The 52,131-nt window shown below is 31.2% G+C and overlaps 1 protein-coding gene across 4 annotated transcripts; it reads right to left on the bottom strand.

The window, feature by feature from the left end:
* Positions 1–841: 841 nt before the first annotated feature.
* On the bottom strand, positions 842–51,800 carry LOC126741996 (high affinity cationic amino acid transporter 1). Of its 4 annotated transcripts, none has more exons than XM_050448517.1 (16): positions 51,743–51,800; positions 45,371–45,602; positions 40,001–40,129; positions 39,750–39,905; positions 39,589–39,693; positions 39,439–39,537; positions 39,095–39,273; positions 32,942–33,039; positions 32,731–32,870; positions 32,575–32,677; positions 23,010–23,099; positions 13,052–13,230; positions 12,537–12,703; positions 11,788–11,896; positions 9,329–9,642; positions 842–1,287 (listed from the first exon to the last, which is right to left on the bottom strand). In XM_050448517.1, exons 1-16 carry the CDS (start codon positions 51,746–51,748, stop codon positions 1,282–1,284), a joined length of 2,112 nt encoding a protein of 703 aa, XP_050304474.1. In that variant the 5' UTR covers positions 51,749–51,800; the 3' UTR covers positions 842–1,281. The 4 variants fall into 4 exon arrangements, with proteins under 4 accessions (XP_050304474.1, XP_050304475.1, XP_050304477.1 ...); XM_050448518.1 differs by lacking the exon at positions 51,743–51,800 and adding an exon at positions 51,406–51,573; XM_050448520.1 differs by lacking the exon at positions 9,329–9,642.
* Positions 51,801–52,131: the final 331 nt, after the last annotated feature.

Below are 52,131 nucleotides of genomic sequence, written 5' to 3'. Positions count from 1 at the left end.
AAGTTGACCCGTTATTTAGATAATAAACCCGGTTCTAGACATATAATTGGGGGTTATTAAATCAAAACGAAAACAACGTAGTAGGGCCGCCAAGAGCTGAAATACGCGCCGCGCCGGGACTATTATACCTGTCGGGCCCTGTAAGATAGTATGCAAAATTTGAATTTAATTATAAAAAAAATTAATAATACGATCAAACAAAAACTTAATAAATATTATTCAGGTTTCTACAATAAAACTAATATTCTTTACCGCAATTGTGCTTTTCACAATTACAAAATTTGCAACTAAAATAGGTATTTATTTAATAATAACTAAGTGCATATTTAAGTTACATTAAAAAAAAATTGCATACAAATATATAATGTGTTACCAACAGAACCAAGAGACGGGAAAATTATACACCTAAAAATGTATACAGCCCACAATATCACAAAAGGGGAAGGCATTATACATATAAAACTGGACAACTTCAAACAAGGCTGTTGTATCTCGCCAAATGTAACAATAGATAGATATGAGACATATATCAATAATCTTATGAACATGATTGAATTGGAAGGCGGAGAGTCGCTGATTGGATATTTTAATGCGATCTCCTATAACCGATAGAAAAGGACAGTATCTTGTGGAGGCAGGAGCACGATTTGCTCTGGTGGCACACAATGATGGTACTGTTGTCCAATAAAATTTTCTTCGTTTTGCTCATTACTTACCTTAGTATATTCACTTTCCTAGTAAGTATAATTATTTTCATAGAAAGGTACAACATTATTGTCTGCAGAAGTTAATGTCATAAAAAAAATATTTACCGAAAAGGGAGTAGAAAAACGTAACTTGGTTATATTCTATTTAACTACATTTATTTCTACATGTTTTCAATAGTAAAACATTGTTGTCTACTAAATGCCCGATATATGTATTGATTCTGCCTGGACACCAAAACTCGAAATATATTTATATTTCAATAATATAAGTTTTTAATTTAATCCGACTTAGCACATCACATTTCTTCCAAATATATAATTTTGGCATTACAATGTCAATAAAATAACATCCATGTTCGCAAATTAAAAGCAGAACATTTCTAAAAAATAAAATATATCTATACAAAAGTTCATGTTTTGGTAACAAATAAATAGTATACATTTTCCTTCCTTTCCTAAAGATATTTCAAGTAACATTATTAATATAAATTACTTTAACCTTCCTATTCTATCCTTTCATAATCTGTTAGGTACCCCCTTAAGCTATTGGGTAGTCCATAAAAAACATATATACTCAATCCTAAAAAAATGTGATCCAGTTATAAATCGGAAAAAGTGAGACACAAATAATATTAAACAAATGTAATAAAATATCTAGAGATTCTATATACAAAATATTAATAAAGGTCTGAATTCTCATAGCAAATTAAAAAAAAATAGCAATACTAAACACGAAAATGAAGCTTGACAGCACTAAAAGCACATTATCTTTACATTTGAGTAGGTGGTAGTATTTTGAAAATTTTAAGTCAGAAAAATGCTGATGAGTATTCGAATTCGCGCATTTTAAATTGGAGTATTGCATACGGGTTTTCTTTGGCTGAAATTTCAATCTCACTCATTTTCGCCTCGAGTCCAATCAATAGGGTACTTATCTTTCTAAAATAAGTTCATACACTACATCTTAAGTGTCGCAGTGTCGTTGGTGAATTTGCTCATTTTATTGCCACAAGCGTCACATAACATTGAGGTTAACATAGGTCCCACTTAAAATGTTTTTTGCTATTTTAAATCGGAGTAAATTTTGACCTTTCTGAAGAAGCAGAAAAGTATGTTATGTTATACTGTGTGTAAAGTTATATATGCTAACCAACAAAAACTCATTCGAAATCTTTTTTGAGAACCATGGCATTTTTTAATAAATATTTTTTATGAACATAAAACTGAGTTTTTTAAGCTCTACCTAAAATCAATTTATAAAAATAAATAGCTATCAATTTACTGAATGCGGCCTATTCATATACATGCATCCGACGACGAACTGCGGCGATCGATTTTCTCAAAAAGTAAGATTGGAAATTTGGTAATATATATTAATAATAAGAATCTATCTTTTAAAAGTATTTTCAGTATATACAGTTCTAGGGTTATTGCTCTTCTATTATAAAACCCGCAAGGTCGTGGTGTTTTAAATGGACCACCTCTTATATTTTTTTTTACAAACGACAAACAATTCTATAAATTTCTATTTTTAATGCCTGACATTTTTGAGTACTTATAGATTTTTTGTAAAAAATTACGTTTGCAGGCTAATACGTAACATTCATCAAACATATGAATTTCTTTCTTTTTTAAATCAAAAATTGATACGAATTGGATTTGAGTTTCTCATAAAACTTTTCTGATAAGGATTTTTAAAGTCAATAAATATAGAGTGGTCAAAATTACGTCAAAAGTTTTTATTGCATTTACAAAAACTTAAAAAATTAGTTTTTTGTGGAAACTTCTTTTTTTGTCTTTTTCTCGTATTTAGAACTTTAAATAAAGAGAAGTTTAGTGAACATTTATTTAAATAATGAGATGGCTATTCCAAGATGTCTATTCCAAAAATTAATAGTTTTCGAAATACTAAGAGTTATATAAAGATACCGTCAGGTACGGTGCTTATTTAAATGCTATCAAATAAATAGCCAAGACGGAGGGGTGTGGTATACAGTTTTTACCAATTTTTTATTTAACAAAATTTTTTACCCATTTAATGTCTTACCATTAGCTTACCGTTGTTGTATGTACTGCCTGGATATATACATACAGGGTGTCCCCTTTCAAATGTTCAAAAATGCTACAGTACATATACAGGAAATACAAATATACAGGAACCTTGAAATAAGACATCGATGGTCGGCAGTGCCTCGTTTCCAAAATACAGAATGTTGAAATTTTTCAAAAAAACGTTCTTTTCTCTCTGAATTAAAAACGCTTAAAGCGATTTAAATGATTTTTTTAGGTTTTAAATGATAGGTGATGAGGCAACTTTTTGAGAAATTTCAGGTAATTTGACTTGTCCAGGGACGGACTTGCAGAACATGTACGTTAAATTTTTTATAAACAGATACGCCACTATTTTTTTCTAAAAAACATTTTTTTCTGAATATTTTGTTTATTTTTAACAGAACACAGCCCTTGAATTTTTGCGCTCCGACGCACCGTTTTGGTGCAAAAAAATAAAATCCATATTCGGTTCCTTATTTTATAAGTTTTTTTGTTGTTTCCAATCACTTTTTTTAGGAGATCAGATCGGAAGTCAATTTTTGCAGAAGATCGAGATACCATACTCCATTGTAAATAATGCTGTCAAGGCGATAACATGAACAAGAGAAAAATTAAGGGCAAAGATCAAACAAAAGTCATTTTTATTATTATTACTAATTTAGTAGTAATTAAATTAATAAATTAGTTATTAATTAATTTGTCTCTCACTGTTTAATAAAACTGGTAAAAATTAATCGCTTTGGATTGGCGGATCTCGCAGATATGCATTTTTCGTATTGAGAAGCCCAAGGAAATGCTTTCTTGGCACAGCGATTGTACAGGCAGCATTTTCCACATCGTGAATTGCCCGAACGCAGAATCAGTAATTCAGTATTTGCCAAAAACACCGTATTACAAAGCCATCATCTTCATCCGTTTAAACTGCAAAAGGTTGAGCATTTTGTTCCTGGAGACGCTCCTCGTCGTCTTGAGTTCTGCGAATGAAACAGAACAAAACGCTAATTTTCCAGGTTTAATCCTTACAAGTGACAAAAAAGATTTTCGTGCGAGGGGTCATTGAATCCTCGCAATAACCACTAGTGAAGCTATCAAAACCCCAATGATAAACACATCAGAGAGTATCAGCAGAAATTTCACATTAATGTTTGGGCAGGTATTCTTGGCGACAGCTTATATTCGCAATACCTATAACCAACGAAGAATTCTTGTATGGATTTTATTTTTTTGCACGAAAACAGTTTGCGTCCCAACGCAAAAATGCAAGGGCTGTGTTTTGTACAGAATAAACGAAACATTCAGAAAAAAAAATCCAAAAAAACAGTGGTGTATCTGTTTTTTTATAAAAACAGTGGGGTATCTGTTTCTTTATAAAAAATTTAACGTACATGTGCTGCAAGTCCGTCCCTGGACAAGTCAAATTACCTGTAATAGCTCAGAAAGTTGCCTCACCACCTATCATTTAAAACCTTTCTATCAAATCACTATAAGCGTTTTTAATACAAAAGAAAAAAAACGATTTTTTGGCAAATTTCTACTTCCTGTATTTTGGAAACGGCGCACTTCCGACCATGGGTGTTATGTCTCAAACTACTTCTTTATGGCTCCTGTATATACTCTAGCATTTTTTACCATTTGAAAGGGTCGGGCCCTGTATATCCAATATGTATGTCAGCAAATATACATATATGAGCTTATACGGGGTTTTGCATCGCCAGGTGGGACATTCCATGAAAATTCCATGTAATTTTTAATAAGGTCAAATATTGGACCCCTAATTATTTTAGAGAAAAAATGTATTAGCAAAATTTAACAGGCAAACAATGAACGAAACAATCATCAAAGGTAAGAAAACGAAGAAAATGATAGAATGCAGGTTTTTTTTACATTAGAAGAAAATGAAAGAAAAATAAGTACAAGAAATCTTGGGCATTGATTATACAACTGCGTTTCGGGCTTTAAAAAAAAACAGATATATTTCTCGTACAAATATGGAAGGCATCAGAAGCTTAGAGGTGGGGATTAATTACGGCGGCAGAAGTTCTGATTGGATATGATGGAAAGGACAAACATGGATAAGGATTTTATAAGATCTATTTGCTTCACAGATGAATGCATTTTTACTTTAAACAATGAACCTAACGTTCAAAATTATCGGTATTGGGATAAAGAAAATCAGCTATTATGTAACAATATTTATTATGTATCATTATTATGTAACTATATTTTATATCCACAGGAAATTTATGTTTGGGCGGAGATTTTTTGACACCACATTTTAGGACCTTTCTTTCTCAACCGAAATTTAAATGTAAATTATTATTTAGAACTATTTAAGGAACAAATTTTGCTGAATTTAAATGATCTTGCCGGGGAAAATCAAGAGGTTGCCTGGCGCCTACTACGCTTGCTGTACGGGAATATTTAAATAACGCTTTCAGTGGGAATGTTATTGGCCTGCGACACGTAATAAATTGGGCACCAAGGTCTTCTGATCTCTAATCCAATGATTTTTTTCTGTGGGGCTATTTAAATTAAAAAATTTAAGTAAAATTTGGAAGGATAAGAATTATCTAAATATCGAAGAGTTAAAAAATGCGATTTCGATGGAATGGAACAAAATTTCAGTTTATCAAATAGCAAATGTTAGAAATGAGTTTTACGACCGTTGGAGGTCATTGCTTAGCGGCTTACGGAGGAATATTTGAACATTTGTTATAATACTTTTTTAAATTTAATATTTTAGGTTAATAAATTATTTTTAATAAAAAGGTAAAGTCTTAAAGTTTATAAGTTTTTATTTTTTTTTTATAGTTTGTATTATAATAATTTATGGGCATGTGTACGATTGTATGAATTTTTAATAATAATTTAATTAAAACCACAATTTTATTATGACAACTTTACTTGGCAGTTTACCAATAGCTTCTAAACGAGCAGACCTACAAAATTACAAGTTATCTTGTTGGTTGCAGATTTTGGTGCTCTTTAAATTACTCTAATATAATTTTTCTCTAAAATAATTAGGAGAGCGTTCCTATTAAAAAACGATTTAGAAAGCGTAAGCTTAAATGGCAGATAGGAAACCTCAAAATAATATCACTTATTAATGTAAACTATATTCGAAAATGCTTCGTTACAAAGATACAGTGGCAAAGTTTTAATTAAAATATTTAAATTTCATTATGCTATCAAAACTACTTTAGGTAGTTCAATGATATTTGGCACGTTTGGTTAGATAATAAAGATACACCTTTTTACGCAAAAATTAAAATTTCACTTTTACGTGTGCGTACGGAAACATCTTCGCACAATTTTATTGAAAAAAATTGTACGTCACTATTATTTTTTTATGTTGAATACAGATTGTTGCTCGCTTAGTTTACCTCAAAAAATTACAAAAATTAATTAAATTCATTAGGAAATCGGACTTTTTTGCCAAATTTTGGAGTAGGCATTGAAAGACAAAATATTATTAATGTCCGTGTTTCGTACACGTAGTATCTCGTGGATGCTACCCTAATGGAAGAATTCCAATGCTCGAGTTTTTATTAGAACTCCCCAGAATTTTCGGAATTTTTGCTACGTGGTAAAAATGAACAAAATAGAAACCGTCGAAATAATCATTTAAATAACACTTCTTACTTTTGAAATAATATGGATTAGGTGTTAGAGAATTGCTAAATACAAATCATCTACAATAATAGATTGGCCGGCTGGGAGATATTATTTAAATAATGAACTTGTTAATAGTATTGGACGAGTGGCGTGGCCACCCAGGTCATCGGATCTTAATCCGCTAGACTATTACGTATGCGGTACTATTAAAGATAAGTTTACGCAAATCCTAAATTTACAAGAGAAGATTTAATTCTACGGATTCAGCAAGCATACAATGAGATGCGGCAAAATCCTAATGAAGTAACAGCAGCAATACTTGCGTTAGTTGAAGATGTCAAAAATGCATTGAAGTAAGAAGAGTACATTTTGAGCAATTTTTGTAATTTTACGTTTATTAATTTTCTTTCATTTTGTTGTTGTTCCTTAAAGTCACTAGTTTTAATAAATTTTCATTTTCGTTTAGTTTTTTTTTGGAGTCACTATGTATTTTAATTTTTTGTGGCAATCGGCAAGTCAAACCAAAAAACCTGAAAGCCGATTTTTTGTTGCAAAAATAAGGATTCTACAAATAATTTTTGATACTACAATACACAGTGGCGCCATTTTTTTAAATAAAATTTGTTTCATATAAATATATCTTTGCTACCTATCCAAATGTACCAAATTTTAATTAGACACCTTAAGTACTTTTGAAAGCATAATTAAATATACATATTTTAGTTTGTTAAAACATTGACACCCTGTATCTTCCTAAAAAAACATTTTTCGAATATAGTTTACATAGCATGATTTTAGATTGAGATTTTGATATCTGCCATTTAAGTTTCTGCTTTCGAAACTGGACCACCGTGTATATATATATAATCGCTATGACCAACTAATACCGAAACTTAATGAATTCCATTTTGAGGCTAATTTTTAACCACCCTGTATTTAATAATTTGGAAAATATCAAGACATTCCACTAAAGAAGTTTTCCCTTTTTCAGAAAATCAACTTCAATTTGAATTATATTATATTCATAATTATGTAGGGGCTTGCAAACATAATTTTTTATACAAAATCTAAAGCAACCTGAAAACGATTAGAATTAGGCATAAAACAATATACGTGCAAAAACATCATAAGATGTATCTAGGAAATACCAAACACGTTGAATTGAAAAAGTTCTAATTTTTAGTTTTCGAAAAAACAATTGCCACAGGTCACCGTGGAATACCTTGTTTGAATAAAATCGCAAGAGTGATGTTTTAATAAGAAGATCAATAAGTTTAACCCTTTTTAAAAATTAAATTTCTTCACTTTTGTATTGTCTATTTTTCTCTGAAGTTAACTTAACCAGAGATTCGAGGACTTTTTAAACTACAAGGCAGCTTTTTTGCTGAACGATTTTTTTGAAAAATTTGTAAAATGCAAAATTGGTGCTAAGTAGAGCTATAGTATATGGCAGAATATAGTTGGCATTAACTAAACATTTTTGTGTCTTTAAATTGTTATTCTCTCGTTTAACACTTGTACAAGAAATAAAATACCCAAAAAAAGTTAACATGACAACGTTTTTAAAACATATTATGCTAAACACAATAGCTTCACCGAGTAATTTAATGTATTTAAAAAACTACATTAAATCTTTATTCCATGCTATTTTTCCTTAAAGCCTTAATATCTTTAAAGATGTCTCTCATCATCACCTTATGATTTCCTTCAGGATCGCCTTTCATAAAACTACTACCCCACGATTTAGATAATCTTCTTTTTAAATAATCTTCTTTCTTGACATCAGTCTTTTTAAGCTGGATGTTTTTAAATACGTCCTCCATTTTCTTTCTGTGAACTTGTAATTCTGAATCTGACTCTTCTTCTTTTGAGTTTTTATTAATTAACTTATTAGATAAACTATAATCGATTACACTATTACTTGCTTGCAGTTTTCTACCTACTTTTTCGTCTAAATTTTTGGTCAAAAATAACTTAAGCTTTTCTTTTGCTTCAGCTTGATTAATATGGTCGTCAATAATATTTTCGTTAATCGTAACTTCAAGTTTAGGTGTTACATCGACATTCATTTTAGGGGGCAAATAATATGTTGGCAAAACCACTAACCTTTTAAGTTTACCATCCAAACTTTTAATAAATTTTTGATATTCCTCTGAACCTACCTTTAAATTATGATCGGATATTTTTCCATCATTGGAAGTATCAATATTTTTAATTTCTCTTTGCACATGGCGTAATGATATGGTTTTTAATGCTTCTTCAGTGGGTTTAACTGGTGCTACTGGTGTTTCTAAGGGTGTAAATGAATTGAGAGTGGTCAGATGTTCATTGTCTGATGTTTGATTATAAAATAAATCCTTAGAAACTTGTGAACTTTTATTTTCACTGGAAGCCAAAGAAACTTTCTCCGAGCCAAGTGACTCCAAACCACTGGAATCAAGTATAACCGATTCTGGTATTAAGGAATATGATATATTATTAGAAATTTCAGCTTTATTATTTTCATTAATATGATGTGGAGAATCAGAATTTTCCAAATGATTGGCAGATTCTTGATGATCACTATTTTGAACTGATGAACCAGTTTCATTTTTAGTAATTATCTTAGGATCTAGATCAAGCTCATCCCCGTCAGAAAAATCAATACCCCTCTCAAGCGTATCTTCTAATTTCTCAATTGTTGTTCCAATATCTGAATTTAAAATACCCATATGTTCTTCCTCTTTACATAGAAAATTATTCGATTGATTAACTGATTGATTAACTACTTCTGAAGAAACTATATTTGCGGATTGAAAACCCTCATCTGGATTAAAAACATTAAAGCAAACAGGACTAGCAACAGGGACAATAACAACAGAAGCACAATGAATATCGGCCACGGCATCTTCACAACTTGTTAATATAGTTGACACATTAGACGAACTCTCCATTGATAATTTCCTAACTCTAACATTCTCATCATTTGAGGAATCTTCCAGCTGCAATATTGCTGCTTCGTTATCGAGTATTTCATCCAACTGAGCAATAACCGCCTCTTGCTGGACTTCCAAAGTTTCAAAAATGGTAGGAGGAGGCGCTGGGGCAACTTTTTTCTTACAACTTTTTGGTTGATGTCCATTGGGATCCCTTATTACTAATGGTGGATTCGCAATTCCTCCTATACTATGTTTGAGAGTCCCATTAATAATATTACTGTCATAGTGACCGTTTTGTAATTTTTGAGCGGATTTACAGTTGCATGCACATGCGCAATACATTGGTATGCCTAAGGATTAGAAGCAAATAGTCATATATACATTATGTACAATTTTTTTATAGATTTTTATACAGTTTAATATAAAAAGTAAAAATTAATTTGTTTTGATAATAGATTTCTACAGGATACTGAAGTTAAGTAAGCAGTGGATTCTAAAATTCCTGAAGCTTTGCCGACTGATACTATTTGATTTAGAGAGTATTCAAAATTAAGGTTTAGAGCAGTAGATCTACTAAATATACCTAAAATCTTTAAGAAACTTATTTATGCGACTAATGGGATACTCATATATTATTTTTGATTCAAGAATTAAAACAGCCTGGCCCTTTCAGGTAGTGGAAATCATATTTTGTTACTTGAATGGTGACAATATTAAGATCGAAACGACCATAAATGCTTATTAATTTATTTTACGTGAAGATATACAATCAAAAGACATAAAACCATTTCTCGCCTTTTATTCCTTAGCAAATATCCAAAAGAAAGAACCTTTCGTTCGATTACTCAGCAGACTGACATATTCATCTACTCGTATGTATCGTCTACTAAAAATTCATGGACCAGGTCATTTCATTTAAAAAATAAATTCTAAAAGGATAAGTATGTTTGTGTATAACCACCACAATAGTATAGTTCCATAAAGAGGTCATCAAAAGATGCATACAACTGCAGTTATACAATTACTGTAGCAGCTATTTAGCTATTATGCTTAAGTATTAAGCAGCATGAACCATGAATTGACCGAAAAGTTTTTGTTTTTGAATGACTGCAGTACTTTGTATCTATAGAATGAAAAGTATTAAGGACAAACTATTTGGATGCCTCAGTAAAGATTCTTGGGCTTGAAATATTTTAAATGTAACTACATATTAGCAAAAGAGCATTAAAAAATATGTTTAAAACTAAATCTAACAAGGCTATTCACTTTACAATTTCTTAGAACATTGAAAGGCTAGAATTAGCATTGCCGTGGAACTATAGACAGTTGCTTGCAATATCTCTGATGCAATGATGTTTTTTCGACAAATGCTTATGTCGAAATGGAAAAAAACACACTTTATAATATCATAAAAATTTGTCACTTATTTTGACAGGCGTAAAATTATACTATTCCACTTTAATAAAAATAAAGCATTTTCTTCTCGTAAAATATGATAAGATACTATAAAGAAGTCAACATTCAAAGTTAAATGAATGTAGATAACGTCCCTATATCAGAGAAAAAGGCAACAACATCGCAACGCCGCTCGATCGTATTGATGATTTCATGGACACGACTAATCTTTACCACTGACGTCATCAAAAGATACTTACATGATATTTTTTATTAATAGATTATGCTTTAAATTATAACCAATATTACCGTTTATGAACTCTTTATGCGTTTTTTTAACGTATTTTATTACAGTAAAGGCACTTATCCAATAAAACGCATTTTTATGGAAATTAAATATTTTATAATTGTTATAGATTTCTTAATAAGTTTTTATTCTTCTACGTTTATGACGTCGGTTGGCTATGATGTTATGACAATATTGGTATTTACTTGTGAAAAGATCGGCTTAAATCGCCTTTTTCCCATGGTGCGGCATAAACAGCACAAGTTTTTACTATCGTAATAGTTCACAAAAACACTCAAATGCGTCTTTTTTGAACCAAAAACTAAAGAAAAAACAGAACTTCACAAACGCCGAATGTAAATACAAAGCCGTTTGTCAAGATGAAATTTCGCAAAATAACATCAGTTTTTGCCTGCGGTGTTGCCATTTCAATTTTTTAGAAGCGGTTTTAGGAATAAGAATGATACAATTTTTTTTTGCTTTGAAGATGCTATTTTTGCGCTTAGAATAACATATATCTATTTCTACCGTTTATTTTTAATCCAGAATCTAACATCAATAAGTTAAATTAGCATTATGTGTTAATTATACCTGAAAATTTTCTCTTTTCAAAGTTCGTGTGAACTTAGATGAATATGTTTGTAAACAAAACACCTCCTTTGCCCCTGTGCACATGTTGAACTCAAACAAAGTTGTTGTTTACTAATTCTAGCCTTTTAATGTTCTAAGTACAATTTTATAATAAGAATGTTTCGATAAATAGAATCTCTGAGGTTAGAAACTAAAAACTAGTTCACATTAAATAAAAACTTACCGATAACCATCCAAACACCAAACCTTACCCAAGTCATAGCGTCTAACATTAACATTAAATAAATGTTAATAATAATACTGAGAGCTGGTATTAAAGGGATAAGAGGTACCTAGAAAATAGAAATTATTGAAATAAACTTAATTTAAGTGAAATACTTCCGGAAAAAACCCATCTATTGCAACTATTTGCAAGCCTCAACCAGAGAAAAACAAACCACCGAGAAGGGACAAAGCCGGGACCGATTTTTCTTACGCATGTGCGAGCTTATTTGGTATACCTGTCTTATTGCCGGTCCCCTGCCAGCTGTCGGTTAGTCCGGTAATATCAGAGAAAAACAAACTTAAAAAATAAAAAAGAATAATTAATTAATTAATCTTGAAAAATAAAAAAGTTGTTGCGTGTTCCCTTTTTCCTGTGTCACCCGGTATAGTTTAGGTAACTTCACTATACCAACAGTAAAATAATGTAATAGTTTTCATTTCAAATTCCCAATAAAATTTTTAATCTATTAATTGTCGTATTTCTCTCCATGTACGGAACTATTAAATTGCCAAAACGATTTTTCTCCGTTACTTTATATGTAGCGCTAGTCATTTAAGCCCGCTCAAGGGCACCAAAATTGGATCCCAGAAAATCAACGGTAAATGCGGGTTTTGTCGCTTCTCGGTGGTTTGTTTTTCTCTGCCTCAACTCGCAAATCGACCCAACTATTTGCAAGTCGATATTTTTATTTTTTTTTAATTACTAACCTTAAATGACAAATCGCGTCTTGACTTCGGTTGTGTTGCCAAAGAAACAAGCAGCAACACTGTCAAAAATACTAGGACACACGTAATTAGTACAGCCCAAAGTTCTCCGTTTAGGATGTGACCATTTAAATATATTATACATAGACTAATTCCTATGCAGAAAATACCTAAAAACAAAATTATTACTAACTTAGACTAATATTATTATAAGTCATATTAGGTTTATGGCGAGTTGTTCCTCCCTATACATTTCCAGTTAAATGAGAATCAAGTCTACCTCGTTTCCCATTTATGATATATTACATTATTTGTTAGATGTTCTCCGACCAAGTTTAATTTAACACGACAAATAAAAATGTTAGAAGGCTGAACTGCTTGCTCTCCGTTGAAAAAAAAATAGTGATTTAAAAAAATAACTTTTCATTAAAAATTAACAAACTGAAATAAATAGTATAACATTGTTATAATTAAATTTACAAATTAAAATTTCGCTTTAATCATACATTTTTACTTACAATAAATAAATACTTCAGAAGCAACAATACTTTCTGACACTCTGTTCGGTTCACTATTTCGACAATTAAAAATTTGCTTTAAATAGTTAGAAAAACCTGGAGTCGGGGTACTAGATAGAAGCTCTTGTTCATCATTTGTTAGGCCATCAAAGTTTTGTGTTATTCCATTATCATTATATCTGAAAAGTACATTTATGGTTATTTGCAAAATAATTCATGTATGATAATTTCAAAATATTACTAAAGCGTATATGTTTTCTCAGTAAAAGCCATAGAATTTTAAAAACAGAGGCAGAATAAAAATAAAAGTAATTAAATACACGCATGTCACGCATTTTAACTGTCACTTGTGAAATGTCGCTAAAAAGAGAATTTTAATGCGCTGCGAGTAGCGAAAGAAAAAAAACAGGGATCCATAAAAAATTAGAAAGTTGTGGTTTACTGCCGGTTAAACTGGAGCCGGTTAAGATGCGTGTTTAGTATAATTCTTTATTTGCCTGTAATATGTCAAATCCATGAGAGTTTTTTGACGAGTATATTTTTTGCGAGCTTTGTCTTTTAATTTAATTAGATATTTTGTATTACTCGTTATCCACACCGTAAATGGTCTATGCTTATACAGGGTGTTTTTTATATATTGCGACAAAATTCAGAAACGTGTTCTTTGGACAAAAATTCGCAAAAAAGTTCCTATAAACATAGGAAAACATATAATCCTAAACCTTTTAGATTTTGAGCTACAGGGTGGTAAAGTAAACAAAAAAATGATTTTTAATCGATAACTTAAATACCCCTGTAGATATTTGTCCAAAGATTGGTATGCAGGGTCTGTGTATCCAGAGCCATTTACCAACATACTTTTAACATTTTTATGTTCTCCAGTGGCATGTGTGCGGGTTTTCCGCTGAATACTTTTATAAATAAAAATGGTACGCCACTGGTTTTTCTTGTATTAAAAAATATTTTTAAATTAAATTCCCCGTTTTATTTGCAACATTTTTGATCCCTTGGACTTTGTCCGTTAGATGCACGGTTTTCGCACAAAAAATTAAAAAACATTTTTCTACTTTGACTGATCGCTAAAATTTATTTTTTCTATGATCGTTATAAAAAGTAAGTTTTTTTTTAAATTTTATTTAAAATTTTATTGTAGTTCATAATATGTCACTTTATTTAACATTTTTAACATGAGTGACAAAAGTGACATATGAGTAACGTGTTAATATTTCACGCTTCCAAAATCGCGAAGTAGCCTGTGAACATAATTTTTTTAACTTAACTGCGGACAACGCCACCGCAACGATAATCACATTCTTGTTTACGAGTTTAATCTTTTTACCACATTCTTCCTCTGCCCACGATAAAGTTGATATTTGTAAGATTTTGTGATATTTTAAATTTTAAATCATAGTCACTGTTCGCCAGTTGACAAGATTAATTTGTTATAAAAATGGTTAACAATTACATAAATAATGAAATGTGCGATATGCATTTCATTTATGGACTGGCTAACGGAAACGCACGAGAAGCCTTGCGTATTTATGCTGAACGTTACCCGAATCGTGTTATTCCACATCACTCCATGTTTACGCGTTTACACCAATATCTAAGTGAAACCGGCAGCTTTAAAAAACTCACCGCTGAAAACGGACGTCCCCGAACAGTTACTCCTCAAATTGAAGAACAGGTGCTCAATGGATTCGAGGAAGATCCCACCACAAGCACTAGGAAAATTGCTCAGACGGTACACATTAGTAACTTGGAATATTCTTAAAAGAAACCTTTTATACCCGTATCATATTCAGCGGGTGCAGGCACTTTTGCCAGGCGATTTTCCGAAAAGAACGTTTTTGTGTCGTTGGATGCAAGAACGCATAAGGCAAGATGCACCGTTTATAAGAAAAATACTTTTCACCGATGAGGCTAATTTCTCCAGGGACGCAATTGTGAACTTCCACAATAACCACATATGGCATTATAAGAACCCACATGCTGTGGCAGAAAGCCGTCATCAGCACCAGTTTTCACTTAATGTATGGGTCGGCATTATTGAAAACTTTCTCATCGGTCCATTTTTTTTTACCAGCAAGGTTGACTGGACAAGTGTATCAAGAATTTCTTGAAAATGAATTACCAGCGATGCTAGAAGATGTCCCCATTCAGTTGAGACAGCAAATGTTTTTTTTACATGACGGTGCTCCAGCCCATTTTTAGTGGCTCGGCAGTATTTGGATATTACGTATCCAAATCATTGGATAGGTCGGGGAAGTATTCACCCTTGGCCCCCACGGTCTCCCTAGTTAAATCCGCTGCATTTTTTTTTGTGGGGCCACCTTAAATCACTGGTTTATAGAAATCCAATTGATAATGTGGAGGAATTGCGTAATCGCATTATAACGTCTTGTGACATAATTCGGCAGACACCAGGAATTTTTTAACGTGTCCGCCAATCAATGCGACGTCGATTAGATGCTTGTATTGATGTTGGAGGAGCACACTTTGAACAACCTTTTGTAAAAATAATAATATTACTTAAATAAATAATAAAAAATCAAATTATTTTTTTATCACTTAAAAACTTGTATTTTAAATTAAAGAAAGAAGATTTATTTAAATTAAGATTTAAAGAAAAAAGAAAGAAAATGTGCTATATTACGTAAGAATAATCTTGTGTTTATTTTAATTAAATTAAGAAGCAAAAATGTTAAATCCTCAATTACAATTTTATTAAATTGGGCTGGCTTTTGTACTAAATTAATTAATAAAAATTTTATTATTTATTATTAAAATTGCAATAAACTAAAAAAAAACTAATAATTACTAGAATAAAGAAAGTCTAATCAAATCTGAGCAACATGTCCATGATTTTTAATTTTTTGTACGAAAACCGTGCATCTAACGGTCAAAGTCCAAGGGATCAAAAATGTTGCAAATAAAACGGGGAATTTAAAAATATTTTTTAATACAAGAAAAACCAGTGGCGCACCATTTTTCTTTAGTAAAGTATTCAGCGGAAAACCCGCACACACGCCACTGGAGAACATAAAAATGTTAAAAGTATGTTGGTAAATGGCTCTGGATACACAGACCCTGCATACCAATCTTTGGACAAATATCTACAGGGGTATTTAAGTTATCGAAAAAAAATCATTTTTTTGTTAAAACTTTATCACCCTGTAGCTCAAAATCTAAAAGGCTTAGGACCTATGTTTATAGGAACTTTTCTGCGAAGTTTTGTCCAAAGGACACGTTCCTGAATTTTGTCGAAATATATAAAAAACACCCCGTATAGTCTTGTTTTAAACGGAGCGTATTTATTTATTAAATAGGAAATATTATTGGTAAGTAATGAGACTTTTTGATCAATGTCAGATCAATGTACAGTGGCATAATATAACAAATATTATGCCACTGTACCTGCTGGGCCGGGCCTCCTCCCCAAATGAAGTCATGTTAATACTATTGTAGTCCCTGGACCTAACAACCTTTTTACATAATTTAGATTTTGGTAAATTTAAAATCGCTTGAACTAAATTATGATCAGATATGGACTCCGATATAGAGGTAGATTGAGAGCTAATACACTCGATGTAACTGCTAGCTACAATAACGTCAATAAGGGTATTAGACCGATTGTTGATTCTAGTAGGGTTATTAATCAGTTGGCGAAGATCGAACACTTCGACACAACACTTCGAACCCACACACCAAAAGATACTTAAAGTTTTGAGTTGCTACAGTTGGTCTCAGTAAATCTATATTTAAGTCCCCCATAAAAATTATACTATCATAGCATGGAACAGATATAGTAAAAATTTCTTCAACAAGTTCAAGGAATGTAGGCATGCTAGAAGAGATAGGCGTATACATATTTACTAATAAAATATTTCTTTTATTTGCAATAAACTTTATACTGAAATACTCAAACTCATCAGTTATATGGGAAAATTCTACTAAAGAGAACTTAATTCCTTTCTTTGTATAAATACCAACCCCGCCGCCCCGCCCATTCCGATCTTTCCTTATAAAATTATAATTAGGTATGTTAAAAATCAAGCTGTCATCATCTGGTGTAAGCCAAGTTTCTGTAACTCCCAAAACATCAAAGCCATATTCACTGGCATAATTTAGAAATTCATCGAAACCGGTTTTTATGGATCGAAGATTTAAATGAGCAACACTGGTTGTACATGAGCAAGATTGAAGGTAATGTTGGTGTACCTTCCTCATCGAAGTTTATTGAGTAGAACTGGCGAAACTTAAGTCACAAATGTATTCAATTAAATAACAAAAGTTCAAAAAGCTCATTTAGATTGGGCATTGAAACCTCAAAAAAAGACTCTTTAATAAACTCAGACTTAGGGCCAGAGGGACTAGAAATTAAAGACTTTCAGTTTATTCGAACAAACGAATTCCCCAGGCCAAGACACCCTAGAACTACGTTTCTGAAATAATTTGTCTATTTTTTTGTCGCAACTGAAACCTTGTTTGGTGGGTATTTGTGGACATTGGCTAAATGAACATGAATTAAATTATTACAACATTGAGAAGTACAATCTTGTAAGCAGCTATTACCGAATATATATTCGGGGAGGAAGAATGGCAACAATTGCTTTAAAGGAATGGCAAACAAGTTCATTGTTTTTAGTGTGGATAATACTGAACAAATTGTGGAACATGCATGTTCTCAATTTCAAATAGATGGTAAAAGAGCTTTATTTTAGATAGTATATAGGGCACCAGACAATTTTTACAATAGCATAAATTAATTTTTTGACCACTTTAACGCCATTATGTTAGAGGCGGCAAAAAGAGTTGATTACTTATATATCTCAGGCAATTTTAATATAGACTTCCGGACAGAAAGCTATCAAAAAACATTAGTAGAAACTTTTAGTAGTTTTGGTTTATACTCTACCAATTACTCTACTCAATCACGCGGCCCGAGTCTCAAACCGAAATTGATTATATCTTTACCAATCATAGCCACTATAATATTTCGACCCGAATAACCACTGGGGTTTCCGATCACCTAGCCTTATCATCAAAACTTAACGTAGGTAAAGTTGGCAAAAGCCTTAAAGAAAAATTAATCAGCCGCATTTCATAATTATCTATCTTCACAAACTTTTATTAGCTATATATACTATAGCACTGATGTCGATGAACAATTTTCAGCATTTGTTAACATTTTCTAGAATACCTTTTATCATTCTTTTCCTGAAAAAATAAAGCTAAAAGGAAAAAGCATAAAGAGTTGGATTATATCTGAGATAATTAGCATGCCTAAAGAACTAAAAAATCTACATTGGCTGTATCAAGTTAGTAAAGACCCTAACATGAAAAATAAGTATAACGATTTTAATAAAAATTATAAAATGTTAATAAAAACATCAAAGCGCGATTTTACCAATAAATACATTGAAAATTCAAAAAATATTACTAGGGAAATTTGGAAATTAATAAGTGTTAACATTCATGAATCGACCACCAAGGACAATTTACATCCCTTATGTGTTGAAGGTGATATGATACAAAACCCTCAGATCATTTGCAACATTTTTAACAGAAGAAAATCTGATGTGCAGATGAAATTACTTTTTATTTTGAGGCATGTGGCAGATATTATTTCTACTCCATTGCAAAATGTTATAAATAAATCGTTTGAACAGGGAAAATTTCCATATCTCTTAAAATGTGCCAAAGTTATTTCAATTTACAAAAAAGGAAAGAAAAAAGATCCAAATAATTATCGTCCTGTTTTCAATAGTATTGGGAAAACATATGTTTTCCCTCGTAATACATTACCTTATAAAATATAATTTATGTTTAGTTATTAACATGTCAGCATGGTTTTTTGAAAGAAAAATCCAGAGACTGCTTCGTTTAAAAACATAAACCACATATTTGAACTTGATATGAATCGTTTTGTTGCTGGAGTTTATTATGACTTAAGTAAGGCCTTTGATCTTGTTAACAAGGACTTTTTAAGTTTATGTAACGGATAGGCGGCAATTTGTTTAGGTTGTATAATTATATATTCTGCTTTCCTATGGGATTATTGTATGGGGCTCATCGTTTGAGATTGGCAGACTTTTTTGCTGCAGGAGCAAATGCTATGCTACGCATAGTGGATGATGCAGAGTGGAGAGCTCATGCTGCTCCATTATTTCTAAAGTACAATATCATGTCAATTTACTCACTTTATTATTTTAAGCTACTTCTATTCGCTAAAAAGCACGAAATAACGTGTTTTAAAGTTTACCATGCACTCCCACCTAACATCAAACATCTTAGCAATTTAATTCATACAAAAAGGAAATTAATTCTTGGGAATGTTCTGTATTCACATAGTGATTAATTTAATATTTTTCATTATAATTTTGTTACGTTTTAAGTTTTGTTGAACATATTGTGTCTTGTAGTTTTTTTTTAATTACTATTTTATTATATTATCTTTAGTGTTAGCTACGTTAAGACTTTTGTTTTTGCTAATTTTTATTTTTTTAATGTGTGATGCAATCTATATGCATGTTGTATATCTTAAAGCTTTGAATAAATAAATAAATAAATAGATACGTTTGCCAGAGGCTCTTTTAGGTAATCGAAAGCTTCCTGACGATCTTCAGATCATTGAAATTTTCAGTCTGGTCAATAGTTGCGAGATGTTGGTAAATCCCACCACATAGCGATGGTAGTTGAATAATCCCAAGAAGTTGCGTAGCTCACAGTATTATTACGTATTTACGAACTGCCGGTAAGCTGGGCAAAATCTGGTAGAGCCGTCTTTCTTCTTTACCAGTACCACGAGTAAAAGCCATAGGCTGCTAGATCTTTAAATTATGCTTTCCTTGGTCATTCTTCTTCTCTTTTGGTCAGTTATAGTCTTCTAACGGTCTACCAAATGGAATGAGCATTTGGATTATGTTGGTCCACTCTTACTTCACAATATCAAAACATCTCGATATTTATGGACTAAATTCCTCATCCTCTTTCTTTGGTCTAGCCTTAAGATTGGTACCTGAAGACGATACCAGCTCTTTTAATTCTTTCGAATGGTTTTCGGTCACAGTACTGCTAAAACTTCAAAGCGATATCCTAATTCCGTGCCCTGCCTTCATAACACAGGATAATAATTGGCATTCGTTACGCTCACAAGAATACTCTTTCCAGCACATATAAGAATCTTTCCGCCTGCTATCCCTCAGCCAATGGCCTCGTCAGGCTTAGAACATTGAATGCCTAGAATAAGACTAGCTGCAAACCATAGGCGAGGTGTTTGAGTTCACCATCTCTCAGGCCATGATGTCAAATGAATTTTCCAATTTCTCATAATCCACTATATATTTTTCTTAGTCCACTGATCATTTTTTAATGTGTTGTATTTTATAACAGCTAAAAAATTGACCTTGCATTATTGCTACTTTGTGTTATTTTAATAAATATTTTTGCAGGTGTGTGAAGCTATCAATATCCAGCAACCTAATCTAGAATGCAGGATATGACGTTTGTCACCAATCTATTTATAATCCGCGCCCGCTTTTATTTAATTTATATAATGCCTCTGTCTCCGAAAATTCATAAAAAATTTTAAGATATTACCAATCAATAACTAAATCGATTTACGTTGGTTACAAACCTCTACAAAATAGGGTTTTTTTGAAAAAATTAGTTAAATAAAAAGTCAAATGTTAAGGAAAGGAAAAATAATCTAACTCCCAAAACTCCCATAGAATTTGAATAAAACCTATTCTATAATATATAATTAATATCTTAACCGATTTGAGATGATTGCAAACCGCTCCCTATAAACGAAAGTTTTCTGGTAAAAAATTTATAATTTGTTAATGTTTAGAAATGACTATAACTCCCAAAGGAAAAGTTTTTATCCAAATCCTTTGGGAGTCTTTTTCATTTCTTTAACATTTGACTTTTTCATTAGTTTTCACAAAAAAACCTTAGTTTGTAGAGGCTTGTAACTACCGTAAATCGATTTACTTATTGATTGTTAATGTATGAACAAGAAATTCTCAAAATTCATTGACAATTTCAGAAGATACGGGCATTATATAGATTAAATAACAGCGGGCGCGGATTATAACTAGGTTACTAGCAAACGACTGTACTGCGTTGGCGATTTTTGTTGCTGGATATCAATTTATTATTAATTAAAAAAAAACCCACTGAAATCTCTTTAAATTTTAATACTTTACGAAAAAATTTCGATTTAAAAAGTTAAATTAAAAATATTATCATTAATGATTAGTATAAATATAGTACAAATTTTTTTTAGTTATTATACAAATTTTACTTTTTGTTTTGCTTTATAATAAAGAATGCAATTTGGTTTTTGTTAATTACAATAATTTATTATAACTTTATTTTCTTCTGTTAAAATTGAGTAACCACGAGCCACATGGACTACTAAGCATGTTTACCAAGTAATATAGCGTTTTTACTGTTCATTAAGGTGTAAATTAAGACACTCAACAAACAAACTGTTCTGGAACATTTGTCAGCTATTTATGTGTGTCCAGAGGTGTTGCAAGATGTGCCTGTTTCTCGCTTCATCCTTGTCGCACCTTCGAGTCTAAGCGACTGTAAGATAAGATATATTCGCAGTGGCTAATATCGTTACAATAACAACCAATTAGGAGCGATTAGACCATATTAAAATACTGGTTTCGCGTGGCGTGGCTAGTTTAATCGATGAGGATCATAAGAAAATATTATTATCAAATAAAAAAAGAACTTTAAAAATCGTGTCACCGTCCGTAAAAAATGCTTTCTTTCTTTTTTATAATTTTATAAGATTGAAGAAATCGACTATTTCCAACCAATTTATTTTATAAGGAAACAAAAATAATAGACATAAAGAAACTTTACTGTTTCAATTTAAATATGAATATATATAGCAAAAAAATTATTCTTGAAACTTTATACACACATACCCCACAAGAAATACCCCACAAGGCTTAATCAAAACGCGCGAGTCAGTAGGAACAAAAAAAGTATTGGTCAGCGTCACTTGCAATATTAGGCCCGAAACTTTATAATATTACACCAAGACCCACACAGGAAAAAATGACTACAGCAACGTTTCAAGTTTATGGAGGGCAATGGATTGAACAGACAGATGCACCTGTATTTCAGCGTTTGGTGAATAACTTGTAGCTTGTTCTTATTATTTTTGTAATAAGAGAGCGATAACTTTTATTAAACGTTTGATAATTCCCATGTTATTTTGTTAATTCCTATCTGCTACTGTGAGTCTTTGAATTTAAATAATTTTGTCTTTTCTTATTGTATGTGTTGTACATGATGTGGTTATCCGTATTTTTAATGTTGTTTTAAAACTGGCAATAAGAATAATTAAATATGGACAGATACAAATAAATTATGAGTGATATATTGAAAAACCATTAATGGAATATTTTCTTGGACAAAAAAAACAAATATATATATCCCTAAAGAAAAAGTACAAACAAGCTTCTAAATAGAGCAGCTTTGTGTTTAAATTTTGTAATTTTGGAAATAAACGTATTATTAATATTAAGTTTAAATTTTTAAATTAAAATTACTTTTCGCCCAGCTCAATTTCTCTTTTAAAATTAAACTCAGCAAAGTCGAAAATGTTCGTTTAAATTTTGATTTAGTTTTTAATATTTCTTTTACTCACTGATGTGCACAATGAGCTGGATGTATGGACATTTGTATTTCAAGCAGTGTTTAACACAATTTAACACATTAAAAATAATAATGTGTTAACAAACTTAAGTTGAAATATGGGTTGGGGAACTTAGAATATATATATATATATTCTAAGTATATATATATAACCTATATATATATATATATATATATATTATATAAATTATAAAGATTGGGGCTTCTTGTTAAAGAAATCCATATTTATATAGATGAATTTTATGAACCTAAAATATTTAAATATACTCACTTTTCATCAATGCTACTCTCACTGCTAACACTTTCTGTGTCAGTTGAGGCCCTGATCGGAATATAAAGCTTTTTAGGCTCGTCTTTATATCTAAGAACAACACAAGGTTAGAAAGCAAAACAGTAACAATGCGGCAGCTAACAGTAACAATGCAAAACCACAAAAAAGCACCAATAACATTTAAAATTTAATCTTAAATAAATGTTAATTTATATTTATTTTAATTTTTTATTTATCTATATTTTATTTATTTATTTATTGGGTCAGTCATGAACTTTATTGAACAGTGTGTTAACCTTAAAACATCTAAATTTTTGTTTACTCACAAAATGGTGCAACAATTAATGAAGATGAAGATAATAATTTAGATGAAGTGTTTAGTTAATTTAGATAAATGTGTTTAGAATACTAGAAGAGATATGGATTTTGTTATCCTTTTTATCACTGATTATAGTTTTTATGCCATACAGGAACCTACCCGGACATCTTTTGATAGCAGCACCTTAGAATTATTTCAAATATAATTTTTCACCTAAATTTAGGATTAAAATTCCTCCTTTTATTTGAATAATTTTACAAGATTCACATTAACCATGTATGTCGTTCTATATAATATTTTATTTATATTTATTTATTTATTTATATTATATTCATTTATTTATTTAGATACAGGTACACATTAACAGCAATAACATTACAAGGAACTTACAAATGTTTATCTAATACTAAACATATTATGCCAACAATATGGATCAAGGATCTGTGTTTGTACTAACTATTTTATCATAAAATTAACAAAAAAAAAACCAAAAAAACTCAATAACAATACATTCGTACCACAACTTAAATACTAAGATATAATATAAATTCATTACAGAAAAAAATAAGAATTAAAAGTCCAAAGGGCTTATATGGGCAATCCAGTAATTCACTTTGGTCCTTTTTTGGTGAAATCATTTACCTTTCAGATCACTGGATAAGGCATTGCATATCTTAGGACCTATAAAGCTAACATGCCTTTTTGCAGCAACATGCTTTACAGATGTCAAAGAAAGATGTCAAAGAAAGATTTTGACTTGCAGCATGCCTTGTACAGCATTTATGCGTTATTACATTTTTATAATATTACATTATTACTTTCTTGGAATAATAATTGACTTGGATATCTTTTTGTTTTAAACATAATTATTTTTATTATATATTTTTGAGCAACGTCTATAGTATTTAAGACATTCTTGCAGGTTCTACCCCAAACAATTATCTCATAATTGATGAGAGACTCTACAAGAGAAAAGTAAATTGTTTTTGGTAGATTCAAAGCCAAAATGTTGTGTAATTCATAAAATGTATATATGACTTTTCTTATTTTTGTAGTGACATACTCCAAATGTTTGGTTCATTTCAAACATTCATCTATATAGATACCCAAATATTTTATATACTCCCTCTTTTCACCTCCCCACAATCACAAACACCCATATCAGGTTGTCTTCCACGTTTCCCCTACAACCAAAACTAAAGTATCGTCAGCAAAACAGTATACCTCACCAAAATCGAAAGTATGCCATCAATATAAATATTAAAAACAAAGGGACTAAGCACAGTACCCTGTGACAGACACACTATAGTCAACAAATACTGAATAAAAATTTTTTAACTTTAACCATTTGTGTAGAATAAGAATAAAGATGACTAGAAGAAATAAGAATGACTTTATGAGGTTATTTGCAATTTCCCTAATTCCCATTTTGTCCAGCCTCTCTAGTAGAATATGATGCGCCACAGTGTCAAAGGGCCTTGGCCAAATCCAAAAATATCCCCAAGACCCTCACAACAAGTTACTACCAAGTTACCTACAATGGCCTCTTTTACCCGACAAACTGCATTCTCAGTACAAGCATTCGTTCTGAAAGCAAACTGGTTTTTTGAGAACTTTTTGAGAATTGCACGCCGACAAAATATATTGTGGTGTATAGTCGCAATAGAAATGCATAAAAATCTAAAATTTAAATAAAGATAATATTTATAACGTTCAGTACTAATAATACAAAAATATTTTAGTGTATATAATGATTTCTCCAGGAAGTTTGATTGCAACGAGTTGCGAAGTGCGGAACAAGATGATATGGAGTTGATTTCGAATGACAGATGATTGTGCATTTTTTGAATTGCACATTATAGAAAATTTGATTAACTCTAGCATAAAGATTATGCTCCTCGTTCCTAAGTGTCCTACTACTTAGTCCTAATAAAGAACGAACAGGTCTCTTTTATAGTTTAAAAAAACGCAAGCCAAATTGAGTCGCACAACATATATATGATATAATAGACTGTTCTAGCGATTGCCAAGCTAAATCTTTGGGATAAAGCATCGAACCTGCACAGCGATCTTTTTAAGGACTTGTCTACAAGAGGTCCCAAAAAGAGAAGGTTTTTTTTCAGGCATACTGTTAGCTTTGTTTTTCTCCTCATATTTTAATGCTTTTTTTTCATCTCTATTATGTTTCTCTCCAGATCTGAAAAGGTTTAATTTTTTACATAGGATTATTTTATAGTCGCCCTTATGATAAAATTGGCAAAAATATATTATAATAAAATTTTACTATACTTATATATATTTTTCAAATATTTGTATAAAATAAAGATTCTATTAGTCAAAATCAATAGAACTAGCCCTTCTCGAGTTATCTAGAACTAAAAGTCTTAAGTTTTTTATTCTCGTTTCTAATAATAGAACTAAAAAGACAACTATTTTACATCATGAACTTTTTTTGTATATTGCTTAGTTTAGGATAAAAAAATTATAACAAATTTAGATAGATATTTAAAAAAATTATAAAACATGCAGAATCACAGAAAAATTTATTTCTTAAGCTAACGAGACAAAATATAAGAAACCCCAAGAAGCAGAGAGATATTTTATATGTTATTGTAAACTCATTATTTTTATTTCCAATTAAATTATTAAACTTGCACGGGTAAAAGAACCACAAATCTCCTGTCCGAGCGCGTATGAACCAAAAAAGCCACAGTAATTCTATAAACTATACTAAAAATTCTATAATTCTATAAACAATATAGATTAGTCGAAAATGAATACAAAGTAATGTACGTGTGGTGTTAAGTCTAGTAGAATTCTTTAACTATGAGGATTTCCGAAGGAGCAAGCAGATGTTAAGTTCCCAATATTATTGAGTAGCGTGGTTGAATGATATTTAAATATTTACTGGTGTCATCAAGTCAATACAGTCCACTAATGACATTTTTAATTCATACGTTTACAGTTATTTTTAGTAATTGACTTAAATTTAAAAAAAAGCGATATCTTTTCGGGAAACAAATTAGCTTTGTATTACAATAATATCAATGCAAAAAGTACTTTTTTAAGACAACCGTGTCACGAATCTAATTTTAAGGAATAAGACGATCTTGTGATATTAGCGGTTTAAATATCGTTCGCATTAGATGTTATTTAACTGACAGCGGCAAATAAATGTAGTAAATTGTATATAATTAGTAATTAACTATAATAAAGAGGGTTGGTTAGGTATCATTAGTCATAAATGATTCTTATTCTTTGATTGGAAAAAGTAAGGCATCCAAAGGAAATATGCGTTTAAGAAAAAGTATTGCTGGTGGCGACATCTACAAATAAATACTTATTTTGGTGTTGATAGTAACGAAGACTACAACAGAAAACTACGTGAAAAGTTTCACTTCAATATTCGTTAATTAAAAAAAACTAAAAAATTACAATATGACTCATGAATAAATTAAGATGAATTACGTTACGGACGAAATTTTGCAAAATTTCACTTTCTCAATTTCTTCATTGTTCCTATACGAATGACAAAACGTTCTTATAAACAAGATTCCGTAGCGATAAAAAAATCAAAAATAAACTGAGAAAAAATACCTTACCAAGATTTGCAGTGCTACCTGGCAAATTTGTTTAGCCCAAAACCAGATTGAAATATAGTACTCGGGGCTGATGGAATCTGCATGCCATTTTCGGACTTCGTGAAAACAATATCTCTAGTTTTGATTTTCATACATATAGGGAAGTGATAGCCTATTAAGTAATCATTGCAACCTTTAAAGTCAGATGTGTATGTGGCAAACTACAACTATTTGATTACATTGCGCAAGGAAACCATGACCGAACATACAATTAACATGCTTAATTCCTTTGGAATTAATCTTCACGTTCGTGCTGCATCCAGAGGCCATCAAACCTGCTCTGTTTAGCTATTCTATAGAAATCAAGTTGCCTATTCTACAATTAAAATCTCCCATTATAAGCTACGAACAATCAGCATCATACGAGATGACTCCTCGAGGAACAGCTCAAACTATTCTAAAAATATATATAATGTATACAAAACAAGCAACAAATGTAGCATTAGTTGTTTCAAATTTTGCAACAATCCACCAAGAGATCTTATCTAAAATGTTAAACCTAATGGTCTTTCTAATAAAAAGGTTGATACCACCAGAAAGTCTACCTATGCTACATCCGATGACGGCAAAACTAATTTTATTTGTCTGGGGTTTTTGGCCCTTTTACCCAGACGTGAAATAGAAGATGGCGTAACTTTGTCATTGTTATGTTGCATTATGTTTTGTTTTCTCCTTGCTTGTTCAAGTATTTCGCAACAGATATTTTTGATATCCATCTCATCCTTGTCAGTGTGAACTGCATTTAGTCAAGTTTATTTTGCATATAATAGTAATTCGCCTCAAATACAGCTATTTTCTTTTCGCATTCGTCAATAGCTTCGGCATTGCAGTTAATAAGTGTAATTAATGTTGCAAGTTATTGGTTCGTGGCAGTTACTGAGACTGATAGGTTGCTCAGCTGAGCATAACACAGAAAAATTGTTTTTTTTTTTTTAAAGTAAGTCACTATAATTTCCTCCCACCATATATGTTAGAAGGTATATTGAGATTTACAGTGTACTGTGTTAACAGTTCCTTTTAGTGTTGCCTTTCGTAGCACGAAATTAATAGTAATAATTAGCAATATACTAGAGAAAACTTAAATTACGTTCGTGCTTGGCAGTGATGACACTAGTGTAAGATAAGGCAATTCTACTTATTCTTACAGGACTGTTTCAAAAATATTCTCACTCTATCTTACAGATTAGGCGGATTAAACATCGGATAGAGAAAATTCACTGGTGTATAATTGGAAAGGAAAATATTTATTCTTGTGTGTGATTTTCTTTAGCTACTATTAACTATGAAAAACCTCCAGAAACAGACGCCAGAGCAATTATTTAAAATACGTTAAAGCTTTAAAATATCTACATAAATCGTATCTGACATTAGTGAACCCTTAGTTTTTTAAATATAAATAAATCCTTAACTTAAATAAAGCCTTAACTCATAAAAACCCTACCTATGTGTTAATTACCAAATTTTTAGTTATTAAAAAAAGTAAAAACTACAGTGGATTCACAAAGATTCAATAAATGATGTTTTGTAGTCGTTAATTTTTATAAGGTCGTTTATTGAATTATTTAAAAGTTGTAAAATTAGAGTTCGACCCTATGTAAAGAGACACGTGGTGACTAGGTGACTTGAGAGTGCAGATTTATTTATGTCTGGCCTCTCTCTTTTGAATATCTTCAATCATTAATTTTACACAATTTCACTGGTGTCAAAAACGCAAAAACTCTTTGAAAAATCATTTGAAATCAGCCTAAAATAAATTTAAATTAAGATTGGGTCTTGGCAGATTAGAGTTCATGAAAAAGGTTACAGTAAAACTTAAAAAAAGGAGCCTATATCACATCCGCTAAGTTTTCATGCGATTCTCTATAGCAACATTCGGCTATCAATAACATGGAATCATGTGACCTTACATATAAACGTGATATAATATACTTAATGGAGGATATAAAAATGAAGTAAACGTTTTTTCTTTGCATTTAAATACAAAAATTATAAAATAGAACTGAATAATCTGAGGAAGTTTTAATGCAAAAACCATAGCAAAACCTTCAACTACCTAATAGTCAAGTGGTACGAGAGTGGTGGTAAAAATGGAGCTTTGAAATACTTTTATTAGTCTACGATAAACCACAATATATTTACTACTAACGTGAATGCTTAAACTTCCGTCCATGTACATCATACATGTTATTTTCAATACATTGTCATAACATTTGCGGTATCACTTCATATCATTTCACACAGTCACGACATATTTGTTGAAAAATCATCAGTTTCTATTCATTGTAGGCATCCGGCTCGCGTTATCTATGTATGATATTTGTATTGATTATAGAGGTGAGTAGATAGCCTTTTGTAATAAATCCACGTATATATTATCAGTTAAATTTTCATGAATTTTTCAAGAAAAAAATGTATACAGTGGAATTTTGGAAAGTTCATTTGTGACTCGATTTCTTAAGAACGTCTTCCGAAGGGTCTTACGAAGGAAACCTGTTTGACGAAATTATAGGAGGCCCTTAGTTAAATAGCTCCGCGACCTTTTTTCCTTATTGATTCGTTTTGAAAAGAAAAAAGTTTTGAATCATTTCTATTCCCTCTGCAATTGAGTACACAATAATTGATAAATTTAAAAGGTTTACAACAACGCACCAATCGCAAGTCACAAAACAACTAATGAATGGCTTAATCTATTTAAACGTATTATTGCTATTTTAAAGCTCGGTATTTTCCAAAAAAATCAATCATTAAAAATTAAAGAGTACTGTATGGGAACTAAAAGTCATTTGCATTGAAATACCACTTTACCAATAACACGTTTCCCATTTGAAAATAATAAAATTCAACAACATAATTCATTATAACATGAATTACAAAAAACTTCCAATGATTACAATTATATTATACAACATCTTGTTTATATTTCTGTTAGTTTCAAAATAACTGTTAGTTTTTAATAGTATTTTTAATTTAAGAATATACTATACTTCTCTAATAGTAAGTAGTAGTGCATACCTTTAAGTCATAAGGCATAATCAAGATTTAAAAAATTAAGATACGCTGAAATACTGCCAAATAACAGTTTTCGCATAGTTTTTTTTTAAAACTATTTGTTGGTATGATTGGCAAAAAAACCAATAAATACCATACCAACCAATTTCAAAATACTCGCTAAATCAAAATTTCTTTTCTCGCGTAAAAGAGGTTAAACCTGTGAAAAAACAAATATATTTGTTTTTTTTCATTTTTCAGACTTCTTGAGAGATTTTTAGAAGATTTATGAATGTTAATCTTTCAATTAGTCTCCGGAAATTTTTTAGGGCTTTTTTCTGTTCGCTTTAAATACAATTTAAATTATAATATTATTATTATTGTTCAAAGACTTGCTCCCACTCTGGTACTTTTTTAAAAGGGCTTTGTACTCGAAATCGACAGTATTTACAAAAAAGACCCAAAAGGTCATTAATTATTTAGGTATACGTGTCTATGAGTTAGTAAATTCGACATGGGTGAGTTTCCCGGACAGGAATCTGTTCAAAAAACAAGACGGCTTTGCTCCAGATTAATGTTCCCCTTGTATCGTTGAAAATGCATAATAGAATCAAAGTTAGAACTTTCCTCTCTCAAAGGTGCAACAAGTCAAAAATAGTGGTGTAAAAAGAGAGTAGAAACTAATTGTTTAGAAGATACAATTTACTGTGTTATAAAAATGTGACAACAAAGTAAAAAGATATGCTTGCATAAACAAACAAAGGAAATTAAGAACAACTTTAGTATACAGGGTGTTTCAGAACTATGGGATCAAACTTCTAGGGGTTGTTCAGTGCAACAGTCGAATCCATTTGAGTATAGGAACCCATGTCCGCAAATGTGTCACTACGCCACTACGGCCCTAAGACGCGTTTAAATTTAGAAAAAATATTAATTACCTAAATAGGATCTGATGCATTTATTTTTACCTTTTGTATACGATACCATCACAATTGTTCAAAATGTCGTCCTCCAATCTCAATACACCGATTTAAACGCCCCACATGATTTCGGCGGACTACACTAAAAATTTGATCCTCATTTTTAATGATTTCAAATGCTGCTGTTATTCGTCCAATTAAGTCTAACTCTGATTCTACTGGAGTTTCGTAGACTAAAGACTTTACATGTCCCCACAAGAAAAAATCGAGCGACGTTAAATCGGGTGACCTAGGAGGCCAAGGAACTGCTCCACCTCTGGCAATCCAACGGTGCCGAACACAAACAAACCGCTGAGCCAAATACTCGCGTACTTGTACAGCAAAGTGAGCCGGCGCTCCATCATGCTGAAACCACATTTGCTGTCTAACGTTTAGTGGAACATTTTCAAGGAGTTCTGGGAGAACTTCCTCCAAGAAACGCAGATAAATAGGTCCTGTTCCGGTAGAAGGTATGGCCCAATTAAATAATCATCAACAATGCCTGCCCATACGTTGACAGACCAACGATTCTGATGTTTTCTTGGAAAAATTGCATAAGGATTTTCTTCGTCCCAAACATGGCTATTCCTACTATTAAAAATACCGTCTCTTGTGAAAGAGGCTTCATCAATCCACAAAACATATCGTAAAAAATTTGGTGATGTGATCCAGAAGCAATCGACAAAATTGAACTCTAGGATGATAATCGGCTGCAGTCATACCTTGAACTTTCTGGAAGTGGTAAGGATGGAGTTGTAGCTCGTGTAGTACCCGCCAGATAGAAGCGTTACTCGTATTCATATTCTTAGCGACGTCATGCATGCTATTTGATAGTTCATCGGCAACTCGCTGAAGCAACTCTTCTTCAAATTCGACCGTTCTTACGGTTCGAGCAACACCAGTATCATGCATCTTGGTCTTAAACATGCCTGTCTCAGCGAGCCGCCGATGAACCGCAATAAACTTTTTGTATCCAGGATGCTGTCGTTTGTTGCTCCGTATGCCAAATGCATATACGCCAATTCTTGATTGGTAAAGTTTTCCACTAGCAATAAATGTTTAAAAATTGTAAGCTATCAAATTCTTAAACATGACATTGAGAATTGACATTGATAAGCGTTGATTTTAAACAATTGTTGTTATGGTATCATGTACAAAAGGTAAAAATAAATGGAGCAGATCCTATTTAGGTGATTAATGTTTTTTATAAATTTTAACGCGTCTTAGGGCCGTGGTGGCGTAGTGACGCATTTCCGGACATAGGTTCCTATACTCAAATGGATTCTTCTGTTGCACTGAACAACCCCCAGAAGTTTGATCCCATAGTTCTGAAACACCCTGTACAAATAAAGCAGAATATTGAGTTAATGATAATCGCCAAAATCGACTCCAAACTGAAAAATTCTAAATAAAGGTATTTCTAAACCTGATGTAAACAATAATAAATTTATAGGCGTAAAATTATAGATTGAAACTAAAACAAAGCAGTTGCCTTAAGCAAAAAGATTTCTCTTGTTTTCTGCATTAGTTGAATGAGACCGGATATCAATATTTTTGTACAAAAATTAGTAAATCTTATAAATATACAAGATAGATAACTGCCAAAGCAATTAATATTCGTCTACTTAAACCTTAATTTTAAATAAAAGATTTATTACCTTAAAATTAAAACGCTGGCGGCAACCATCGTATATGCCTGCAAAGTTCCTATAGACATCATGTTAATTAATTGTCCTATATCGAAAATAGCTGACATTAAGCCTATAAAAAAGTAGCTTAAATTTTTAACTAATTTCTCATATAACTGACATTACCTGTCAAAAGTCCCGCAAAAATAGTTCCGATTACAGGAGATTGAAATCTTGGATCAATCTTCGCTAAAAACTTAAATATAAGCCCGTCAGAACCCATAGCATATATTATCCTCGGTAGGGGAAATATAGCACCAAAAAGGCTAAAAATTTAAATATTTTTTTTTTCAGTGAATTATACATATCTTTTGTTAATTTACGATTTTGGATTTACCTTGCAGAAAGTCCAAATATTGCACCTATTGCAATAATCCATTTAGCTACGTTGAAACCAACAGCTTCAAAGGCCTTTAGTATTGGAGCATCATGATCCTATAAAAGTCTATTAATAGTAACTGACATTGGACACTTAATAATATGAAATTGGAAATGTTGATGTAAGACTAACAATAAAATGATTTTTGCCACTCTACCAAAACACATCATTTAAATGTTTTCTACCTAACGTCTATTGGTTCCACCATCGTTATGATATTCTTTGACTTAATTTATATTATTGGGTTTGGTGGCTATTGGCGATATACTGGTATATTCTGTATATATTACAAGTACTATGTGAAGTATTGTAAATTTTTGAAGGTAATTCCAAATACCATGGGCCTATCCTAAGTGCCTTAAAAATTGCGTTTAGATAATTTTCAAAATTTTTTTACATCTCATTAAGGTATTTTAAAACTAGAGAAAAAAAATCAGGGGCAATTTTTAAAAAATACTCTGATTATAAGAACTAAAGTAACTAGAGGACGAAAAAAAATGTCCATTTTCAAAGAATAAATTTTTCCCTAACACGTGACTTTTAAAGATAATTTTAATGTAGACAACCAACATATGTACCGTGTCTAACTAAGAGAGGTCGCCGGCCATATCTCAGTAACTAGTTATCGCACAGCATAGGGAAAAAAGCATTTCTTATAAAAGCGGCAAAGAGAAATCGCTGGAAATTATTAAGTTCGTACGACGACCGCTAGGGTATATAATACAACATTTAAATAGAAAAAATTGGTTTTATTCAAAATATTAAAAGTGAATCTTAGAGAAGAATGATGCCATTTTAAATTATGATAAATTCTAAACATTTCTTATTTCAAACTTTTTTTTTCTAATCGGTGAAATAATAGTTTGGGGAAAGGTTAAATCTTTAGATCTAAAATTGTTCATAACTTTTGATTGGCCTAACGAATTTTAACGAGCTTGCTTTTATTTTAAAGAGTAGTTATTAGGCTTTTATGTGGTATAATTAACTAGCTGACTTAGTTGTTTTGTTGAGTTCTAGAGGGCGGTTTGTGTTAATTTTGACTTTTTCAGCGATTTTCTGAAGAATACGTACATCCGGTATAGTTCTTTGAAGAATTTTTGTTAGTAAGTTTTTTTGTTAAAATTATGCAAAACCGAAATGCCGTATTTATAATTTTTCTACCTTAATAATTTGGATATATTAAAAAAGACATTTTTTTAAAAGTTAAATCTCAATTTTCTACTAAAATTAAAGCTGGATACAAAAAAGTGTGTCACACAATTCATAAAGTCATAGTTTCTGTGAATAACGAAATTTGACATTTAAAAAAATTGTTTAAAAATAGAGCCACAATCAAAGATGTAAGTCCCTACATGTTTTAGTCATATATTAATTATTAACATCTTATTAACATACAAATATTAATTAACAAAAAATAAATAACCTAATCTAACGACTTGTAACGTTAGGTTACGTAACTCAAAACGTTGGATTTACAAAAAGTAAGTAACATCACAGCCACAATAGAGTCGCAGTGGAGGGACACGAGGTGCCCCACTCCCAACAAACCTATATGCTAACATACAAACAACTTTTTTTAAGTACTTCTTTAAATCTTCCCATATTGACATATTATAAAAAAATTCATTACGATTAACTGAAGTAAGAAATGGTGTAAGAACTAAAAAATGTAAAATTGAAGGAGATGGACTATGTAGCTCCATTAAGGCGATCTACAAGGAATATTTTATACAATAAGGATTTGCGAAAAGAGGTACATCTATTATTAATTTAAAAGTAAGCAAGCCTTAAAATCTTTAAAGTTTTATATATTTATGGTCTATATACAACAAGGTATACTGTAAAAAATAGAACACTCAAAATACCATAAGACTTCAAATTGTAAATTAATAAGGAAATTTATTCGGTGATAACTAACTTATGAGACATATTACTATAATGATTGTCATTATTGTAATATTATAGTTATAATATAATTACAGTGATCAAGTCATTTAAACTAATTATGACGAAGTAGCGACATACTTTCCTTCGAGTAACATAAATATTATAATTCATAAATAAGATAAAATTATTAGTTCAATTTTGGTGCAATAAATTCAAAGAAACCAGGCAAAATGTAAAAGAAAAAATGAAAAAGACATATAGTGAATATTCAAAAAGGGTAGCAATAAATCTTTACATAGACCCAAAGTATTTTTAGTCATACATTCCTCAAAAGAATTAATGTGATATTCTCGAGTTTACTATAATTGTATATCAGTTACTAGTACGAAAAATATTGCTGATATGTTTGTACGATATTTTAACTCAGTTTTTATAAAAGAAAGCCCTATGTTCTTTACATCCTAACAAAATCCCTTATAATTTTTTTTGTCACACTATCTTTCCCACGCAAGAAATTAAAAATGCAATAAATAAAACTAAATAGATTTTTTCGACCTGACGAACTCCCAGGTTAAATCATAAACGGATATGGAGATTTACTGGTAAAGTCTCTTCGTTACATTTTCAACATCACTGTATAAACTTCAGCATATACTGTAGTTTGGGGAAAAAGCAAGGTTATCCCGTTGTTTAAAAAAGGTGCAAAGCATGATGTAAGTAACTATAGACTAGTTACTAGTACTATCTTAAATTCAGTTTGTAAAGAATTTTTAGATAGCACTGTCTGATAGATTATATGAAGCTGTTAAGTTTATTATATCTGAATACATGCATGGATTTCTGCCACATAAAACAACATTAACCAATTTAATAACATTTGTCCAGTTTTTACGCAAAGCGCTTAATGAGAAAAAAACAAGTTGAAGTAATTAGTAAAAAATTATACTATAAGTAACAGGTCACAAATATATTGGAATATAAGGTTAAAGACGAAAAAAAGAGATTACACGTGTTTCCCCCCTACTTCGGCATTTTTAGATCTACTGTAAGAAAAAAGAAGAAATAATAAAATTTACGAATACTTATTAATTAAAGTAATAAAATAAAGGCAAATAATAAAATAAAAAATATATGAAAAATGAGAAAACGTTTGTCAAATAGGAATTTAATAGTCAAGTAGGAATTTAACCTCCGTGTTATAAGTAGATAGAGGTAAGCATTGCATTAAATTGACCTGATGTGGTGCACTTGTTAAATGGAAGGAGCATCTGAAGGCAAGGTCAAATTGTTGAAAATCAAGTGTGGTTCAAACATGCTTGTTATACACGCTTAAGTATTCCGACATCCTAGTATGAACTTGACGTCCAGATTGACCCACATAACCCGTATTACAATCCCCTCAACTCGAAAGAAAAATTATAGGTAAAGTTTAAGACGAAATAGAATTTTAAACCGTGCATTGGATGATGAAAATTTTACAAGAGACAAAAATACCTTCAAAATTAAGTTAGCTAATATCAAGCAATTTAGATCATTTATAAGGAATGTAACAAAATTACAACCATTTCTTTATGAAACGCCGATTTTTTTGAAACTTCCGGGCATTAATACAATATATTATACGTACTTTACTATGTATGTCAAAATACGTCAATTTATGTAGAAATCCTCCAACACAAATTTGGAAAAAATCAAAATTGGAAAAAAAGCAACTTTAGAATAAACAACTTGGCTTAAATCGTTCTATTTTAGACCAAGAATTTGTGATTAAGCCTTGTATACTAATTTCGCAAACATTTGGTTCGTTATGAGATAAACCTGTATCATTATGAGATAAACCAGGATCACCAACAAGACACTGTATCATTTCTGCCATAGGCAGCTTCAAGAACTTCTCAAATACGTTTTTGAGGAAGAACTATCAGATATGTCTCTTCTTTTTTATTTACGCTCTTCCAGGCTCTTTTTCACGCTTCTTCTGATATAACCAACGAATTTCATTGAACCTAGTAAGCTTTTAGTTTTTCGGATTTTTCGGAGATATCTTTCCAGCTTTTGGCTTATCTTATCTTCCGGATTCTCTATTTGGCTTTGAAATTTCTACTTCAGTTCATAAATATAACTGCTTTTCGTTTTTCAGGACTTGCTGGAAACAATGCTTATATGATAACAAGCAAATATCTCTGGTTTCAAATCCTTTTTAAGGTAATGTTGAGTGATTTCAATACAAGATCTTCTGGATAAAGCGTCGGCATTTTGTAATAGATTTTCACCCTTCCTACATTCTATTGTAAAGTGATATTCTTGTAACTGTTGAAGCCACCTTATTTTTAAGTGAAAGAATCATTTCAGAGAAACACAGTCAGTCCTAAGTCCATGCAAATATTTTTTGATATGTTCATTATAGATATGTTCAATAGCTTTTAGTGCTGCCAATAGCTCGTCTGATCACACAATAGCTCTGATAGCGTTTTACTGATATAAGCTATTACTTGCTCGCCATCTTCATACTTTTGTGAAAGAACGGCTCCAATTCCAACATTGCTGGCATCTGTATCCAAAATAAATGTTGGTCCAGGAATTGAATACATTAAAATTGCTACTCAGCTACCCGGACAAACGGAAGGCAATCCGCAAATTGAAGGCCACCTTTTTAAGAAAAAAAATAGCAGGAGGCCAGTATGTAGACGTGTGCAGGTTGTGCATGCAACCATGAAGACGAGACAATGGAGCACATACTTTGGGACTGCCGTGCTTTCTCGTCAATACGTAACAGCAATAACAGCTTTCTAGGCATATCCCATCCATCCCTTGAAAAGACCAAAGGTCCCTTGGCGACGTTGTCGCTCTCGTTGATTCGCTGCACTGGATGACGCGCTGAGCGAAAAGTCTCTACTTGTTAAACAGAGGGGCAAAATGGGCCTAGTGAGGCCTAAGTGCAGTGATTCTTGCACCACCCTCTGCAGTTGCAGATACAGATATCATGTAGGGCGAAAATAGTGTTCATGATAAAGTCACTTATTTTACTCTACGGCTTTAAATAATGTCAAAAAAAATAGAAAAACAAATGAAAGAAGAAATTCAGAAAAAAGAAAACAAAATATTTTTTGATTTTCTACGTAATTATTTCTAAATTTAAAAATTATTGAACTCCATTTGAATAGGGATCAAATTACGTCACTTTGCCATAATTAAATTAAACCTGTATCTTCTATGGTTTCCCAGGTCCCACTGTCGAATTTGTGACAACCTATACACTAAGAAAATTCGAATCTTAATCATCTCATTACAATATTGAACACATATACATAAGTATATGTGTTCATATGAAATACATAATTGAACTAAGCCCAAAGAAAATCAGGAACACACGCTTTCTATTCTCAACCTCACAATACTTTCACCTAGCCTGCATTGACTTCCAAGATATTTGAATTGCTTCCAAGATAAACAACAAAAGTGATTAAAAACCTTTTAAAGACACATAAAATAATTTTCGAGACATGATGATGATGACAAAAATTGGAAACTTTAAATATATTACTTATTTTGAGAGAATATAGTGTTAAAGGTGACATAACATCAATTTGGAAACTAAGGGTCAAATATTTATTCCAAATGTAAGATTCAATACTACTGATAAATAAAAATATTTCACTCATCGCTTTATTACTACGCCTTTTTAGTATTTGATGAAGATTTTTTATTTATCAATCTATCTACCAGCTTTCCAAGAGTAACCGTTATTAATGGCAATAGGTATATTATATTTTTTGCTTTAATAAACTCCAATAGCATTAGAGAGAGGGAGAAAAGTATCTATTAGTCAGTAAAATATTGCTAGTTTGGCATGTCTGAGTGTCATGAGATGAGTCAAATGAGATAGAATGATCGGTTTGTGTAGGATTTTTTATAAATAGAATATGATGTGACCAATAAGTGTTTTTAATTAAATGTTAGGGCTCCTATTGTATGTTGTAATGTTATAAGAGTGCCGTAAATTTTAGCCTTTAGTACTCTATAAAGACTTATTATCTTATAATCCTTTTAGATATAGACCAAATTGCTGCAAACAATACGAGAAACGCGTCGAGCTAATTAAAGTTTTTACCAAACAGTGGAGATTTGGAATTTTTATTTTCTTTCCCTTAATAATATGACAGTCCACCTTGAAAAGTACCTCACCTTTTTAACAAGATATTGTTTTTGCTAGATAAGATTTACCTGTAAATAATAAGGCACCATAAGAGTCAGAACAGTAGAAACTCCAAAATATGCCAAAAAAACTATAAGTAAAGATGTTATAATAGAAACAGGTATAGCCTTTCTGGGATTAGCAACTTCCTCTCCTGTTGTCGCTATACAGTCAAACCCGACAAATGCATAGAAACAAGTGGCAGCACCTAAAAATATGTCCCTCTAGGATCATTTTCATGACTAGGATGACTAAGAATGTAAAAACGGTGATCATGTTGAATTTTAAAAAAATTCTTAAAAGTAAGAACAAAACAGACATTTTACATTCTTAGTAATCCATTCTGTTACTAATTCTATAAAAAAAAATTAACCTTTTATCATTCCTTCCACGCCGAATGGAAAAAATCCACCATTTCCAATGGCAGTAGAGTTTGTAGTGTTTGCTGGTATTTGCCAGTTTGCCAGGTCAGCTAAAATATTAAATAAAAATTTATGGCAATCCGATTAAGAAAAAAATATACCTTTAAGTGAACCAGTAACTACTATAAACAGTACCACTAATATGTTTAAGACGGTCACAATATTGTTGACCATACTACTTTCTTTAAGACCAAATGCTAGGCCGACTAAAAATTAAATACATGGTAAGTTTGTCACTAAAATGCTAAAATGCAATTTTTACCTGATACAACTACTGATAAAATAAATGAAAAAAAATCAAAATAGGAAGACAAATATGGAATATTTATTGGAGCAATTTCCTTAAAAGCGTTTCCCATTGTATTGTTTAAGAGTGAGTCGATGTAAACGCTAATACCACGTGCTACACTGGCAGAGCCTAAAAAGTCATAAAAATATAATTTATTTGTTTTATTTTGTGTCTGTTATATAAGAAATATTAATAGCAACCTATAAAATTAAAGTTTTACACACCTATGATATATTCCAAGATAAGATTCCATCCAATCACAAAAGCAATAAACTCGCCTACACAGACATAGCTATAAATATACGCAGAACCCGCTCTAGGAACCCTGGCACCAAATTCTGCATAGCACAGACCTAAATATAAAAGAAGTTTCAATAGGTTTTTTTTCAATTATTTGATTTGAATAAAAGTATGACTATCTTAATATTTGGGTTCCGTTACAGTAGCCCCCCCCCTCCCAGTTGTTTAAGAGCATTAATTTTTTAGCACCCTATAGCTCTCACCTAGCACTACCTAGCACCCAACTTACAGAGCTAGCACCACACCCCCCAGCGAATTATAGAATATTTTTACCGGGGGAGGCTAATGTAACGCGAACCCCCCCCCCCCCCCGTTTGTGTTATTTCCCCAAAATTTTAGCACCCGATAGCCCTTAGGGGTATAGGATATGTATAGGCTTCGGGTAGAGTTAATTGGTTATATCGATCGACGCTGTTCGTCTTGAGATATGATTGAGACGTGTATGAATCGGTCATTTGAGAAACCCCGTCCATATTTTGGCGAAAATGACATTTTAGCATTATTATAACTTGAGGGTCTAGACGCATCGATTCACAGAGAAACCCCGCTTGTTTCCATATAACTACCATTCCAAATAAATATGGACTTCTGCTATTCATTTGAGAAACCCCTTAACTGCAGGAGTTATGGTGTTTCTCAAATGAATGCGCGCGCGATATCCCCACCTACGCAGTTGCTTCTATCGAAAACGTCAAGCAGTGGTCAGTATTATAAAAGTAAACAGGCCGGCTTGCGTTTATTATTTTTTATAAACTTATAATCACTTTACCTTTTAAAAAATCTACTGAATAAAATGTCTAGTGATAGTGATATCGACGAAAGTGTTGCAACGAATCCGAAAAAAAAGAAGGAAGGGTGTGAAACAAGTAGAGTATCAGTGTGAAAAAATAAAGAAATCGAGAGTGAAACATGAGGAATACACAAACTATAGGAGCCATGTTGTTCAACCGACTCCCCATTTATATCCGTGCAAGTATGTATTAATATGTTTTTTTTTTGTTTCATGTACTACAGCAATAATGTTTTTGTTATAGCTGCAAAAAAAATGTATACTGAACTTGTTTACCATGCAAGATGCTGAAATCGTGGACAATGGAATAATTTCATTGCAAAACAAGGACGAGCAAGATATTTTACTGCAAAACAACATAGATATCTTTGATATAAAAAGACGACGTGGCAAAAGAAATGAAGAAGCACCTCAGAGAAATTCATCACTTAGGTACCTAATTTATGAGATAATACTAAAAGGTAATCCGACAAAACATTTTTTTAGGTATTTGGTAAATGTTCCCGGAAAGACTAGAATCAATGTTTGTAAAAAAGCATTTCTTAGTGCCTATGGTGTTACCAATGATAGAATTCGAAGAATATGTAAACTTTCGGCTGCTGGCAGTGCTCCCAAAGATAAGAGAGGCAAAAACACTCCCGGAAATCCCGAAAAACCGAGAAATTGTGCAAAAAATCCATGAACATATTTCCTCATTTCCTACAGAAATTGCGCATTATACCACCCGTGAAGTGCTTTACCTTAACCCTCGTTTAAATGTTAAAATTATGTGGAATCTTTTTATAGAAAAGTACCCAGATTTAAAAAGTATGGTCAAATACAAATTTTATATGAAAATATTCAATGAAAATTTTGATTTACAGTTTCAACAACCGCAAGTCGACACATGCTGTAGTTGCGAGGAGCTGTGAGTTAAAATTAAGAGTCCTACCTTAAACGAAAATGCTAAACGGGTAGCGATTGCTGAAAAGATGGTGCATAATCGCCGTGCAAAAAAATTTTATTCCAAAATTTCAGAGATTCAGAAAAAATGTTCAGAAGATCAAACTGTTCTGGGTATTTGCATGGACTTTATGCAAAATTTGCAACTTCCTGTAATTCCAGTACAGGAATCATTTTATTTACGACAGCTAACAGTAGATGTTTTTAATATTCATGAGTTGCGCAATGATACTTCTAGATTTTACATCTATCATAAAGGAGACGCAAAAAAAGGACCCGATGAAGTATATTCCATGTTGCTGGATTATATTAATACAGAAATTAACCCATCTGTTAAAGAATTATATGTATTCTCAGACGGAGCCTGGGGCCAGAATAAAAACCACGCTGTTGTTCGACTGATGACGGCTTTGCAATCAACTGGTAGGTTTCAACGAATTTTTCAATATTTTCCTGTCAGAGGTCACTGTGCTCAGTCAGAGGTGCCATGTGACAGAGACTTTAGTGTCGTTAAACGGAAAATTAGACGAACTGATCGAATCTACACAATGAAGGTATGTGTCATTAATTGCAAATTCCTGTTCAATTCGTGGAAAATTCATTGTTAAACGTTTACAAACTCATGAGGTCTTAACTTTTCAAAAATGGTGGCCAAAGTTCTTTAAGAAGAATGTGCTCTCTAATGAGTCATATCAAAGAAAATTACCCAAAGAACTAAAGCAATCGTTCACTATCTCTAAATTCAATCAATTTGAATATTATGAAGACGGAGTCGTTGTAGCTCGAGATTTCATTGATGGATTGAAATCTCATTCATTTTCATTGAAATTATTGGCATCAAAGAGGATTAGTTTGCCCCAAGAGACACTTTATAATGGCCTTGTTCCTATCAATGTGACCAAACTGAATGACGTTAGGAGCTTGATGCAGTACATACCAAGACGAAGAAATACAAAACTTTTATGGGGAATTGACTCGGTGGGATACTCTGTAGATTACGTAGTAATAAATACATGATTTAATCATGAAATTTTTTAGGCTGTATTTATTATACTAGTTTACCTTAACCTTAATAGTCTAAAAATTGGCATTCATTTAAGAAAGAAACCCCGTATGTTTCCAAATTTCAAACTTTTTTTGAGCTAAAAAATAATTTTTTTGGTGTGCTATTATGTTGTCTTAAATTTTATTATTCTTCATTAAATTAGTATTGAAACAACTTTAAATTTATTGTAACTTCTTGTAGGACGTTATATCCAGTTTTCCCAAAATTGTATTTTTTGGACTTACGGGGTTTCTCAAATAACCGATTCGTATGTTTTATTTTGTGTATTTATTGTAGAAGATAAATTCAACTGAGAAGCCACGCGCGTCATATAAAAAAGGACAGAAAAGTGTATATTTCTTGAGATGGAAAAAGCGATTGGGTGGTGTAAAAGCGAGATGGGGAATCAACGAGCTCGTTGCCGCTGATGACACGGTGGCTTATTCTCAGTTGAATTTAAATCAACAGAGGTTTTTTTAAATTTTGCCTTCATTATTTGATTTATAACCTAAATACTTTTTTGACAATATTGTTTTTCTTACTCGATGACCTTGGTTAATTTATTATTTTACAAATTATGTACAGGATGGCCCAAATTCTAATTAATAATAATTTGATGCTTAAGAAAATGACATTAAGAAATTAAAAAAAACATATATTAGAATTTTAATTCGCAGATATAGGCAGGTCTACCTACAGGAGGTGGCATGCCTTATTTTCTCCCATAAATACAGGTTTGTCCTACAGAATCCACGATATGTCACCCGCCAGGGGAATAATTTGCGGCTTCCCATTCCAATATCTGCCTTGGTAAAGAGATCAATTTTTTATGAAGGTATAAAAATCTTTAACCACCTACCAGAGGACATTAGAGGGGCAAAATCTCTCATCAAATTTAAGTTTCTCTTGAGGAGATTTCTGAGTGGTCGAGCTTATTACTCTGTGGCTGAATATTTCAACGACAATCAGATTTTAATTAATTAAGGGAGACCTGGCTCTTTTCCTAACCTGTTTGTTTTAAATGTTTTTCTTTTTTTTTTTTTATCCCTAAATGTTACACTGTACTTAGTTAAGAAAAGTTAGATATAGTGGATTTTATTGATTCAAGAAAGGAAAAGGAAGGAAGAACAAAAAAAGGAAGAAAAGGGGGGAGAAAGAAAAAAAAAGAAAAACAGAAATGTAAATTTTAACTGTTTAACTTTGATTCGTCATTGTAACTTGTATTTTTAAATATAATTTTAACCCTGTAACTCTGTCTCTTTAGGATTAGGTGAAGCTTTGTTTATAATAATATTTTGTTCAAACAATAAAGCATATTTGAATTTGAATTTGAATTTAAAGTGAAAATTCTGAACAATAATATAGGTAGTTTTGTTTGCAAGGGGTTATTTTTAACAGATATTCGTTTTTGGTAGACCTGCCTATATCTGCGAATTAAAAAGCTAATATATGTTTTTTTTAATTCCTTAACGTCATTTTCTTAAGCATCAAATTATTATTAATTAGAATTTGGGCCATCCTGTACATAATTTGTAAAATAATAAATTAACCAAGGTCATCGAGTAAGAAAAACAATATTGTCAAAAAAGTATTTAGGTTATAAATGAAATAATGAAGGCAAAATTAAAAAAAACCTCTTTTGATTTAAATTCAACTGAGAATAAGCCACCGCGTCATCAGCGGCAACGAGCTCGTTGATTCCCCATCTCGCTTTTACACCACCCAATCGCTTTTTCCATCTCAAGAAATATACACTTTTCTGTCCTTTTTTATATGACGCGCGTGGCTTCTTCTCAGTTGAATTTCTTCTACAATAAATACACAAAATAAAACATACACGTGTCAATCATATCTCAAGACGAACAGCGTCGATCGATATAGCCAATTATTTTAGCCCCCCCCCCGGTAAAAATGTTATGTAATTCGCTAGGGGAGGTGGTGCTAGCGTTCTAAGTTGGGGGCTAGGTAAGGGCTATCGGGTGCTAAAATTTTGGGGAAATAACACAAACGAGGGGGGTTAGCGTTACATTAGCCCCCCCCCGGTGAAAATATTCTATAATTCGCTGGGCGGTGTGGTGCTAGCTCTGTAAGTTGGGTGCTAGATAGTGCTAGGTGAGAGCTATAGGGTGCTAAAAAATTAATGCTCTTAAACATCTGGGGGGGGCTACTGTAACGGAACCTAATATTTGTTAAAAATATGAATTTAAAAGTATGTCGTTTTAATTAAAACACATTTTGTTAACGAATTTTATTTTTCTCAGTTTTTTAATAAATTGATTTTTCTTTATTATGAATGTCACAAAAACTATGTACTTAGTACGAACAAAATTTCAGATTTGTAAGTATTCAAAATATAGAAATACTTTGGCCCAGCTCTCAGATCTTATAATTCTTTATGATCAAAAACCAATTGCCATTGATATTATATCAATAACCAATAATAAAAATCCAAAACCTGGGTATTTTTAAACAAGATATAATACATGCAAAATTACCCATATAGATAGTGAATCTTACCGGCAAAAGCTGAAGCAATGGCTGCTAATACAAAACTAATGATAACAGAAGGACCAGCAGTATCCTTAGCTACTTGACCTGCCAAAATAAATAGTCCCACTCCTAAAGTACTGCCCACGCCAAGTGCTGTCAAGTCAAACACATTAAGAACTCGTCCTAAACGTGTTTCTTCTGCCGTTACTGGATTTATCACCTTTTTTCTTGTGATAACTTTCCATATTCGTCCCATTTCCTAATAAGATAGAAATGATTTTATGTATAATGAGGTTTTGAATCGGCGTGAATAACAAAAGCAATATATGTTAATCAATTTATTCAAGAGGTGTGAAAAATCTTTCTTTCTTAAGGTATAAGGTTTATTGAAAAAGTGGTGCTTTCATCCCAACATATTTTAGTTTATTTTTAAGATTTTTAAAGCTATTATAGTTAATATAGTTTGCATGGGGCTGCCTTATATATCTTAACGATCTTAACAGTCGCGAATATACCAGCAATTCTCAAGCATTCAAAAATCATCTCGATGGAGCGAGTGGAGAGCAAACTTTGCGATATCTTGGGGCACACGTAAAATATTAGGGAATGTTCCGCAATCATCGTCTACCTAACAGTCCTCGCCACTAGGAGGCCAGTTAAATTTTAAATATTGGTCATTTTATATCGAAATAAATAGTAGGAAATAAATAGAGTGTAAATAAATGTTTCTAGTAGTTTATAAATTCATTGGTTTAGTAAGTAATAAATCAGTTGACTATTTTTGTGTATCGAGTGTTTTATTTAATTCACATCAAAATGAGAATAAATAAGAATAGCTCCCTCATATCAATAACTTAAACGATAATCATATTTTATATGCTACTTTGTCCTAATGATTAATCAGTTCTGAAACCACTGTGTGAGCAGTTAGCTCAATTTTAAAATTTAGCGCCCTTTGGTGCGTAACTGCCATCTTCATCATTCATTCTGCCATTGTAATTTTTAGAACTTGCAAATATTTTCCAACAATGCTTCATGAACGATTTACCCAATATTTTTTTTAACCCCTAAATCATATGACTAACTTATTGGGTCACATGTATAATAAATAATTTTAATACAAAATACCTATAATACATAATACTAATTGTTAAAATTGTTGTCATCTATACACTATACAATTACTACAAACATATGTATATTATACAAACAAAAATAAGACACAATTTAGGGGTTTTAGTTTGATACTACATTTACAATCAAATAATTTTCACTTGCCCTTTTAAAATCTTTATATTTTCTAGTGTTTTTATTTCTATTGGCAACATATTGTAGTCTTAAGTCCATTGTGTTTAGTGTGCAAGTGTGTAATAAACCAGTTGACTATTTTTGTGTATCCAATTTTAATCCACACCGAAACAAACAGTAGAAGCGCTACAATGTTATTCTAATAGCTGTATCAATATACAGCGTGTTTCATAGGGAAAGGTACATATTTTAAATGCAATTAAAAATTATACAGTAGGTTGCAAAAAACCCGTAATTTATGAGTCTATGGCCCTTTATATTCAAAATAGAGGGGGTTTACTAAAAATACCCATTCTTTAAATTCAACAACATCTTCATTAACTCTGGGCTTTTTCCCCCACATTGTGTACTTACTTGTGGTGGCCTTTCTGAAACTTAGGACTACGAAAATAAAAAATCCAGGTCAAACTTCAGTAAAATTTTTACGGTTTGTAAAACTCGCTGTAAATTTAAAAATATATATTTGAAATTTTTAAATATTCACTGTTAGCGAATTAAGAAAGAAATATATCTAAAGAAAAATATATCTAAGAAAGAAATAAATCTATGCCTCATTTTCTCACAGAAAACCTTCGTATGAAGTTTTGGTTGAATATATTGTTTTTTTTTCTAAAATAAAAATATTGATTTAAAATGACGTGTTTGTCGAAAAAAATGTAGATTGTTTTAGAATCATCGTTCAAAATATCCTGCAAAAAAAATTATATATAATTGGTTTATAACTGATTTATTATTTGAGACAAAATATTTAAATTAATTAAGTAATATCAAAGATAAAACCAAAAAAATATATAATAAATTAGTTTCCAAAATTAATTATTTACGCTATAATTGAATACTGAAGAAAAACGTTGGAAAATCACTACAACTGGTCAAAATGTCTACAATTTTGCTCCATGCACTTCCTGACTCTCAAATAAATTTGGTTTACCGACTTTCGAAAAATTACTGAGCTATTTCGCAATTCATTACAAGCATTCTCTGTTTGGTCAAAACTGCTCTGGACTCTCAATATCTGCAAAACTTTGGATTTTAGATGTCTGAATGATGAATTTAGAGCTGAAAGCTGTAATAGATACAGCAAAGTAATTTATTACGGCTACATCTAACAATCCCCATCTTTGTTTGTATTTTACATATTTAAAAATAATCTTAATTCAAGATGTATTTTGGAGTTCATTTGAAATGTGAGGGAACACCATCATGTTAAAATGTCTACAATTGGTACAAATCACACACTTAAGTTTATATCAATAAAAATCTTTTATTTATTTATTTTTTATTCTATTATTGACAAAGATGAAATGAAACATCAATTATTGGACTGAATATTATGTTAAAGAAAATACTAAACACAAGCCTAGAGGACATCTATGTTGAGAAGTCCTAAAAGTACAATATACCTGATGTATTACTTAGGAAAGTAGCAGGTTCATGGAGAACATAAGAAATGGAACATAATTATTAGTAAATTATTGTGAAGGAAAGTGTGTATTATATAAAAAATTTTAAAGAAAATTTTAAAGGGCAAGAACTATGTATTAAGGCTATGAAGAGATAAAATACAGTGAGTAAAAAAAATTAGTACAAGAATAATATATTTGATCATTAACACAGTAATGGATGTTGTTTTGTGTAGTTTTATTTACTTTTAGTATTAACAACAGATCAAGTTTATTGCTTTTGTGACAAAAATGTAAAAACTTTGAATCAGTAGCTGGATTAAAACTGTGATTGTTAGTATGAACATGTCTGAAAATGTTAGATTTGGTGCTTGTAGCACAATGTTCACTGATAAGTATAGAAACTCTTTTACCAGTCTAAAAATATCCAATGTAAAAATGCATTGTAATTCTCACTTGACACCCTATCTGATAAACCCCTAATTTTTGTTCTGGGGGGACTTTGTCCTTACAGTTTATAACAAATAATGATCTCAATGTAGGTTTACTTTTCAAACTAGTATTGATATTATATGAATTAATTTTTTTTTGATTTGGACTGAGATCATACCTCAAAAAGGGATGGAAAAATATTTTAGGTCATTTGGTTGTTTGACTATATGATTATTGTTTAAATGTTTACTTAGAAGTTCAAAATACATTTTACTGATTAAATTTAAAGGAAAGTGGTTGTCAGAAGCTATTTGTTTTATAATGTCCTAAAAAAGTAAGAATGAAGGAAACTGCAGATTTCTGGCTAATAGGGTGGTTGGAGTCATAAGGGATGGTACTAATGTGGGTCCATGGTATATTGAAAATTTAATCTTGCTGTTGATGTGTGTTAATTTAAAACTTACAAATGCTAAAGGTTCATTAGTGTAAATAAACATAAAATTAATGGATGAATGTAAGGAGTTTATGAATGTGAAAATATTTTTAAGATCAGAGGTATTATCCATCTTATAAAAAAAGAACTTTTGATGAACTGAATTAGTATGATAAAGTAAGGTGTGGTTGAGCCAAGATCTCAACTTGTCACATGGAGAACCAGAATAAGAAACCACAGGATGGGAAACCATACAACATATAGAACAAGGGATAGGTGGATTAATAGGGGTCAGTTTAAATGTATTTCCTAAAATATTCTAAAGTTGTATTTACTTGTTTTAGTGTATTTTTGAATTTAAATAAAAATTTCTCAGTAGGACAGGAATTGATAACTAAAAAAATTATCTAAAGACATTTTTTCAACCTTTTTATCATATTGAGCCCCATCCCAGATCACAAAATAATCGCCCTTGTCTGCTTAAGTTATAAGTAATAATCTTGTTCTGTAAAGATTCCTAAGACCAGGGGGTCCACTTAAGTGGGAACAGCCTTTTCACCTATCAGAGCTGTTAATATATGGAGCCGTCTGGGATCTAAGTATGTTTTTCAATGGAAGGTCATTCACAAAGGTAAAGTTGTTTTCTCATGTAACCACCAACAGTTCCAAGTCTCTTCTTTTGAGGCAGAAGTAAAAATTGTAATTTAAACCTAAATCCAACATACTGTTTTCATTGTCTGTAAAAGTAACATTACTTAAATTAAGAGTTCTAAGGTGGAATGTGAAGTTCAGTGAGTTATTATTCTGAGTGTTATTGTGACGTTCAGATGTGAAAATTAAACTAGGAAAACTTAAGTTCATAATAGACCTTTCAAACTTACAGTGGCTGTTGAGTTGAAGAAATCATCTTTCTTAATTATTTTGTTGTGTTGGGAAAAGAATTTTAGTGTGCTATTACTAGTTCTAATCTATAAGTTACTACTTGCATTGAATGCCTTAGATTCTTAGATAAATAGTTCCTGGCATGTCATTTTTCTTCATGTTTAAAAGAGGCAGTGGTTATCCCTCTTCATAAGGGTGGGAATTTGAATAAGCCTTGTAATTGCTTTCCAATTTCTCTTCTATCTACCCTCCCCAAGGTAGTTGAAAAAGTAGCCAAAAGCAGAATTTTGTCTTTTTGGAAAAAAAAAGACAAAATTCTGCTTTTTGCAGGTAAAGAGAGTCACGAATGTGTTAAGGTACAATATTTACATACTGTTTTTCTTTATACAGTACCTAAATATCCTTTGATTTCAAGTGACATTCTCCAAATTTTGTCCTCAGGTTCCAACCTTTGAACTTGTTGGATGTGGTATGGATAAAGTCTATGTTTCTGTAGACATCGCCAAACCAAAACATGCAGCATGTCTCAAGTATTAATCATTCTTATTGCGCTGATTTCTAGATCGCAATTAACCACATCCATAAAATTTTATTCAACATCTAAAAATGATGCTTTTCTTTGTGTTTATGGAATTTTACTATAAGAAATGTACTGTGCCATTTGAGGTATCCAAACACTTTCAAAAACATTTTAAAGTTTGATCTACTAATACAAAACATCTATACAAAAACCATGTTAGCATGCCCTGATTGGAATTTTTAATTATTTTAAAATTCTAAAATTTTTAATTAATTCAACTTTATAAAGGATGTTTAAGTTTGATGTTATTAAAACTTTATGTGAAAAGTACACATTACATTGTTGATTAGAAAATCTAGTACTTAATTCACATACAAAAGAAAATTTTAAAATTTGAATGGTACAGGGTGAGTTTTCAAAGTAAGCAGATAATTCCTTAAAACCTAAACATGTTGAAAAATAATCCTACTTAAAACAAATATAATGCAGGAAATTCACTTTGACAGTGCTTTAAGTTTTATTATATTTTAAAAAATATTTAAAAAAATTTGAAATCTTGATGTTACAAGAAACAAAATGAGAATTTTCTCCAAACCTATACTATATACTCCATACACTACTTTATTATAGAATCTAAACTATCACATATTCACCACAGATTTGCTTATGTATAAAATGATAACATTGAGTTCATACCAATAATTGATCTCATCAATATTATCAATACCTAATTCAATATTTTTTAAATGACCATATTACAAAAATTACCAATATTTTATAAACAGGTAGTTTTAAGTTAATAATACAAAAATACAGGTTATTTTTCTAAAGCCTGCATCTGACTGCAATTTCTAGTTAATATTGGTCATGAATATTTTCTAGAGAAATTAGCATAAGTTAGATCAGCAGATCAAAAAGGTGGTAAAATAGCCAGGAATGGGCTTAAGCTAAATAGTGATGACACAGATAATACAGAATAAGAATAACTATCTGAGTGGTTACAGAAAATAAAAAAACTGAACACAATGGATAAAAATGATATAGTATCAATATTATTATATGTTTATAATTGACTATAACTCACCAAGTATTTTATTTATTTGTCTCACTACTTAACACTTAATGAAGAGTTTCATAATCGTAATAAAATATGTAATAATTTTTACGCCCAATTTCTTTTGTAGATAAAAGGAATTATCAGAAACAGGAAAATAAACAAAGACCATATGATTCACATTTCATATGATGTGTGTCAAAAAGGAGAATAAGTATTGGTGCAGTGGCGGAGCTGATAGATTAATAGTAATAGTAACAATTAAAAAATTATTCAAAGTAAACAAACATTTTTTAGGCGTAGCGAAGGCAAGGATATTTGCTTAATTAAGCATGCAAAATACAAAATTTGCATTTCAATTACCTACCGTCATTTATACGTATATTCGCCTCTATACTAGGAGACGGAAATAATAGTCAGTGACGTATTTTCAGCTTTAGGGCGCGCCGAGTGAAGCAAGGGAAGAGGGAAATAAATTCAGTGGCGGCAACAATTTCTCTTTAGTTATTATTTATAATGCCTATTATAATGGGATATTAATAAAGAGGTAAATATGTACTTCATATCTCCAGCTTCTTTCATACAAAGAGTTTCTATTGGGTATTACGTCACTTATAGCAAAAATCAATTTAGAAATCTTTTATCTCACACGCTCAACAATTATTGAAAAGAAGAAGAAAATAGACTTATTCACTTATTTAAAAGAAATATGAACTTAAATCTGTAACGATACCGTTCGATATATTTAATTTAATT

The sequence above is a fragment of the Anthonomus grandis genome, chromosome 11, assembly GCF_022605725.1.
Source record: "Anthonomus grandis grandis chromosome 11, icAntGran1.3, whole genome shotgun sequence".
In the NCBI taxonomy this organism is placed as follows: Eukaryota; Metazoa; Arthropoda; class Insecta; order Coleoptera; family Curculionidae; genus Anthonomus; species Anthonomus grandis.
The sequence above is the reverse complement of the archived record's forward strand: the minus strand, read 5'-3'. Positions and strand labels throughout refer to the sequence as shown.

Bases quoted from the DNA above. Each gene is read 5' to 3' on its own strand.
- LOC126741996 (XM_050448517.1), bottom strand. The intron at 39,538-39,588 runs GTATATTTTTTT...TTAATATTTTAG, and splicing joins AGTTACTGGTTCACTTAAAG to CTGACCTGGCAAACTGGCAA. The intron at 39,274-39,438 runs GTTAATTTTTTT...ACATATTTTTAG, and splicing joins CGTGGAAGGAATGATAAAAG to GTGCTGCCACTTGTTTCTAT.